Source organism: Littorina saxatilis, linkage group LG3 (assembly GCF_037325665.1).
Source record: "Littorina saxatilis isolate snail1 linkage group LG3, US_GU_Lsax_2.0, whole genome shotgun sequence".
Taxonomy (NCBI): domain Eukaryota; kingdom Metazoa; phylum Mollusca; class Gastropoda; order Littorinimorpha; family Littorinidae; genus Littorina; species Littorina saxatilis.
Window position 1 is genome coordinate 3045562 of NC_090247.1, and position 65567 is coordinate 3111128.

General features: G+C 40.3%; 2 protein-coding genes across 5 annotated transcripts; one reads left to right on the forward strand and one right to left on the reverse strand.

Annotated features, from left to right (window-relative positions):
* Positions 1–10332: 10332 nt before the first annotated feature.
* Positions 10333–22446, reverse strand: LOC138961398 (uncharacterized). 2 transcript variants are annotated; one of them, XM_070333014.1, is made up of 6 exons: positions 21818–22446; positions 20387–20595; positions 19412–19955; positions 18056–18239; positions 12867–12915; positions 10333–11744 (listed from the first exon to the last, which is right to left on the reverse strand). In XM_070333014.1, the coding sequence occupies exons 2-4, from the start codon at positions 20518–20520 to the stop codon at positions 18195–18197; spliced, it is 723 nt and encodes a 240-aa protein (XP_070189115.1). In that variant the 5' UTR covers positions 20521–20595; positions 21818–22446; the 3' UTR covers positions 10333–11744; positions 12867–12915; positions 18056–18194. The 2 variants fall into 2 exon arrangements, with proteins under 2 accessions (XP_070189115.1, XP_070189114.1); XM_070333013.1 differs by lacking the exon at positions 12867–12915.
* Positions 22447–41274: 18828 nt separating this feature from the next.
* LOC138961400 (uncharacterized) lies at positions 41275–59686 on the forward strand. 3 transcript variants are annotated; one of them, XM_070333017.1, is made up of 11 exons: positions 41275–41795; positions 41949–42034; positions 42527–42587; positions 44210–44290; positions 45241–45324; positions 48356–48451; positions 51340–51600; positions 52434–52767; positions 53849–53902; positions 55505–55552; positions 58360–59686. In XM_070333017.1, the coding sequence occupies exons 2-7, from the start codon at positions 42032–42034 to the stop codon at positions 51399–51401; spliced, it is 387 nt and encodes a 128-aa protein (XP_070189118.1). In that variant the 5' UTR covers positions 41275–41795; positions 41949–42031; the 3' UTR covers positions 51402–51600; positions 52434–52767; positions 53849–53902; positions 55505–55552; positions 58360–59686. The 3 variants fall into 3 exon arrangements, with proteins under 3 accessions (XP_070189118.1, XP_070189116.1, XP_070189117.1); XM_070333015.1 differs by having other exon boundaries at positions 41275–42034; XM_070333016.1 differs by lacking the exon at positions 58360–59686 and adding an exon at positions 57337–57641 and having other exon boundaries at positions 41275–42034.
* The last annotated feature ends 5881 nt before the right edge of the window (positions 59687–65567 follow it).

The window sequence follows — 65567 nt, forward strand, 5'->3', positions numbered from 1 at the left end:
CATACACACGCACGCGCACAGACACACACATCCGAACACACATACACACACACGCGAGTGCGCGTTCGTGTGTGTGTGTGTGTGTGTGTTAATGTGCGCGCACACACACACACACAAAATCACACACGCGCGCGCGCGTGGACAGGCGCGCGAACACACTCACACACGCACAACACACTTACGCACACACCAGACGAACACTCACAGACACACCCAGGTACACACACACACACAAACATACAGACACAGACGCAAACAAACACACACAGACCAGCAGCATATCAGCATAATCATACTTGTCTTAGTAGACAGGTTTCAGTAAGTAAAGTTTCGGTGCAGTCTCGGCGAAGACTACAGAGTTCCGTTTGACTTCAGATCTCTGTATAACATGTTTTGGTTACTTATCAATCAATATCAATCAATCAATATGAGGCTTATATCGCGCGTATTCCGTGGGTACAGTTCTAAGCGCAGGGATTTATTTTTATTTTTATTTTTATTTATTTTATTTTTTTAAATTTATTTTTTATTTTTTTTATTTATTATTTTTTTATTTTTTATTGATGCAACTTATATCGCGCACATATTCGAGGCGCAGGGATTTATTTATGCCGTGTGAGATGGAATTTTTTTACACAATACATCACGCATTCACATCGGCCAGCAGATCGCAGCCATTTCGGCGCATATCCTACTTTTCACGGCCTATTATTCCAAGTCACACGGGTATTTTGGTAGACATTTTTATCTATGCCCAGGGATCGCGTTTACGCACGATTTTTGCGTATTTGACGCATTTTAAAAGTCGCTGACGCGTTTTTTTCGCCGCGCCGCGTAAGCCATACGCAAAAATATTGTAACTTTTTCTTGTCTTCACGCAGCGCTTTTGCTCTGACTTAATAATCACCCGATCCTGAAACTGACTATAGGGCTCGAGAAGTGACGACACACATGAAATCTGCGCGTCAAAACTAAAGTTCGTTTCTTTTTGCATCGAAGTATCGCAAACGAACGTAACGAGGGTATTACCAGATAATGTCTTGTCGGATAATGAAGCAGACATTAGCTGCTCTCCCATCTCGCGCTTCCAAAAGGCGGAAAGTGTGTCTAGTCGTTTTAGAGCGGGAAACAAACTCGCAAGGCCCGAAGCCGTTGGAGACAGCAGGGGTGTTATTCGACAGGCGTGCGCGGAGTTCGACAGGAAAACTCGCCGTATTTAGGTAAGGAGTGTCTTTTAAGTCTTTCGTGCGTGTTTTGTTTGTGTCTGTACGTGTTTTCGTAGTACGCAAAAATATTGGTCCGTGACGCGTTTTTTTCGTTTCGTTGCGTATGACTTACGCGTTTTTTAAAAAGCTAGCGCGATCCATGTATGCCTATATAATTTTGCCAGGAAAGACCCTTTTGTCAATCGTGGGATCTTTAACGTGCACACCCCAATGTAGTGTACACGAAGGGACCTCGGTTTTTCGTCTCATCCGAAAGACTAGCACTTGAACCCACCACCTAGGTTAGGAAAGGAGGGAGAAAATTGCTAACGCCCTGACCCAGGGTCGAACTCGCAACCTCTCGCTTCCGAGCGCAAGTGCGTTACCACTCGGCCACCCAGTCCATAAGTTAATGTGTACAGTTGCTGCAGAGTGTGAGTAAATGAGTGAGGTAGAGCGGATGTCATTGTTTGTTTGTTTCTTTACACGGACAATTTCAGGTAAGCTTATCCAACAGGGTTGCGTTGAGGATTTCATCGCAAACATTCGTTCTTCTTTTCGTTTGTCTGTTCATGGATTTTTTCGGTCGTGCGCGTGTGTGTGCGTATGTGTATTGCTTGTGTGTGTAGGTGTGTGTGTGTGCATGCGTGTTTGTGTGTGTGTGTGTGTGTGCGTGTGCGCAAACATATATATGAGTCCCTTTATAACGTACTGTTTGTATCCCTTCTTACATCTGTGGATCCATAATTAAACTAGAGTTTGAACATAACGTTGTAAAGAAGCTACCGTTGTTGGTCCCGGTGCCTGCCATAGACTGAATCACGCTCGAGCGTTCTTGGTTTTCATTTTCTATTCTGTTCATACTCCGCTGATTAAATTTGAGGTTGTGCAAAACATCATTTATTTCATTTACAACACAGGTCGGTGTCCGACATAAGCTCGAACGACAAAAGCTCGAACGACAAAATCTCGAACGACAAATGCTCGAATGGACAAATGCTCGACGCGACAAAAGCTCGACGCGACATATGCTCGAACGACAAATGCTCGAATGGACAAATGCTCGACGCGACAAAAGCTCGACGCGACATATGCTCGAACGACAGAAGCTCGACCGGACAAATGCTCGACGCGACAAAAGCTCGACGCGACATATGCTCGAACGACAGAAGCTCGACCGGACTGTAGAATGATGCTGTCAAAACTACTTTGATAACGTCATATCTGAAACTGTCACGGTGATGTTGTTCTAGTTTCGAGCGACAAATTGACTAAATTTGTTTGATATCACGTTGTTGGTTTAAACAAGTTTAACTTTATTTCTGAATTGATACTCACAGCAAGGGACCGGCACGGTTGGCCTAGTGGTAAGGCGTCCGCCCCGTGATCGGGAGGTCGTGGGTTCGAATCGAACCCCGGCCGGGTCATACCTAAGACTTTAAAATTGGCAATCTAGTCGCTGCTCCGCCTGGCGTCTGGCATTATGGGGTTAGTGCTAGGACTGGTTGGCCCGGTGTCAGAATAATGTGACTGGGTGAGACATGAAGCCTGTGCTGCGACTTCTGTCTTGTGTGTGGCGCACGTTATATGTCAAAGCAGCACCGCCCTGATATGGCCCTTCGTGGTCGGCTGGGCGTTAAGCAAACAAACAAACAAACAAACTCACAGCAAGCAAACAAACAGTCATCCATCTGCCCATGCCGCTTACCTGAACCTTTCCTGATAAACAGTCAATCCCGGGCCAAAACAAAATAATAACATTGACAAATCTAAACCCCGACACGATCTTCCCCCTTCTTTTTTCTCTTCGTTCTTTTTACATTTAGTCAAGTTTTGACTAAATGTTTTAACGTAGAGGGGGGAATCGAGACGAGGGTCGTGGTGTATGTGCGTGTGTGTGTCTGTCTGTCTGTCTGTGTGTGTGTGTAGAGCGATTCAGACTAAACTACCGGACCGATCTTAATGAAATTTGACATGAGAGTTCCTGGGAATGATATCCTCATACGTTTTTTTCATTTTTTTGATAAATGTCTTTGATGACGTCATATCCGGCTTTTCGTGAAAGTTGAGGCGGCACTGTCACGCCCTCATTTTTCAACCAAATTGGTTGAAATTTTGGTCAAGTAATCTTCGACGAAGCCCGGACTTCGGTATTGCATTTCAGCTTGGTGGCTTAAAAATTAATTAATGACTTTGGTCATTAAAAATCGGAAAATTGTAAAAAAAATATTTTTTTTATAAAACGATCCAAATTTACGTTCATCTTATTTTCCATTCTTTGCTGATTCCAAAAACATATAAATATGTTATATTTGGATTAACAACAAGCTCTGAAAATTAAATATATAAAAATTATTATCAAAATTGTTTTAACAAAATTAATTCAAAAACACTTTCATCTTATTCCTTGTCGGTTCCTGATTCCAAAAACATATAGATATGATATGTTTGGATTAAAAACACGCTCAGAAAGTTAAAACGAAGAGAGGTACAGAAAAGCGTGCTATCCTTCTAAGCGCAACTACTACCCCGCTCTTCTTGTCAATTTCACTGGCACTGCCTTTGCCACGGGCGGTGGAGTGACGATGCACGTTTTTAGTGTGGCAGATAAATAACGTTGAAAAGGAACAAGCATGCGCTGCGTGTCAGTTACGCGACACAATGAGAACTTCTTACAACAGGCAAATGTCGAGCTATGTCTTAGTCGTATCTGCCTCGTCTTCTCAACTGCACACAACCTTTCATGGACCCTTCTCAGTTTGCCTACAAGAAAAACAGAGGCACAGATGACGCCACACTCACACTTCTGCAACAAGCATATAGTCACTTAGAAAAACCTGGTTCCTTCGTCCGTATTCTATTTATAGACTTTTCATCTGCTTTCAACACAATACAACCTCACCTGCTTGTTCAAAAACTGCTTTCTGACAACGTCACTCCCAGACTCGTCCTTTGGATCACACAGTTTCTAGTGAACAGAACCCAGTCCGTCCGTTTCCATAGCGCACTTTCATCCATAGTTAGTACTTCTACTGGAGCCCCTCAGGGCACAGTATTGTCTCCAGTTCTGTTCACATTATACACTAACGATTGTCAAGGCACTGTTACGACCCCTCTTGTGAAATATTCTGACGATTCTGCCCTTGAAGACCTGTCTGACTCCGATTCTGTTTATTTTTCTGAAGTTCAAAATTTCAGCTCCTGGTGTAAAGATAACTATTTAGCCCTAAATGTGACAAAAACAAAAGAGCTAGTTATTGACTTTCGCAAAAACCCAGCTACAGTTTCAGATTTATACATAGATGGTGTGAAAGTTGAGCGAGTGACTGAATACAAATATCTCGGTACAGTCATTGACAACAAACTAAATTTCTCCTCAAACACTAAAGCTATCCACAAGAAGTGTCAGTCAAGAATCTACTGCTTACAAAAGCTCAGAAGTCTGAACATCAACAGCCGCATCCTCCAAACATTCTATACTTCATTCATTGAATCCATTCTCACTTTCTCTTTCATCTGCTGGTATGGAGGTCTGTGTGTGAAGAGTAAGAATGTGCTTGGGCGGGTGGTGAACACATGTGGTAAGATTGTGGGGGTGAGACAGGAAGGACTGACTGTGCTGTATGAACGACGTGTGGTGCGAAAGGCCCGCTGCATCATCCAGGATAGTAGTCATGTGCTCGCTCACCACTTTGAGGTCCTGCCCTCAGGACGTCGCCTCCGCACTCCCAGATTCCGCACGCTCAGAACTAAGAACAGTTTTATTCCAAAGTCAATTGGCTTTTTAAATACCTAAGTTAATTAAAACTAGTATGTGTGCCGGTGAACATATGCACTGATTTCTGTGATGAATATTTTTTATATTCTTTGATGTGCACCCTTATGCTGAGTGTGATAACCCTCGAATGACTAGTCCTGTGATAAATATTGTTCAATGACATATCTAGTCCTGTGATAATGATAGTTTTTAGCGGTAAACTTTTAGCTAAAGCTGACGGCAATTTACCTATTTGGAATCATGTTACTATTCCTGTTAGTGTACATATGCGTGCGCGAGTGTAGTATGCTTCGTATGGTATTTTTATCTGTTGTCTTATTATTTGTTTTGTCTTTTAATGTGCACCACACTGAAATTTCTCTGTATGAGATAATAAAGTATTCGTATTCGTATTCGTAAATACGAACTTAACATGAACTTTGTGTAACCAAGACCCGAGTGACTCTGAAGTTAAAAAAGGGATTCATTTCAGCCGTTCTATGTAACACAGGGACACGCTGGTTAATTCTCCTCCACAACAAACAATTGATTTGCATGGTAATATATTTTAAGTTGAGGCATTATACAACCAGTTTTTAGTTTCAAGTTATTCATATGTTATGCTTGTATAAAGGGACAAAACAGAAAACCTAATGCTTATTTCATACGCATTCTGTGCCCTTCTTGTTCTTTAGGTGTATATTACTTGAATGACTACTGTATTATTGTTTAATTTAGTAAAATGATACTATTGAAGTATGTGTATGTTGATTGGATTGAGATTATATTCTAAGATAGGCAGAAAGATAGGCAGAAAAGGGTCTACCTGTATTAAAGTAAATTGAATGAAATTTAGTTTCAAGTAAATGCATTTTCCACAAAACTAGACATACGCCTATCCGCTGCAAAAAGCAAACAAACACAATACAAGTGTTGTTTTGTCATTGTGAAAAGTTTGTGGAATTCACATTTCGCCAATAATTGTTTTTACCATTTAACTATATAGCAAAACACAAAATCGAATGAAAGAGTCTTCTCCGGGTGGATCTTTTATGCATTTTCCACTCATGTGTAGTTTCTCTTTGAAAGTATAAACAGAAAGTCAAATGTTAAAGGAGGGACAGCATTTTTTTTTAGGACAGCAGATCCCTTTTTTTATTGCAGTAATACAACTAAGTATGCAAAAATAAGGTGAATGATAAAGAAACGCTTTGCAACGAAATCGGGTCAATATCATCAAAGCTGCACTTTGTCTTCTTAATATGTCATTCAGATACTGTCAAAAGGACGTGATTGCATTGTAAGTTAAGTTCACCAAAAGTGGGAGAACACCGGGGTTATAAACTCTCCAAGACCGCATTCAGTGTAATAGAAGCTTCGTCTGTGTGCTAAATGGTGGCCTTAAAAGGTGGTCGTCTACATTTTTGCTTTTTTTACATTTAGTCAAGTTTTGATTAAATGTTTTAACATAGAGGGGGAATCGAGACGAGTGTCGTGGTGTATGTGTGTGTGTGTGTGTGTGTGTGTGTGTGTGTGTGTGTCTGTGTCTGTGTATGTGTTTATGGTGGGATACCTCGACTCCCGCGTGAAATTTTGGGCTTTTCTTCGACATTAAATTTTACCTCGACGTCCAAATAAAACATGTCTTCAAAATCACTCAAAAATAACTATGGAGGCTTGAAATAAGGTTAAATACATATAAATAATTTAATTTGACCTTATTTTTACAATTTAGCAAAATGTCAAGATAAAACACACTTTTAGTTACTTTTTGTGTTTTGTGTATGTCCGGATTTAACACCAGTAACAATCCCTGTTCACACACACTTTTTTTCGCAGTTCAACACGATATTAGTTTTTTTTTTTTTTTTTTTTTAATCATTGTACACACTGCAAAAAAAAAAAAAAAAAAAAAAAAAAAAAAAAAAATTATTTGTACACACTATATAAAAAAAAAAAAAAAAAAATTAAATTATTGTACACACTGCCAAAACAAAAAAACAAAAAAAAAATTATTTGTAGAAAAAAAATAAATGAAAAATAAAAAAATAAAAAAAATAAAAATGAAGGATATCAAAAAAGAATAAAAATCGATGGTTAAATTTGTGCACAAGTTTACAACACGTAACCCTAGCCCCATTTTGAATTTCTTTCTTTCTTTATTTGGTGTTTAACGTCGTTTTCAACCACGAAGGTTATATGGCGACGAGGGAAAGGGGGGAGATGGGATAGGGAAAAGGGGGGAGATGGGATAGAGCCACTTGTTAAGTGTTTCTTGTTCACAAAAGCACCAATCAAAAAATTACTCCAGGTGCTTGCAACGTAGTACTATATATGACCTTACTGGGAGAATGCAAGTTTCCAGTACAAAGGACCAAACATTTCTTACATACTGCCTGACCAAAATCCTCACAAACATTGACCACACTCTATACAAGAACCACTTAACAAGGGTAAAAGGAGAAAGAGAATCCGTTAGTCGCCTCATACGACATGCGGGGCGCAGAGAAATAAGGATGTGGAAAAGAAGACTTTTGGTAAGTGAAATAAAGGTGATGGATCCAGTCAGGTAGAAATAAGACAACAAGAAAAAAATTGGAAAACTGCAGGGAAAAGTAGGGAGAGTTTTCTTGGAAGGAAATATAGGTGAAAGGACTGGTAAGGCAGAAATAAGACAAAAGAAGAGAAGAAACAGAACCGTTAGTCGCTGGGTAGCATCGGGTAAATTCTTTCTAGTCCCAACCAATATGGGACTCCCCCTAACCCGCGGGGGGTCCATTTTGAATTATGGTACGAAGAAAGGTAAACATTATGACACTCGTTGCAAATGAAAAATATGGTTAAATCTAATGATTTTTGTCCTGTTATATGTTCAGTGCGTGTTACATCAAATAAATATTCTAAGGCCTCCAAAAAAAATATATAAATAAAAAAAATTTAAAAGCTAGACTTTGAATTCAAACTAATATTTTTTGTCATTTTTTTGTTTCCTGACACATATTTGATTTTTTACTAAAGGCACAGTGCAGCTCACAGCCTTCGTTTTGCATTTTTGTTGCAGCTGAGTGCATTTACAGTTCAAAAATCCTCCTATTGTAGTAAAACAAACCCAAAACTACCCTTCGACGACATCTGTGATGCTCGACAGTTTCTTGTTCACGCGAGTGCATAAATTAACCTAATTATTACATGGTGTTTGGTCGGAGTTCGATTCAACTGAGTGATTCCGGCCTCCATTTTGTTTTACACAAACTCATGATGATGTCTGACATAGTTTGCTAGTGACGTGTCTTTTAGTGCATGATGTGGTGATCTACCTGATCTAAATTTAGATCAAAAAATAGGTCAAGACCAGCCGGGTCCGAGTACGAAATTAATTCGCAAACAAAATCGCAGTTCTTGACTCTTTGGGTGCAAGTCAATGAAACTTGGTAGTTCTTCTAACGGACAGCTGCCTGAGGTATGACTAAGAGCCCCAGGGGCTCCGTGCACCTGAATTTGACAAGTTCAGTACCTTTAAGCTTTGTAACAACAGTTAGGTTTAGTAAACCAAGATAACATTTTATATGATAAAAGCAGCATGCGACATTCTCTTTGTTGTTGCTGTATGTTGTTGTTGATATTTTTTTGTTCATTGTGGTGGATTGGGATGAGTGTTTTAAAAGAGGCCAACCTGAGGTTCTGCATTTATGTGCTTGGGACCTTAATTCACAAAAATACTTTCTTAGAACTGCCAAAGAAAATAAATTTGATGTTGTGGTGAGAGAGGTTGTTGTTTATTTTGTCATCCATTTTCCTTCAAATATCATACATATATATACATGTATCACCACTCTGCCACTATGAGTATGATTTGATGGTTTTGTGTTTACCCGACACCAAAAATGTGAGTAACCTGTACTTTTGTTTTGAAAACCACAATTGCCTTTCATATGACAACACATTGCCTGTGTCTGCTACAGTGGAACACCCTCTTTAGACTTTATTTTGGAAAATAAGATCATAGAATTTCTCAGGGCATATATACATGTTCAGACATTGTCGACAAGGAAATCTGAACAAAGCAAGGGCTGAAATGGGATTAGGAAAGGGGGAGGGGGGTGTCTGTAATAGGAAGGGGGCTGGAGGGGGAGGGGGGTCTAAAAGGGGTTCCACTGTAAATAGACGAGATTTCATACACGAGACAATGATTACAAATGCCAACAACTATTCCAGAATGGGAAGTTAAAAATAGTATCTTGGTAAGTTTGAATCCACTTGCCACAAATTCCTCGACATTATTCATCGTATTGTAACCGAAGCAACCATATCGATATCCGGCGGACATATTGACTTATTGTCGGAATTTGGGGCGAGACTTTTGATTCAAAACGAACACAATGAGATTAGGTTTAAAAACATTCCTATAAAATAAACTCCATTAAATAGAGGAGCAATACTTGTGAGGCATAAACAGTGTTTAATGCCAAAAATGCCCCCCCCCCCCCCCCCCCCAATATTTTGGACGTCAAGCGGGGTTTGCTTTTTACAGCGTTTCGGTTTTTCGTTACATCTGCAAAGTGGCCGACTGCGAACGTTATCAGTTCATTGGAATGACTCTCCAACAAAGTTAGCTACTGCGAGAGAGTAGGGAAGAGCGAACCTTTGCATACTAACCAGTCTAACCAGAGGTAAGTTTTCATGTTTCATTCTTTTATTTAGAGTTTGCTGTGTGTACTCGTTTGCCGCAATGTGTCACTCACTCTCTGTAGTCTGTCAGTGTCATGCGTCATTATCAACATCCTCAAAGAGTCTAACTCTAAGTCAAACCACAGGCAGAAGGTATCGTTCACTGGACCACTACTTTCATAGAAAGACTACAAGGTATGTCACTCAGCTTCGAGTCGTCTGTGTTCTTGGAGTCGCTTCCTGCGGACAATTTTTTTGTTCAAGACGGTTGGCCTCTTCCCACAGTCTGTGTAAGGTCAAATAAATACAGTTGAATGATTGTTTTAACTATATGTACCTTTAATTTTCAGCTGCCGTACGCTGCAGGTTGTTTCTTTTGACGAAGCAAAGATATATCTGAAAGGACACACTAAAAATCTCTCTGAAAAACCTTGATATTTCAGTTCCAATAATGGCGTAGCATAAGCTATACTGGTGCCCAGACCGCGGAAAACAGAATAATCCACATTGCAGAGCAAAAGCGCACAATCCAGAAAACCAGGGCAGCCACAACCCCAACAGCTGAACACTCGCATGCGGAACGGGAATCCTGGCCCGGACAAGCTTATCAGTTATCTACTGGACAGACTAGAGATCCAAGCATACCATGAGCCTGCGGTCATCTTCCAAAACAAAGGACGAACAACATTTACAATGAAGGTAAATCTTCTGGTTGTTTATGTTGGAGCTACACATAGCTCATTGATTAACAACAATATGTGGAGACAAGTCTCACTGTATAACCATTGAGTGGCAAACATATGCTTGTATATTTTATGAGTGGCACAATCCTGGTCAAAATTCAGTATGCTTCAGACAGTGATGCTTATCATATTGAACTAGGAAGATAGTGACTTTGCTGGTCATCATTGACATTGATCTAAATTAACCAATCAGTGCTTTATAAACAATTTTAAACTAGAACATTTGGAATTAATGGCGTTTAATTCAGAGGAATTTCTATCAATTTCCTCTCAACATCGTCAATTACTTAAGTTTGTGTGTAAGATAACCATAATTTTATTGTTTTGCTATACTAACTATCAATCACTGTAGTTTTATTTACTACGTTGTGTTGTGGTTTTTTTCAGGTATTATGTTCTAAACTTTGTTGCTTATTATTGTACTATCGTTTTAGGGTCACAGTTATTTTACAAATATCATCTTCTAGTTTTGGTTTTGTGCTCAGCTGTTAGTGTGCCTCGCATTTCTCGCTTAGGTTGTCTCCCCCTTTTTGTAAACTCATATTTTTTAATTAGCATTTTTGGTTATTTGGTACGTCTGGTCATCTTATAACAAAAATGTCATTGAACTGAAAAAAGAAATAATAACTTAGTTTCATATTTGAACATTTGGCAGTATGTTTCTTGTGAGCCAGAAAGATCTCACCAGGAACCCAACCTTTACCCAGTTAATTCTACACATTAAAATTTAAATGGAAAATTACGAAACACATAAGAACATGCAACTAAATACACACTGGCAGTACTTGTTATCTACAATCAATTGATATACGGTATACGACACATCCTTGAAACACATAGAACAGTTCTCAAGAAAGAACATTGGCAATTTCCAGTCTTTTTTGTGTTGCAGACATGCAGTGATCACCACCACATTGACCTCCGTCCTCGTCTTCATCTTCACTCTCCGACAAGTCAATGTCGTCCTCGTCCACGCCATTTTCTATGATAAAGTTATGTAGGACACATGCTGAAAAAATTAACATTGGAACTTCACGGATGTTCGTCATCTTGAGATCCTTCAGTCTGCGGAATTTTCCTTTCAACAAACCAATAGCCCGCTCCACGTCAACTCTTGTCCTTGCCTGGGCTTAGTTGTAGGCAGTTTCCACAGGGGTCAGATGGCCGTTGTCGCGGAATGGAACCAGCAGGTACTTGCGGAGACTGAGGGTAGGCCGAGTCCCAGATCATATGGTACTCTGGAGGCAGCTTACTTGCGTCAGACTCCAACACTCCATGGAGATCTGAGTTGGGGAAAACTCGGCTGTCATGCACGGACCCAGTGTAACCCGTAAACACATCCAGAAAGAGGAGGTCTTTGTCGCATACAACCTGAAACAAGTCGCGTAAATCAATATAAAAATAATCTATCAGCCTGAAACTAAAAACCAACCACAACAGAGGCTACATGTATATCCTAATGCTTCGCTAGCCTAAACCATAAGACTGAGCTGACCACAGCTCCTCTCTGCAGAACATGCAAATGAGGTGCCTACTGTCCCATATAATTCATTTATCATTGAGTGCATTTTCAGCGTAACCATGACATGCATATGAAATGATAACGAATAATTAAAAAAAATCATGTCTTTGAAGCTGGTAAACATCCCCATTATCACACCGGGGACTGTGTTCCGCCTTATTTCAGCCGGGCTCGTTGTTACTCCGTTTTCAGCCAGGCTCAGTGTCACGCAAACGAAAGTGTCTTCATAAAAACACAAACTATGACTTTCACACTGATTTAAGCTAAGATTGATGAATGTCAGTAGAAAGAAGAATAATTGTTTTCTTTGTAGACAGCTAAAAACGTCTTTTGCTTACCTGGTTAATTGACAATAGCCGAATGGAAGGCATGCATGCGTTTTTTTTAGTGAAAAATGAAGGTTCAACGTACATTTCTCTCAAACATGGATTTGAACAACAAATATTCCTCTATTTTTACTATTTTGGGTAAAGCTATAATCATCTGTATCAATTGCGTGCTTCAATGCATCCTCACTATGTCATAAGAAGGAATCAAAACAAGCAAGTGGTGTACGTTTTGTTCCGCGCTGGGCCTCCTGCATTTTTGCACTGGGCTTGCTTTTGTTCTGGGTGTCCAGCGCGGAGCAAAACTCGCCTGACATGGGTTTTGGTTTTACTTCTCGTGCCTCAACGCAGGTTCGGGAAAATGCATCAGCATAACAGCAAGAAACTATAGAACAAACTTATGATACAGAAAAACCATAACATGATACCATTGCTTATCATTTCTTCAGTTTGATCAGCTTTTTTGCCCAAAAAGCGACAACCCGCATGTATTTCAAGCCGATGGGGGTCACATAATAAACCTTGTCAGATAAAAATAACACCAATAGAGAGACAAATTACTTAGGTTAGTGCTAAAAACATCCGTTCCTGGAAATGAGTTTTTTTTTTAGAAGACATAGTTTGTACTTTAGTGCAGACACTTACGTTTGCGTGACACCAAGCCCAGCTCAAAACGAAGTAACAACGAGCCCGGCTGAAATAAGGCGGAACACAGTCCCCGGTGTGATTATCCATGCTTAGTCAAGAAATGCTTGAACAAATTTTTAATAAATTTGATCAGAAAGTGCTGCCTCAACTTTCACTAAAAGCGGTATATGACTTGTATCTAACAACAGGAAAAGAAAAGTCAGAGAAACGATGTGTAGGTACATTTTCATGATGGTTTTCTTGGAATAAATCCACACACCATCATAATTCATACTTGTCTGAACTCCCAATATCGGTTTAAACATTTAATATTTCTCACGTAAACCATCACAAATACTGTCAGGCTTTTACACACAGTACAAACACCCTTTCATTGAAACACTCACCCCTTGAGAACATAGGTGCTTTCCGTAAAAAGCGAGCAATTTTCACACAAAAATTGTTTTGCATGGTTTATCTTACCCCGGAGCCATCGACATCGTGAACTCTGTTATTCCACTTTCCCTTTTTGACAAAGCAGTCGTCAGGAATTTGAATGCGACTCGCTGTGAGCTTGTCTGCAATAGCACGTTATTATGTACCTCTGACTATGCACGAAACAAACGGCTGTGGTTCACAAGAACCCTCGTGATGACTTTTGACTATTCACAGGAATTGGCACACCTTACGTGAACCTGCTTCCGGGCGTTCCTTATTTTAACTTTAAATACTTCGAGTTTTAATGATCTTGTCTTGATGAAAAAATATTTATTTTATGATTTAAGAATGTTTGTGTAACACGCTGTCAATTTATTATTTAGATTTGAAAAGTTCGGTCTAGCGCCAAAACGCACCTCGGTCCGATTGTCTTGAAGACAATCCGCAACATTAAATCTTTGAAAATTACTCGCACAGCCTCTTTACGTAGGGCACCTAGGATGTTCCCTTTGGTGAGCGTGATGGTTTACGGGAGGCGCACTTTGCCTTTAAATACTTGTCTTTAAATTCAAAGATTCAAATAGTGACTTAAGGGCAGACCGGGTAGGCAAAATGAGTTATTTTTGGTCTCATACACCTTTTTGGGGTTGTTGCATTTTTCACACCTTTGAACATCCTGGAATGCATTCAATAATCTGCTTTTGTCATTTTAGACATGTATTCATGTAAATAAAACCATTTTCAAACCGATGTTTTGTTGTTTTTGTCTGTGTTTTATCAAAAAAATCGAAAAAATGGTCAACTTTGGATACTCCGTGCTGGTAAATGTGCGCACATGACATGACCCTTCGCTGTTCAAACTGTGTGGAAATTTCCGTTCTTCAAGATGACGTCATCACCGTTGGGGAATTTCCGTTGACATAGGCACAAAGAGAGAGAATCCGTTCCAACCGAAACCCCGGAATTAATATATGCAAATATATGTAGGTCAAAGGCATTTGGCGCAAGCGCAGTAGACAACTTATCAGTCCCCCGGTGTCAACAAATCCATGACGTTTTCACCGATTCAGCAGCATTTTTCAAAGTTTTGAGCTGCGGAGAACAACCCTAACATTGGAAATGTTCGGCATAGTGGCAAGAAATATCAGAGAAAGATGAACCAGCAGCAGCGAACAGTAGAAGGAAGTAACAACACTCCGAAATGAACCAACATTATCGTATTGAAGCAGACGACATTCTAAGATTCTTGACTCGACGAGGTGGGTTTTGCTTCTTTCTCTTTTCGATCTTGTTTGTTTGACAACGTGATTTATTGCACATTGTTATGTTGTTGTTGTCGTAAGAATGTGTTAGGGTTTGCAGGTAAATGATAAACAGTTTGTGTCTGAAGTATTTTGCGTGTTTCTTGATCCAATTTACTGACCATGCCGCCGCCGCACCCCCCCCCCCCCCTCCCTCCCTCCCTCAATCATCTCTGTGATATCGTCTTCACAACCCCTATTTATTGTTCTTCGCTGGCCAGTCCTTGAGAGCTTACTATGGTGTAACATGTCATCATTATTCTTTGTCTGGGGTCAAACTGAGAAGCAGCATCTGAGCGATGTACGACTGACACAGTTTCTGTTTCTGGTCATTGACCGTAGGAAAATAAGTACCCTACTAGAGAGCGTTCTCTAATTCTAAAGGATTGGTTTACACCAGCATGGCTGACCAACCTATCATTGACAGCAATATTGTTGTCAAATCTTTTCCATTAACTAAGGAATAAAAAAATAGATCCAATTTACTTCACCAAAGAAAAAAAAAGAGTTAAACTAAAGGACTGGGGATGCAACTCATGAATCAAAAGCATAAAGATCACCTGCAAACAGTGCTAGGTTTAGGAAATCTGAAAATGTATACACACACACAGAACACACACACACACACACAAAACAGACAACAGACAAGAAACAAGCAAATACATAGCAAGTGTGATGAAATAAATTAATTTTAAAAGAAAAATAAGAAAAGAAAGAAAGAAAGAAAGAAAATAATTCAGCTAGTTTCAGTATTAGTTCCTGTGTGTATGTGATTGTGTGGTTACTCAAATCCCATAGTAAACTTGACATGTAAATTTTGTGATAGGGGCCAATTAATGAATGTCTTTTGTGTGTGTGTACATGTGTGTTCGTCAACCGACATATGTGGGTACGAGCCGCTGAGGTGGTTGTAAGAAAACCCGCCTGGTTCAGTGGTTGGGGGCTGATTGGGATTTCTGATTTACCGGCCTAGCCAAAAAGTTGAGGTACACCCCATGTAACATGGTCATTTGCAAAATAAAGTACAAGCACTTGTTGACGTTTATATTGAGTCTTAAATTTTGCAGCTTATTACAAACAAAAACCATGGACAGTTGTATCAAATATTAAATCAGTGTTTGTGTATTTATTAGGTTGGAGCAAGGGGAGAGCCAGTCCTCCTGTGGTGGCAGCGAGGAGAAAGATTGACCTGATGGAAAAGTTTGCTAAACCGGAACTACCCTCTTCCACAGCAGAAACATCAGCTTTGCCATCTTCTGACCAACCATAAGAAGATACAGATACTTTGCCATCTTCTGACCCATCACAAGCAGATATGGATACTGGTACTGTGCAACGTCACTCCGCTGACATGTGTTGGGCTTTTGTCAACATTGATCAGCTCAATCTATTGCTGAAAGGTCTATATCCTGTACTGAATGCTTGTCTGATAGCAGTCTGATTATGAAAGAAGGTGATGCATCAGCCCAAGGATTTGCACAGGCCCTGCATCTGGAGTGCATATGAGTGTCCATTCAAGTCTGCAGTTGTTTACTCTTCTCCCGGTGTTTGCAACGCTTCGGGTGGTAAAGTTGCATTTTAAATAATCCGCGTATGACCATGTTGGTACATGGAAAGGGACATTCAGCTTTACAGAAATTTGCTGCAGTGTTAGGATTGAGCACAGAAATACTGTAATTAAAATGTTGCAACTTTTGAATGGCTTGATAGCTTTGTTCCATTTGTGTATATATAATTATGTAATGTTGTTGATGATTTGTGAAGCATCATTTCTATGCAATGGAATAAGAAATCAGTGCATCCGTTGGGTTTTTATGAGTCTGACAGTTTGGTTCTGATCAATATTTTCATATCAGCACAAACACAGATAATTGACTTTTTTAATGTTTTCATATGATTAATTTGATTATCAAATCATTTCCCCTTCATAGCTAAAGTGTTATTCTGGTTAAAAAAAAAACCACCCCATTAATTCAAGCTCTACTGTGGTACTAGTTTACCGGGGTACTAGTGAGACTCTTTTACATGCTGTTTTCTCTACATGTAATTTGAGACAAAATGTGGTAATTAAAATGTTGTAACTTTTGAATGGCAAGATGGATTTGTTCCAATTTTGTATATGTTGTTTATGATTTGTGAAGCACCATTTCTGTGCATGGAATAAGAATACAGTGGATTCCTTGTGTTTTTATGAGTCCGACAGTTTCGTTTTGATTCATATCTGCACTAACATAGATGAGTTTTCAAATGATTTTTTTTAAAAAGTCTGGATAATTTGATCGTCAAATCATTTCCCCATCATAGTAAAGTGGTTATTCTTATAAAAACATATCAATTCAGGCTGCACTGTGCTACTAGTTTGAGGTACTGGTTGGAATCTTTCAAATGCTGTTTTCTCTGAATGTAATTTTCAGACAAACATCTGTAATTAAAATGTTGCAACTTTTGAATGGCTTGATGGATTTGTTTCATTTTTGTTTATGTTGTTTATGATTTGTAAAGCGTCAGTTTTGTGTATGGAATAAGAGTTAAGTGCATTGGTTGGGTTTTTATGAGTCTGACAGTTTGGTTCTGATTCATGTTTTCATATCGGTACAAACAAAGATGGCTGTTTTCATATGATGTATATAAAAAAAATCCTGATAATTTGATTGTCAAATCCTTTTCCCTACATAGTAAAGTGGTCATTCTGATAAAAACATATGAATTCAGGGTGCACTGTGCTACTGGTTTTTTTATGTACTGGTTCAAATCTTTAAAATGCTGTTTTCTCTGAATGTAATTTTCAGACAAAACGCTACAATTAAAATGTTGCAACTTTTGAAAGGCTTGATGGATTTGTTCAGTTTTTGTATATGTTGTTTATGAGTTGTACAGCATCAGTTCTGTGTATGGAATAAGAGTTCAGTGCATTGGTTGGGTTTTTATGAGTCTGACAGTTAGGATTTCATGTATTTTTCTTATCAGAACTGAACCGGTAACTGAAAATGCTAAATTAAAATAATATATTGCTTAGAAATGCTTTTCGATACACAGAATTATTAAACACACACATATTGCTGCAAAGAAGAAAAATTGGATCAAAACATGCACTGGTTCACAAACTGCAACATTTTAAAATAAGCACATTTTATAACGTTTTTCTCACATTTTGGTGAATAAAACCCCCAAAAATTGCTTTTCACTCAAAATTTAAAATGGTTTCCCTTAATTAGGTTATTCTGCTTGCAAAAATCAAACAAGCAGCAAGCTGTTTCCAAAAAAAAAAAAAAAAGTGCTTGCCTACCCTGTCCCCCCTTAAAATTACAGTAGATTCCAAAATTTATGAAATGACACTGCTAGTGTTACTCCAGTATTTCAATAGGGAATAAATACACAGGCACCATAATGGTCAGGTCCTCCAACCTTTCAGTTCTGCCAACATTAACAATCCACCTATCTGAAACAGAAAGTGATCAAATCTGTTACCTGGAGATGCATCGCTGGGAAACCTTTGCGGCAGATGTACGCGTCGCTGTTCTCAACCCTGGTTCCTGGTATCTTTATGTAGGTCCCACCAATCGCTCCAACTACGCCGGGAAACCAGCTCTGGCTGCCCATTTCCCAGCTAATCGAGCCAGGTCACATCTTGGTGGCCACTGGATGACATCTCCTGTGAAGAACAGAAAATTGCATTAAAATATGCTGATCACAGTGTTAATTTTATTCAAAATTATCTGACAGTTTACCCATGTCTGTACTATTTACAATTAAAGTTACAGGTCTTCCAGTCCCAGCCACACGCCGGGGAAGTGTTACGACAGAAAAAATTGCCGTTTGTTACGATAGCATTCTGCAGTCCCATAGTCAACAAGGTTTCGAGCCCGAAAGGTGTGTAACTTCCAAACTAATAATTATTGTGGCGTAATTATCGAAGCCAGCAAAGTTTATTTGTTCTCAGCGGATTTATGAATGCATGAGGATTAACATGTTATTGATTTAATTTTTGAGGCTTCTGTTTTAGATTTGTGACAGTCGTATTTGTTGAAATTGTTTGATTTGGGGATTTCTTTTTAAATGGTGGAGATTACAAGAGGCTTGAAGCAACAACGGTCATTTGATCAGGTAATGTGATGTATCATAACTGAAATGCATCAATAGCAGTGTCCCAATATTCAAGTGTGTTTGTGTCATCGGCTGAGGAAAAGAGCATGTGTATTTTTTTGGTACGCGTCGCCGTGCTAGCAGTTACGACCGCCAGCGATGCACTGATACGGCCGCCCCACTTTTCTGTTACGACCGCCGACTGTTTCGGCTACGGCAGCCGGCACTCATTTTATTCGTTTAATAATGTTATTGCCAAAGTTTATGACAGTTTGCAAACAAATATGAACGGGTTTCACTGCACATCGGTTGTGCACCGTCGTGTTATCAGGAATTTTGATTCCCTGCCCTCTTTTATTTAATATCGCATTCGTCACAGTTTATATCTAGAGTTGTTCTACTTCCAGTTAAGCGTGCACATAGTTTCAACGGGCATGTACATGACAAGTTCAAATGTCAATTGTCAAAATCAGTCGCTGAAAATCCAACTCGGTCTAAAAGACGGACACAAAGGAATCCCACTCACCAATTACTCGGGTGAGTCAGGGAGGAGATTGGGGTGCGGTGGGGGTTAATAACTAGGAGTCAAATTCAGATTAAAAAAAAGATTTGAACTGGGTATGCATTTCTGTTGTCAATATTTTTGAAGAAAAATGCCTCTCTACAAAACTTTGATTGTAATTAGTTACCTTGATGCGTCTATGAGTATGAGACACTGAACCGCCTAAATATCTTTCTTACCTGCACAATCTGTATATCCAGGACTTTCCCCAGTCCCTGTTCGATGAGAGTGTATGTGCCATATTTGGCACAGTGTCCTGGGCTATCTGACCGCCCATCACCAATCAGCTCTAGACTTCTTCCCTCGTCCTGAAGCTGCGAAATGAGCTCTGACTGCTCCCGTTTCCATTTTCTTTCCACTGTAGAAAAAATGAAGTGCCGCTGATGCCAGAAGAACGTGCTCTCCAAAATGTAACGCACATTGAGCAGGTAAAACAGCCGGAGAATTTTTTTCGGGCTGCAGCCAGAGAGCACAACAGCTGATGACAGGAGCAGGTTCCCGCAGGGCATCTGCTTTATGTACGGTTGGCTGGTCCACTCTCTGAAGAAACAGCACTTGGAGCAGTCTTGTTGGACGTGGATGCAAGATCCAACTGTCTTCGATATGAAGGCCTTCGCAGGGTGAGAGCATCGAGGACAACTCTCAAACAGCTGCATCAAGTTTGCCTGGAAGACAATGTACTTGTCTTCCAGGTCGGGGCTGGGTCTCGGCTCAGGGGCATTCCTAAAACACACAGGTTATACACTTTCTTAGCACATAAAGGGTTACTATGGAAACTATATGTGCCATACACAAGAACAAATTGTTTCACTGCTAGTGCTATGGATATAATTACTTCATGTTATACATGTCGCAATGACAGTGAAATCCAGTATAACAAAAACATTAAGGTGAAATTAGCTTCTTACTTGTGATGAGAAATTAAGCTAAATAATGTCACAACAAAAATGTTTATTGACATGTTTTTGGTGTTTTCCCCCCATTTAATAGACAAAAAGGGGCTATGGCCAGTGAGATAAAGACCAGAGAGAGAAAGACAAAAACAAAGGACACAGTGATAGCAGCTAAAAATAGCTGACTGTCACCCAAAGTAACCCTTGACTTCTGTCTTACTTTTTAAAATGTAGAGAAGTAGATGTCTATTGAAAACTTACAAGAACTGCGGATCTTCTGGTTCACCTCCATCCTCGTCAGCAGGCTCGTCCTCTTCCGCAGCTGCAGCGCGCTGTCGTTCACCTTTTCGTTCTTCTTTCCCCACACTCTCATCTGTAGAAGTTAGAACCGGCATTGCGTTTTAGAGGTGGGGCGTTGATCAGGTTGCATTGGATCCTGACATCCTTGGTTTCGGCAATGGCAGAAACATCTGAAGAACAAATGACATTGCTGATAATTGATAATTACAAAACAATGTACATTTCACTTCAATAACCGGAACAATGACAAGTTAATTTTAGTTTATTTATATTACTGTAACAAGCGGACTACTGATATTCATTTACAATACCATATAATCATACCTGTAAGTGTAAACTTAAATTAGGAACAGATTTTGGAATGTTGCATTTCTGCTGCAAAAGTAAACAGGAGTGAAGCGTGCAGTAACAGGGATGTCGTTAGGCGTCGGACATCGGACATATATAACGATGAAAATCCCCAAATGTCCGATTCACATTGCCGCATGTCGGTCAGATGTCCTATCGTTTTAGCCTAAGCGTGGTCATTGTCCGATATGTACTCCATTCCTTCGGACAGCGCGATAATCGTTAATTTTCATTTCAAGATACAAATCTTCTAAAACACCGAACGCTCTCGTGTTCAGCTGACACTTAAGTTGCCAGTGCCGCGTGCGGATCTTTTCTTTTGTCGGGAATTCCCAAACCGTTTGTGGTATGCGCCGTTTGGGTATTTATACCGTCTCGGTGCAGCGCACTGATCTAAAAATAGTGGATTATTTTTAGATCAGTGCATGCTACAGGAGTACGGGAGACATCTCCAACTGACTAAATTTGTCGTCTGCTTTTGTTTTAGATATGAGACGAAGCACTGAATTATGCCGCTGGAAAAAAAACTAAAGCCTGCAAAAGACCAGCATTAGATCAAACCGATCATTTTGTTTTTCAACTTTTATCCAAATCATGCCGTTTGTAATCAAAGTAAGAGCTCTGAAGTTGTCCATGTTGGTTTCTTTTTTGTGGTTTCTTTGAAACTAAACAAATACAACATTATACGCACACTGTGTTGATGTATTTACTATATTATGTGTGTGTTCTACAGCGCGCGCGCGCGTGTGCGTGTGTGTGTGGGCGCATGACTTTGGAACAATTCCATGGAATGTGTTATAAGCTGTTTGGCGCAAATTCATAATGTCCTATTACACTTTCTGAAAGCGGTCAAATGTCCTATTTATGCTGAAGAACTCAGGACATTTGTCCTATAGGTATGAATTTGTAGCAACATCCCTGCAGTATGTATAATAGTATATCAGACCAATTATATATAGCTCAGAAAAGAGATATAAATGGCAAACTTTAAAACAATTCAAAAGAATATAAACGATAAAAAGACTGTTAATCTGAAAAGCTCACATTTATGTTTCCCTCGCAGTTTGATGTGCACTTGCACGTATGCTTGGATGCTGATGACGTGGCTGGTGGTACTTCTGGTTGTAGTTGATTCCCACGTTCCTGTTCATCCTCCTCTTGTAGCTGTAAAGCCTCCACATTGTCTTCGTCATCCACTTTGACATTCAGCGGGCAGTTGAAGTTTTGCTGCTGTAAAAGTAACAAATTGCATACTTATAAAACATCTAGTGAATACAAACAGCTCTTGATTTCCTTTTAATTTTACCGTACCCAACCAATTTTTACCAAGCCTATTTCAATTCTCACTGCCAATGCTAATTGCTATGGAGTACGTGTGACTGTGAGTGTCAAATACTGTAATTTTATAATCCCTCATTTCCTTTTATCTTCTTTAACCAAAGTTCACCTAGCCTACATCAATTTAACAAACATATTAATATTATATCACATATGTTCTGAAAAAGAGTGGCACTGGCACAAATTGACAAAACATATGGGGATCTAAATCAAACCAAAGCCGAACATCTGATGGGACAATAATGATACTGAACAGCTGACTGGCATGGTGACTTGTTTGAATTTGATGCCTGTGCATGGATAAACTGATTTGCAGAAAATGTTCCTTACATGAATGTATCACATATATATGTGACTAATCTAGTCTTTCTATGTAAGTATAGTGGTCCAGTGAACGATACCTTTGCCTGTGTCACTCCCTGTCAGAGGAAAGTTATTCATCCAAAGTGAAAAAACTTAGACTTACTCGTGTTGCGAAAAAAACAAAGTATTTAGTCTACACCCGAGAGAGCATTTTTGGAACAAACAGTGTAGAGTCAATATAGGGAGGACAGAGGAAATTTTAAGGCGACATCATAAGTTCTACCTTTGTACCTACCTCGCGTGCAATGGCCAATGTCGAGTTTCAACCGCGTAGTTCGTCGACGACACACTTATTCTTAAAAGTCAGCAATTGACGACGTGGCGAAAATATTCTGAAATTCTGAAATTCTTCTCTCCGTTGGGACCGGGTTTATTTGGTAAACGTAAGTGGTCCTGCGTTGATCATGATGTCACTTGTCGATTCCGGATGCGGTCTTCGAGTTTGGTTTCTCCGGTGATCTGTGTAACGTCTTTCGGTTCAGCACATACACGGAGGCAACTCCTGTCAGTGTGTTCCAAGCTTTATTCATTTCTTAGTAGCTCCAGACAAGCACATGTATGGTACATCGACCTAGATATTCTCCCGCATGGTGGGAAGTAACGTGCAGTGCGCATGTCCCGTGACGTATGCCCTTGTTACAATGCGCATGTCTGGCCTAGTGCCTTACTAAGCTCACTAATAGTGTCATCCCCCTTTCTCTGGCAAACAAATCAAATGTCCTACTCTCTCTAAATTATTCCTACCAAGTAATGAACAAATCATATGCAACCAACGTTGTTCCTACTTTTACAATTACCAAACTCTGAAACACATTTTTATCCACAACACCAATACAACATTCTTTAATTATAACAACACCAGAATGTATTTCAATGATGTGACACACTCAGAACAACACAAAGTATGCTTTTGTTCAATAGTACCTCACACATAATTTCCATCTTAATAGTACTACCCCATGTACGCATAATAAACAAAAATATGCACAATAAGTCAGTTCAATAGTACCTCATATACATAATTTCCATCTTAATAGTACCGTACACCATGTACGCATAATAAACACAAATATGCATAATAAGTCATACAACTTCTTCCTTTTAGCACCATATTGTTTGACTAGTCCAGATCAAAAACATAGCAGTCAGTCAATTTAGTTTAGTTTTGTTTTTGTTTTACTGTGTCTCATATTCTTGCAATATTGTGGTTTTTTGACCAGTCTCCCACTGCGTGTTGCCACTTGTGGTGAAATGCTTGTTGTTTGTTCTGCTTGTATTTCATGATCCTGAGTGCCATTTTCTGTGTTGTGTTGCTTTGTTGTCATGCTTTCTGTCACTTGTTTTTGCCCTGTTTGGTTTGTTTGATCTGTTGTATTTTGATGGTATTTTGGTGACTGTGGTTGCTGAATGAGTATCTGTTCATGTGACTTTCGGAGGTGTTTTCGATTTCTTCGGTACCGCCTACCATTTGCACACATGCGCACGAAAAAGATCCCACGTTCACAGCGAAAGTCTCAGGGCTTGGAAAACACGAAGACACGCATGCATCATCTCTCGTCTCCGATTATCATGATCGTATTTCGATAGGCCTACTTTGACGAGACAAACTCAATGCTGGTGTGTCGAGGAAGACAGCCACAGCGGGCTTGTTCGAATCAAAGTATCACACCATATCTTCAACGTATTACAAATACCTGTCCCAATATAGACCAGTTGGTCTAAGAGGACGTTAAACCCTAATAGTCAGTCAGTCAGTCTCTCTCTCTCTCTCAGTCTTTCTCCCTTTCTCTGTCTCTTTGTGTCCCTCTCTTTCTCTCCCTTTCTTTGTGCCTCTTTGTGCGGCCTCTCTTTCTCCCTCTTCCTCTCTCTCTCTCTCTCTCAGTCTCTCTCTCTCTCTCTTTCTCTCTCTCTTTCTCTCTCTATCTCTCTCTCTCGGCTCTCTCTCTCTCTCTCTCTCTCTCTCTCTCTCTCTCTCTCTCTCTCTCTCTCTCTCTGTGCCTCTGTGTGCCTCTTTCTCTCTCCCCCTCTTTCTCTGCCTCTTGCGCCTTTCTCTTTGGTGTAACTGTCGATGATTAAAGGAAATGGCAAACACACATAAACAACCTGTGCAACGTGTTATCAAGTAATTTACATTTGATGTCAAAACTCAAATATTATACGAAATCTGAAGCACTAAAATTGTTCGTTTTGTGCCTCTCTCTCTCTCTCTCTCTCTCTCTCTCTCTCTCTCTCTCTCTCTCTCTCTCTCTCTCTCTCTCTCTCTCTCTCTCTCTCTCTCTCTGTCTCTGTCTCTCCACCCTCTCTCTCTCTCTCTCTCTCTTTCTCTCTCTCTCTCTCCTACTATTTCTATCTCCCTCTGTGTGCCATCCCTCTCTCTCTCTCTTTCTCTGCGGTGTGCCTCTCTCTCTCTCTCTACCTCTTTGTGCTTCTCTCCCTCTCTCCTCCCTCTCTCTCTCTCTCTCTCTCTCTCTCTCTCTCTCTCTCTCTCTCTCTCTCTCTCTCTCCTTTAAACAGTATTTTATTCGTAAACAGACACACTCTCTCTTGTAAATCAGTGGTGCTGTGTTTCTTGACTTTAAAAAAGCGTTTGATCTTATTGATCATTCAATTTTATTGAAGAAATTACAGTTGTATATCAGAAACAGTTCAGTGTGTAAATTTTTTGCTTCCTATTTACAGGACAGATCTCAATATACTGCCCTAAACTGTAAAATATCTACTGAGGAGACTAGTGGGAAATGCGGGTTTTTTGCTGACGATTCTTCTTTTCATTCAGGTGGAAAGTCTGTTCCAGTATTAGAGTCCTCCCTTCAAACAGCTTCAAACGATGTAAATAACTGGTCTAGTGCCAATGCTATGCTTGTCCATCCAACAAAAACTAAAAGTATGGTAATTGCAACCAGACAAAAACATCAGATTTCTCCACTCAAACTAAATCTTACTATTATTGGTACGCAATCAATTGAACAAGTTCAACGGCATCGCGTTTTAGGGGTAATTATTGGTTGTGAATTAAAGTGGCAGGCACAATTACAGCATATTTGAAAGAAAGTAGCCAAGAACGTTTTCCTCCTATCCAAGTTAAAGCAATTTACGGACAGAAGGACTCTGGAAATGTTCCACCATTCTCATGTAATGCCTCACATCAATTATGTTTTGACGCTCTGGGATGGCAGCAGTGATGTCCACTTGAAAAAGTTAGACTCTCTATCGTCGCTCGGCTAAACTCATCGTAAAGGATAATGCCCCAACAGATATGAAATTAAAAATGCTTAACTTTCTTCCACTGGAAAAGCATCTCAAGTTAAACAAAGCCATTTTCATGCATAAATTGTATTACAGTAAAGTGCCGATTTACATTACATCATTATTTAACAAAGCTACCGACAGATATGGGTCGGTCAACTTGATCCCACCGATTCCACGAATTGACCTTTATAAGACCAGTTTTGCTTTTTCGGGTACATCAGTTTGGAATTCACTTCCATCATCCTTTAAGCACTTAAAGTCATTAAAAAGTTTTAATAAATGTGTCAAAAACACTTAATGTCTGAGTAGTTTAACGCGTTTTGATTTACCACACTTAGTATTACGCCAAAGATAGGCCTATGCTGTGCATTGTATAGGCCCCTATTCTGAACATATTTTTGTTGTACTATTGCTACATGTTCGATTGCTACCAGCTTGTACTTATAATTACTTGCATAGTATGCATTTGATTTTATGAATAACCACGTGCACATATGTATGCTCTTCATGCCTCATCTTCATCATCATCATCATCATCATCATCATCATCATCATCAACATCATCGTCATCTTTATCATCACGTGTTGAAGTTTTCTGACCTCCTTTTGTTGGTAAACTTTTTAACATTTTAATTTTTAATTTTTCAATTTTATCATTGTGTGTCTGTGCGTCCCAAGGACAGATTGTAAGAAAAGGCGTAGCCTTAAATCTGAATCCTTGTTAAATAAAGTTCAATTCAATTCAATTCTCTACCTGTTTCTCTCTCTCTTTGCCTCTTTGTGCTTCTCTGTCCCACCCTCTCTCTCTCTCTTTTTTCTCTCTCTCTCTCTCTTTGTGATTCTCTCTTTCTCTCTCTCTCTACCTCTCTCTCTCTCTCTTTGTTTCTTGTTATTCTCTCTCTCTCCCTGTCTCTCTCTCTCTCTCTCTCTCTCTCTCTCTCTCTCTCTCCCTCTCTGTGTGAATGTGTGTGCCCCTCTCTCTCTCTCTCTCTTTCTCTCTCTGTCTCTGTGTGCCTCTCTCTCTCTCTCTCCTTCTCTCTCTCCTGAGCGTATAAGAATGTCCATGTGTGCGATGTGTAATTGAGACATGGATGTGTTCATGTCTGAATGCGTAAGCACAATGCAAGGTATGGCCAGAGAGGTATGTGGGAGGTGTTTTTATAACCTGCCCTGTTATATAGTGCTATATGTCTTATGTAAAATCAATGTCTTGTTTGTATTATTGTTATGTACCACGCCTGAATTTCTCTTTGAGATAATAAAGTATTCTTATTCTTATTCTTATTCCTTCTCTCTCTCTCTGCCTCTTTGTTCCTCTCTCTCTCTCTCTCTCTCTCTCTCTCTCTCTCTCTCTCTCTCTCTCTCTCTCTCTCTCTCTCTCTCTCTCTCTCTCCGTCTCTCTCTCTGTGCCTCTGTGTGCCTCTCTCTCTCTCCCCCCTCTTTCTCTGCCTCTCTGTGCCCCTCTTTTTGGTGTAACTGTCGACGATTAAAGGAAATGGCATACGTAAAATAAGTATCTTTACTATGGCCAAAAGAAAAACTGACCTTAAATCGATCTTTTTTTGATCGTAAGATTTCTATGCGGATCTTTCAAATGTATGTTTGTCTCGATCACGCGGTATCCGTCTGGGGTAATCGATATAAAAACAAAGTAATAAATCTCAATCTTAGCTTTGGCTTATTTATTTGTCATCACTATATCAAAAGCGCTTTGAACTTCGGATAAGGCGCTATATAAATAAAGAGAATAAAAATGCGGTGACGATGCCCCCAACAGACAGAATTTAAATGAATTGAATTGAATTACAATCTTTTAAAAAAAAAATCGATTAATGGGGGGTTTTCCCGCGCAAACTTCATCAGAGAAGAGACAATGAAACAGGATCGCCGCTTTTGAATTTCCTATTTTCTGTGTAATTTTTTCCACACGTACTTAACTTATTCAGATCTGAGATGCCGATGAGTATGTCACATCGGCTGTTTCCTGAGTCGTAAATGATTAAGTGGCCCAATGCTTGGTGGTCTGCTCTTTTGTCGCGGCTTGTGAAAGGACACTGTCGCGACCAGCTTCCACTTAATACTTGTCAAGAGCGAAATGATTTTCAGGAAACCCGTGTGATCTTCAAAGCTGCGCGTTTTCAACACCTACCCGCCACATTGCGCAATACAGCCATAAACAGAATCCGAACCATCCGATGTTGAGAATGAACGAAACCTTGACATTTATGAGAAAATCAATTTGGATGAGAGTGATCAAAATTATGCGAGTCAGCAATCTGTTCTGTTCTGTTCTGTTCGTCTGTCTGTCTGTCTGTCTGTCTGTCTGTCTGTCTGTCTGTCTCTCTCTCTCTCTCTCTCTCTCTCTCTCTTTCTCTCTCTGTCTGTCTCTCTCTCTCTCTCTCTCTCTCTCTCTCTCTCTCTCTCTCTCTCTCTCTCTGTCTGACTGTCTGTCTGTCTGTCTCTCGGCTCTCTCTCTATCTCTCTCTCTCTCTCTCTCTCTCTCTCTCTCTCTCTCTCTCTCTCTCGCTCTTTTTACATTTAGTCAAGTTTTGACTAAATGTTTTAACGTGGAGGGGGGAATCGAGACGAGGGTCGTGGTGTATGTGCGTGTGTGTGTGTCTGTGTGTGTGTGTAGAGCGATTCAGACTAAACTACTGGACCGATCTTTATGAAATTTGACATGAGAGTTCCTGGGTATGATATCCTCCGACGTTTTTTTTTTTTAAATGTCTTTGATGACGTCATATCCGGCTTTTCGTGAAAGTTGAGACGGCACTGTCACGCTCTCATTAATGTGACCCTCCACCACGAAATGAGTCGCATGTCACCTCGCGCGGTTCTGCGCTAGGCTTGATTCAAGTCCGGAGAGTGTATGGTAACAGTGTGAGGGTCACCTTAGTCACAGGCGTATAACTCAAACAGTTTCCGCTCTTTTCTAAAACGGTTTTCACCACTGGATAGAGCATAACAAACTCTTTAGGAAAATGTAAAAATATGAAAATCATGCAAAGGTGACATGCGACTCATTCCGTGGTGGAGGGTCACGGAGGGTCACATTTTTCAACCAAATAGGTTAAAATTTTGGTCAAGTAATCTCCGACGAGGCCCGGACTTCGGTATTGAATTTCAGCGTGGTGGCTTAAAAATTAATTTATGACTTTGGTCATTAAAAATCTGAAAATTGTAAAAAAAATTATTTTTTTATAAAACGATCCAAATTTACGATCATCTTATTCTCCATCATTTGCTGATTCCAAAAACATATAAATATGTTATATTTGGATTAAAAACAAGCTCTGAAAATTAAATATATAAAAATTATTATCAAAAATAAATTTTCCAAATCAATTTAAAAACACTTTCATCTTGTTCCCTGTCGGTTCCTGATTCCAAAAACATATAGATATGATATGTTTGGATTAAAAACACGCTCAGAAAGTTAAAACGAAGAGAGGTACAGAAAAGCGTGCTATCCTACCCCGCTCTTCTTGTCAATTTCATTGCCTATGCCGTGAGCGGTGGACTGACGATGCTACGAGTATACGGTCTTGCTGCGTTGCATTGCGTTCAGTTTCATTCTGTGAGTTCGACAGCTACTTGACTAAATGTTGTATTTTCGCCTTACGCGACTTGTTGTTTGTTTGTACTTGAAGTTCTGATTTTGCGCTCGTATGTGGAAACCTAGGGATTGTTCTCTAAGATAAGAACAAAAATCTTGAACCTGTGACTATTAGTTGATTATTACCCGTTCAGTTTGGTAAAAACGAGTTTCTTTACTATGGCCAAAAGAAAAACTGACCTAAATTCAATCTTTTTACATTTAGTCAAGTTTTGACTAAATGTTTTAACGTAGAGGGGGGAATCGAGACGAGGGTCGTGGTGTATGTGCGTGTGTCTCTGTGTGTGTGTGTGTGGAGAGCGATTCAGACTAAACTACTGGACCGATCTTTATAAAATTTGACATGAGAGTTCATATTTTTCATTTTTTTGATAAATGTCTTTGATGACGTCATATCCGGCTTTTCGTGAAAGTTGAGGCGGCACTGTCACGCCCTCATTTTTCAACCAAATTGGTTGAAATTTTGGTCAAGTAATCTTCGACAAAGCCCGGACTTCGGTATTGCATTTCAGCTTGGTGGCTTAAAAATTAATTGATGACTTTGGTCATTAAAAATCTGAAAATTGTAAAAAAAAAATAAAAATTTATAAAACGATCCAAATTTACGTTCATCTTATTCTCCATCATTTTCTCATTCCAAAAACATATAAATATGTTACATTTGGATTAAAAACAAGCTCTGAAAATTAAATATATAAAAATTATTATCAAAATTAAATTGTCGAAATCAATTTAAAAACACTTTCATCTTATTCCTTGTCGGTTCCTGATTCCAAAAAATATAGATATGATATGTTTGGATTAAAAACACGCTCAGAAAGTTAAAACGAAGAGAGGTACAGAAAAGCGTGCTATCCTTCTTAGCGCAACTACTACCCCGCTCTTCTTGTCAATTTCACTGCCTTTGCCATGAGCGGTGGACTGACGATGCTAAGAGTATACGGTCTTGCTGAAAAATGGCATTGCGTTCAGTTTTATTCTGTGAGTTCGACAGCTACTTGACTAAATGTTGTATTTTCGCCTTACGCGACTTGTTTATCATTAGATTTCTATGCGGATCTGTCAAATGTATGATGGTCTCAATCACGCGGTACATAATATATCTTGATCCAGTGGACAGTTTTAACCACATCGTTTATTTGCCGCTCCAATTGAGTTTCCTTAATGTTCTTTCTTTTCCCATGTCACGCATAAGCATGGCCATTGTTTTTGAAGGTCCTTTATCCGTCCGGGGTAATCAATATAAAAAAGAAAGTAATTAATCTCAATCTTAGCGTTTGCTTATTTATTTGTCATTACTATATCATTTTGTATGCAACGACGATGCCCTCAACAGACCAAGAATCGAGTATCGTTGACATTTGTTTGTTTTATCAATACATACCAGGTGCAGTCATAGTATTGGTTTGTTTTTACATTTAGTCAAGTTTTGACTAAATGTTTTAACATAGAGGGGGAATTGAAACGAGGGTCGTGGTGTATGTGTGTGTGTGCGTGCGTGCGTGTGTGTAGAGCGATTCAGACCAAACTACTGGACCGATCTTTATGAAATTTTCCATGAGAGTTCCTGGGATTGATATCCCCGAACTTTTTTTTCGTTTTTTTGATAAATGTCTTTGATGACGTCATATCCGGTTTTTCGTGAAAGTTGAGGCGGCACTGTCACGCCCTCATTTTTCAACCAAATTGGTTGAAATTTTCGTCAAGTAGTCTTCGACGAAGCCCGGACTTCAGTATTGCATTTCAGCTTGGTGGCTTAAAAATTAATTGATGACTTTGGTCATTAAAAATCGGAAAATTGTAAAAAAAAAAATTTTTTTTATAAAACGATTCAAATTTACGATCATCTTATTCTCCATCATTTTCTCATTCCAAAAACATATAAATATGTTATATTTAGGTTAAAAACAAGCTCTGAAAATTAAAAATATAAAAATTATTATCAAAATTAAATTGTCGAAATCAATTTAAAAACACTTTCATCTTATTCCTTGTCGGTTCCTGATTCCAAAAACATATAGATATGATATGTTTGGATTAAAAACACGCTCAGGAAGTTAAAACGAAGAGAGGTACAGAAAAGCGTGCTAACCTTCTCAGCGCAACTACTAAACCGCTCTTCTTGTCAATTTCACTGCCTTTGCCATGAGCGGTGGATTGACGATGCTACGAGTATACGGTCTTGCTGAAAAATTGCATTGCGTTCCGTTTCATTCTGTGAGTTCGACAGCTACTTGACTAAATGTTGTATTTTCGCCTTACGCGACTTGTTGTTTGTTGTTGTTGTTGTTGTTTTTGTTCTTTCAAAACGTGACATTTATGTACAATGATTGTTTTGTGTTGTGTTGTTATGTTGGTGCAACTGTGATTCTTTATGCTCGTAGAGGAACTAAAAATTTAAATGAATTGAATTAAAATTTTGAAACACAAAATTCGATAAAAAAATTAAAAAAAATCCGTGCAAACTTCGGCAGAGAAGAGACAATGACAGGATCGCCGCCTTTGAATTTCCTATTTTCTGTGTAATTTTTTCCACACGTGCTTAACTTATTCAGATCTGAGATGCCGGTGAGTATGTCACATCGGCTGTTCCCTGAGTCGTAAATGATTAAGTGGCCCAATGCTTGGTGGTCTGCTCTTTTGTCGCGGCTTGTGAAAGCGACACTGTCGCGACCAGCTTCCACTTAATACTTGTCAAGAGCGAAATGTTTTTCAGTAAACGCGTGTGATCTTCGAAGCTGCGCGTTTTCAACACCTACCCGCCACATTGCGCAATACAGCCATAAACAGACTCCGAATATAACGATAACAGGAGATACTCCGCCCACATGGCCAAGTCGTCACGGTTATGCTTATACTTAATTGGCTTATTGGCAGTGGTTGGCTTCTTATTGGTCAATCGCAAAGAACTGGGCGGTGCTCAAATCTGTCATTTCTTTTGTTTTCTTTTTTCTTAAGTAAACTACACACAAGCAGTTTTAGCGTATCATCAACTTACGTCCCTAAAAGGAAAATTTCCTGTGAGGACGTTAAAGACCCCTAGATTCGTGAGATTCGCAGTTGTCATTGTTGTTTCATTGGAACGAGCTTAGCATTAGTTCAGAGCGTGCGTTGTGACGTGCACTAAAGATTCATTCATGGATTTCCGTTTGTGACGAAAGTGTTTTTTCGTGGTTTGATTGTGACAAGTCATCCGATACAAGGTTGTCTGCAGTTCAATAGTACTTCTGGGCAGATCATCAAGATTCAACCGGATAACCAAACCGTAAGTATTTTTGTTTGTTTGCGTGTTTCCTTTTTATTTGGTAGGATCTGTGACATTGATTAAACATGTGTAAACTGTTGAGAATTAAAAAAAAAAGGAAAGGTAAATTGTTCGAACGTTTGACTCAAATACGGTCTTCTAAGTGAAAAAAACAAATAGTTTATGACAAAATCTTAGCTCAATGAAATGTTCGGCCGCTCGCCAGGTAGGCGAATTAAGCAATTAAGTTTTTGTCACTAATATTTTGTCTCTTAACTTAAAAAACCCTTTGGGTCCATATTTTTGTGACTGTAACGTATTGTTTTGTCAATAACGGCAAACGTTCCAGCATCTTACTTTTCTTGTGTGTTTTATTCTGAGTTTTGATTTTGGATTTAGTTTATGGTAGCCTACTGTTGTTTAGTGTGAAACTTGTTAGTTCTATTTCTTTCCTCATAACTTTAGCACCCCCCCCCGCACACACACACACACACATTACATTTTGCCTTACGCGATTAACCTTTGCCGTGCTTCCTGGGTTCACCTGTACCCAGAGACACACTAAAATCATTGTAACTCTGGAACCATTAAAGGTATCGTTTTGAAATTTTAAGTATCTCTCACACACCTAATTTGCTCTCTGTCTGCAAATTTTTAGTGTGTACATGACAAAACATTAAAATTAATTGATTATGATAATTTACATAAACACTACCGATGGCGCGGGTTCACACAAACCCATACTTTTAAAGAGTAGTAGTGATTGTAACTATCCCTCTGCCGACGGCGCGGGTTCTGCTACACCCATAATTACCAAAGCGGCGGAACAGTGTCTGTCTGCCTGTTTGTCTCCAAGAGACTGTCTGTCTCTCTGTCTGTCTGTCCGTATCTCTCTGTCTGTATGTCTGTTGTCAGTTGCTCTGTCTGTCTGTCTGTCTATCTGTCTATCCGTCTATCTGACTGTCTGTCTATCTGACTGTCTGTCTCTGTCTCTCTCTCTCTCTGTCTCTCTCTCTCTCTGTCTCTCTCTCTGTCTCTCTCTCTTAGTCTGTCTCTTTCTCTTAGTCTCTCTCTCTGTCTCTCTTTCTTAGTCTCTCTCTCACTCTTTCGTAGTCTCTCTCTCTCTCTTTCTTAGTCTCTCTCTCTCTCTCTTTCTTAGTCTCTCTCTCTCTCTCTTTCTTAGTCTCTCTCTCTCTTTCTTAGTCTCTCTCTCTTTCTTAGTCTCTCTCTCTTTCTTAGTCTCTCTCTCTCTCTTTCTTAGTCTCTCTCTCTCTTTCTAGTCTCTCTCTCTCTCTCTTTCTTAGTCTCTCTCTCTCTCTCTTTCTTAGTCTCTCTCTCTCTCTTTCTCTCTCTTTCTTAGTCTCTCTCTCTCTCTCTCTTTCTTAGTCTCTCTCTCTCTCTTTCTTAGTCTCTCTCTCTCTCTCTTTCTTAGTCTCTCTCTCTCTTTCTTAGTCTCTCTCTCTCTTTCTTAGTCTCTCTCTCTCTCTTTCTTAGTCTCCCTCTCTCTTTCTTAGTCTCTCTCTCTCTCTTTCTTGGTCTCTCTCTCTCTTTCTTAGTCTCTCTCTCTCTTTCTTAGTCTCTCTCTTTCTTAGTCTCTCTCTCTCTTTCTTAGCCTCTCTCTCTCTTTCTCTCTCTCTTTCTTAGTCTCTCTCTCTCTCTTTCTTAGTCTCTCTCTCTCTCTCTTTCTTAGTCTCTCGCTCTCTCTCTTTCTCAGTCTCTCTCTCTCTTTCTTAGTCTCTCTCTCTCTCTCTTTCTTAGTCTCTCTCTCTCTCTTTCTTAGTCTCTCTCTCTCTCTTTCTTAGTCTCTCTCTCTCTCTTTCTTAGTCTCTCTCTCTCTTAGTCTCTCTCTCTCTTTCTTAGTCTCTCTCTCTCTCTTTCTTAGTCTCTCTCTTTCTCTCTCTCTCTCTCTTTCTTAGTTTCTCTCTCTCTTTCTTAGTCTCTCTCTCTCTCTTTCTTAGTCTCTCTCTCTCTCTCTCTTTCTTAGTCTCTCTCTCTCTCCTTCTTAGTCTCTCTCTCTCTCTTTCTTAGTCTCTCAGTCTCTCTCAGTCTCTCCCTCCCCCAGGCTCTCCCTCCCCTCTCCCTCCCCTGCAAGAAGTCGGTGAAGGGAGAAACTCGATGCACCCACTGAAGTAGCGCTGTGGGTTTCCCTGAACCCACCCCGTCGTTAGAGAAATAAACGGTAAAAACCCTCTTTCAAATGTATGGGTTCAGACAAACCCGCATCGTCGTTAGAGAAATAAACGGTAAAAACCCTCTTTCAAATGTATGGGTTCAGACAAACCCGCATCGTCAGGCGTGTGTTGTCAAAAGCGGCATCCGGCAAAGGTTAAAAGTTTTGTTCGCCGCGCTAGAAACTTGAGACGGGACCGACAATGCTTAAAATGTGTCAATTACAATCTTAGCTGAATTAATGTGACAAATATGTACAAAAGTAAAATAAAATAAAAATCCTGTCCATTTTTTTTTTAATAATGCGTCCGCAATTAGTTTGACATGAAGTTATTGAGAAAAAGCTTCCGCGGCTGCATTGGTTACGGTACTTTAAAATTCGAAATGACGTAATTGGCTTAGCCATCAAGTTATTGCAACAAATTTCGAACCCAAATTAAAGTGTCATTTCATTAAAACTTTATAATCCAGTCACAAGGCCGTTTACTAACGATCAAGATCGCCGTTTGGATTTCACTATTCAATTTTACAGGGATAAGACATAACTAGACATAAGATCATCGTTATTGTGCATACAATTCAGGGTTCGACACTAGCGGGGGCGGGGGACGGAACGCCCCAGAGTTTTGTGTTCCGCCCCAAACATTGCCGAAGCTTGGGGCCCACTCCGCCCCAGGATAAATTCCAACAATGACAAACCGAAAATTCTAATGCCAGAGCCAATCACTAAAAATCGCCAGTCAAAGTCGTCACTGAAATTTACGTTACGATCAATGCCGCAGTCAAGAAAAAAACACATTGAAATCGTCGAAGGACAATGCCGAAAGGGAAATAACTCCCAGATTGCGCTCTTTAGCGTGAGAGATAAGTATCGCCTTCAAATGCCAAACACAAAATGTGGCGACACATCCCTGGTGTAAAAAGACATGGAAATGAAGATGGAGAACAGGGTGGAGAGAAACGAAACAAGTCGCGTAAGGCGAAAATACAATATTTAGTCAAGTAGCTGTCGAACTCACAGAATGAAACTGAACGCAATGCCATTTTTCAGCAAGACCGTATACTCGTAGCATCGTCAGTCCACCGCTCATGGCAAAGCCAAAGGCAGTGAAATTGACAAGAAGAGCGGGGTAGTAGTTGCGCTAAGAAGGATAGCACGCTTTTCTGTACCTCTCTTTGTTTTAACTTTCTGAGCGTGTTTTTAATCCAAACATATCATATCTATATGTTTTTGGAATCAGGAACCGACAAGGAATAAGATGAAAGTATTTTTAAATTGATTTGGACAATTTAATTTTGATAATAATTTTTATCTTCTTCTTCTTCTCTCCGTTGGGACCGGGTTTATTTGATAAACGTAAGTGGTCCCGCGTTGATGTCACTTGTCGATTCCGGATGCGGTGTGTGCCTCTTGGAATCGGGATGACAATTTAAAAAAACCAGCACTGAGAAAGGGCAGGAACTGGATAGGTTGGGAGGCGTTTAAAACTATGTACAGGGGTTGAGGGATTAGGGGTTGCCCACTGGCGGTTGCAGGGGACTGCTACCGCGGAGACGTGAGCGGAACGACTCAAGGCTTGGGGCTGATGTCGTCGTCGTGGGAAGATGGTTCCAGTTGGAGATAGTCCGTGGGAAAAAGGTGTTGCATATGGCTTTATGGAAGTCCTGTTGCTGCCTCAGCCCATCTCCTCTTGTTCTTGCGTCGGAGCTATGGAGATAGTTCTTTTCAGCTATGCCGACCATCTTGTGCTTGATTTTGTACAGCATCATGAGGCGATTGTTTTCTCGTCTATTTTCCAGAGTTTCCCATCCTAGGTTGTTCAGCATGTTGGTAACTACGCCAGGCGTTTTTTCGAAGTAGTTGTTATGGGCGTATCTGGCTGCTCTTCTCTGGACCATTTCTAATGCCTGCTTGTCATTTTCCTGATGTGGGTCCCACACTGTTGACGCGTATTCGAGCGTGGGACGAACCATGGTTGTGTAGGTAGCTGACTTCACCTTCATCGTGCATTCTTTGAAGTTTCTTCTGAGAAATCCCACGGTTCTGTTTCCTTTGGCGGTCACGTTCTTGATGTGATTGGTCCAAGATAGGTTTTCGGTGATGGTGACTCCTAAGTATTTGCTCTCCTTGGTAGTTTCGAGAGTCTGTCCATGTAGGTGGTAGGTGGACAATATCGGCGGCTTATTCTTGCTGGGAAGTATGCGGATGATGTTGCATTTGCTCGGGTTAAACTCCATTTGCCATTTCTGTTCCCAATTTTGGAGTGCGTTCAGATCTTCTTGAAGGAGGAGTGGATCTTGCTGCTTTGTTACTTTTTTATACAGCAGGCTATCGTCCGCAAAGAGCTTTAGTTTTGAATGTTTAACTGCCTCGGGCATGTCGTTTATGTAGATCAGGAATAGGAGGGGGCCTAGGACTGTACCTTGGGGCACCCCTGACGTCACTGGTCCAGCCGATGAATGAACACCTTCAAGTACTACTTGTTGCGTTCTTCCTGTCAGGAACGAGCATATCCATTTAAGTGTGTTGTTCCTCACTCCGTAGTGGTCGAGCTTGTGAAACAGTCGCTGGTGTGGAACCTTATCAAATGCCTTGCTGAAGTCGAGCAGGATTGCGTCGACTTGGTCCTCTGAGGCCAGGTTCTTCGCGATGTCGTGCACAGTCTCGATGAGTTGAGTCTCACATGACCGGAATTTCCTGAACCCATGTTGTGCTTCTGTCAGGATCTTATGGGTGTCAAGGTGATTCATGATGTTACTGTGGATGATGTGTTCGAGAAGTTTGCACGTGATGGACGTAAGTGACACAGGCCTGTAGTTAGCTGCCTGGTGACGGTCTCCCTTTTTAAAGATTGGCACCACCAATGCATCCTTCCAATCCTGCGGCACAGCGCCCTCGTCAAGTGACCTCTGGAACATTTTGGTAAGTAGGGGCGTGAGTTCCTCAGCTCCAGTTTTCAGAATGAAGGCTGGGATTGCGTCGGGTCCTGTGGCTTTGTTAGTACGCAGATTCAAGAGTAGCTTCCGGACGCCTGCTTCGGATACTTTGATGCTATCCAGGGCGGGATGTTTGCTCGTGCCTTTGTTTGGGATGCTCGATAGGTCTTCCGTTGTAAACACAGACTGGAATTGGGATTGAAGTATCTCCGCCTTGCTGATGTTATCGCTCTTCAGGAAACCATCCTGGTTCTTCAGCGGAGCAACCCCAACAGACTCCTGCCCTCTTGCTTTTACGTGAGCCCAGAATTTCTTTGGGTTTGTGGCGTAGTCCGCGCTAATGACTTCTTCAAGGTACGTACTATTGGCTCTCTTTATTTCGAACCTAACCGCGGCTTGGAGTCTCTTGTAGCGATCAACGTCTCTTTTTTTTCCTGTTCTTCTCGCTTTCTTGTGCGCGCGTTGCTTCCTTCTTATCGCTCTCCTGATTGAGGTGTTGATCCAGGGATTACTGCTTCTCCGGGAGTTTGTTTTTGTTGGAATGCGTTTCTCAATAATCGCTTGTACTCTCTCCTTGAAGTAGGACCAAAATCTATCGATCGTAGCGGTTTCTGCCGTATTAGTCTCCATCTCTTTCGAGAGGTGGCGGAGGTCTTCCTTTATTCCATTGGAATCAGCTTTGTGCCATAGGTAGATCTTTCGTTTGGTCGGTCTCGGTCTCGAGGGTATGAGTGTCGTATCGTACAGAACTACGTCATGATCGCTTTTTCCAACAGGGGGGAGGGGCTTGCAGCGCATGGTAAAGCTAGGATGGGTGGTGAGAATGATGTCCAACGTTGCTTTTTGTCTTGTTGGGAAATTGACAACCTGTTCCATGTCCGTGTCTGCCACGATGTCCAGCACGCACTTGCTTACCCGGTGGGGGTATTGGTTGCGTTCAATGGTTAACGTCGACCAATCGATGTCTGGAGCATTGAAGTCTCCAGCAGCGATGAAAATGTTGCGTTTATTCTTTTTCCTAATCTTTGCAAACTCTTCCTTTGACTTTGTTAGATAGTCCTCATCAGTTCTGATGCATGGTCTATAGTAGGCTGCTATTGTGACTCTCTTTTTGCTGGGTCCCAATCTAAAGTTTCCACTTAAAAGTTCGACGTCTTTAGATTTGTAGACGTCGTGCATTTCCAACTCTTTTTTGGCGGCAATAAGTACTCCGCCGTATGTTTGGGTTTTGCGGTCATTGCGTTCAACATCAAATCCAAGATAGTTGGGGAAAAGTTCTACTGATTGTCTATTGTTTTCGTGTTCCAGCCATGTCTCTGTGCCGATGATTATATCTGGATCAGTTGAGTCAATTAGTGCTCCTAAGTCCTTTTCCTTGTTTCTGGCACAGTTAAAGTTGATGTTTAAGATTCTGAGGCTCTTCCTCGGCTTGGGATTCCTGGTGCTGTCTCTCGATGACTTTGGTGACGACGCTTTTCCTGGATTTCCTAAGTCTGATAGGTCTGAAGAGGAGGAAGCAGTAATTTCTTCTGAGTCGCTGTCCGATGTTGAAGCGTGACTTGATTTGGAAACGTCTGACGGTATTGAACTTTCGTTTCCTGTTCTCAGCTCGTTAGCATTAGCTGTTTGCATTGGCGAGTGGATTGGCGACTCGTTATTTAGCTGGGAATTGTTGTTGGCTGTTGCATTTGGTATGTTTTCATCGGGTGGGACCGTGTAAAGTATGGATGAGTTGTGGCTGCTATTGCAGCCTGGGCAATACCATGGCTCAGTGCTATCGCCTAGTCGGATGTATGATGGGGTTGACATATTCAGACATGATTTATGAGTCCAGTGGTCACATGTGTCGCATGCCAGGGCTTTGTCGTGTCTCTTACAGGCTCTCTGGCAGATTGTGCATGGAAAACGAGGTTGTCTAGGTCCAGGGTTTGGCTCAATTCCGCTCGCAAGAAGGAATATAACTTTCCAGTACTTATTTTCGATGGTGAGCAGTTGGTACCTGGCAAATCTGTGGCGATTTCGCATCCAGATTACGATGTAGGCGTTGGGAGAAAAGCTGACCGAAGTGTTGTTTACGTGGGCAGCAGGAGGTCGCAATTCGATCGTGCAGTTATAGAAGGTGTTGGGTGTGTGAATAAGATCATCACCTACCTCTGTGTTTATATTTAATTTTCAGAGCTTGTTTTTAATCCGAATATAACATATTTATATGTTTTTGGAATCAGCAAATGATGGAGAATACGATAAACGTAAATTTGGATCGTTTTATTAATTTTTATTTTTTTTTACAATTTTCAGATTTTTAATGACCAAAGTCATTAATTAATTTTTAAGCCACCAAGCTGAAATGCAATACCGAAGTCCGGGCTTCGTCGAAGATTACTTGACCAAAATTTGAACCAATTTGGTTGAAAAATGAGGGCGTGACAGTGCCGCCTCAACTTTCACGAAAAGCCGAATATGACGTCATCAAAGACATTTATCAAAAAAAATGAAAAAAATGTATGGGGTTTTAATACCCAGGAACTCTCATGTCAAATTTCATAAAGATCGGTCCAGTAGTTTAGTCTGAATCGCTCTACACACACACACAGACACACACACACACACGCACGCACATACACCACGACCCTCGTTTCGATTCCCCCTCGATGTTAAAATATTTAGTCAAAACTTGACTAAATATAACAAGTCGCGTAAAGCGAAAATACAATATTTAGTCAAGTAGCTGTCGAACTCACAGAATGAAACTGAACGCAACGCAACGCAGCAAGACCGTATACTCGTAGCATCGTCACTCCACCGCCCGTGGCAAAGGCAGTGCACGTGGAATTGACAAGAAGAGCGGGGTATTCGTTGCGCTGAGAAGGATAGCACGCTTTTCTGTACCTCTCTTCGTTTTAACTTTCTGAGCGTGTTTTTAATCCAAACATATTATATCTATATGTTTTTGGAATCAGGAACCAACAAGGAATAAGATGAAAGTGTTTTTAAATTGATTTCAAAAAAAAAAATTTGATAATAATTTTTATATATTTAATTTTCAGAGCTTGTTTTTAATCCGAATATAACATATTTATATGTTTTTGGAATCAGCAAATGATGGAGAATAAGATAAACGTAAATTTGGATCGTTTTATAAATTTTTATTTTTTTTTTACAATTTTCAGATTTTTAATGACCAAAGTCATTAATTAATTTTTAAGCCACCAAGCTGAAATACAATACCGAAGTCCGGGCTTCGTCGAAGATTACTTGACCAAAATTTGAACCAATTTGGTTGAAAAATGAGGGCGTGACAGTGCCGCCTCAACTTTCACGAAAAGCCGGATATGACGTCATCAAAGACATTTATCAAAAAAATGAAAAAAACGTTCGGGGATTTCATACCCAGGAACTCTCATGTCAAATTTCATAAAGATCGGTCCAGTAGTTTAGTCTGAATCGCTCTACACACACACACACACACACACACACGCACATACACCACGACCCTCGTTTCGATTCCCCCTCGATGTTAAAATATTTAGTCAAAACTTGACTAAATATAAAAAGGAGACCGACGATGTCAATGATAAATGGTTGAAATAATTTCCCTGGCTTCAGTACGATGAAGAAAAACAGACAATGCATTGCCGCACGTGAATACTGAGAGTGGGCCCCAGATTTTTGTTTTCCGCCCCAGCAATTTCCATCTCTGGGGCCAGTGTGGCCCCAGGCCAAATAAGTTAGTGTCGACCCCTGCAATTAAACAATGGAATCGAAAGTGGTCATAAGTTCATCTGCTCTTAAAACAACCAAACAACATATGACAACAGCCTTAAAAAACTAAAATAAGAACAATAAAACAAACAAAAACACGTGACCGCCGCTCAAATAATTATGGTCGTAAACATGATATTCTGAAAGTTGTGTCTGGAGCAGAAGAGTGACAATGCCGTTAAAACTTATTTAATATGCAGGTATAATAGGAGCGAACGGTACTGGTAACACTTTTGGTTCGCATTCTCAATTGGTGCGTTACTTGAAAAGCATGTTGAGCGCACAACGAAAGTACAGTTTGCTTTAGTCTGGCGTCTGTGTAAACTTGTGTGTTCCAAAATGTTAGAACTGCTTTTTTCGTGAGAGATTTAAATCGTTCTGTTAACCGTTTGAGGCAGACTGTGAAGAAATATACTAACATGGTTTCCACTGGTACACAGCTGTGGAGAATATATATAATCCATATGCTAATTGTTCAATGCATGTTGTTTCAGATCAAGCTGGTCAACCTGTTGTTGCATCACAGCCAGCAAAGCAGAGTCTACAACCATCAGTAAGACATCAAAACTGTGCTTCTATGGTTAGTGCTTTTAATTATGTCATTTGACTTATACATTTTAGTGCATATATATGCCAACTATATCCTAAGTACAAGGTATGACCCTGTTAGTGTTAGCAATACTTTAATAAATATGCCTGAATGTTTGACTATCTTTTTTCTAATAAGAAAAGTCTGCCAAGTCACTGGCAAGTTGTAGCGAGTCGAGCAGTTCTCAACTCAGTTTTCAAGTTACTGCTAAATTTGTCTTTAGAAACTTTTTGAGGCCATTTATATAGCAGACTTTCAGCAGACTTGGCCCCCAGCAACTCAAGAACAAGTTAAAAATGGGCGAAAAGTTGGTTAATAAAAGTCTGCAAACCCACACAAACCCATCAATTATATGGCACGAGAGACTGGTTTAGATCTTTTTTGCCTTTAGATTAGTGCTGTTGGTGTAGAATCACCAAATATGTTTGTTTTTCTCAGGGAAACATAAATGAGACCTGACGCATAATCCTTGTTGGTTTTTAGGTTGGGTTGCCTGCTGAGCAGTCCCCCACTGAGGATTTGACTATTCCGCATGCGGATAAAGGTGATTATTTATTTTCAGTCAGGTAGTCTACCGTTACGATGGTTACCAAGACTTTTTTCTATTCAGCTAGGGAGTGTTGTTGCGTTTGTGCTTTCTGTGTGATTGCTGCTTCCAGGGGTCATGTAATTAAACGGTGCTGAACTGGTTTGAAGATGTGTTATTGACAAAAAGCCTGATTGCTTGACATTAGGAATAAATCTCTACAAATTTAACCCTTCGTGCACTTCAGCCCAGAGCCCTAGCTTTGATTGGTTAAAATGTCAAACAAATCAAACACCGTTTCCCACCCAGTTGGGCACTTTACTTTTGGTGCAATTCTTTTTCAAGTTTTGTGTCTGATTTAATCACATGTTAAAATCACTCTCTTACACAGCATTATGCAATGGGAATGTAAGACAGTTAGATGCATGGAAGTAATAAAATCTGTTGATTTTCTTACTGTGAGAACGATCTTGTGGACACAATAATTATCTCTGACAAGAGATTTTGATGTAATAAGCATCATTCCCCTTGGACACATACAAAATTGCTAAGTCAAAATTGTTTGCATGTTCACTTTTGACTTGCCTGCCTGAATAACCTGTGTCTGTTCGGCCGGCCGTGAACAAAAAACTTAACTATGAGGTTATCTCGGATGTTTTTCAAGCTAGATTTTGCACACTTTTAGGGTTTGATCTTCAGTAATGACCTCACTTTCTACCCCACCTATGTTGACAAAGTTTTTTTTATAGCCGAGACCAGCCTGAGCGGATATATCCGTACCTGGTCATATAGAGCCATATGAGTGGGTACGGATATATCCCTACCTGGGAGACAATGAGTTAAACTTTGTCAAATATTGGGGCCACAGCGGGGTTATAGAAATTACACGTTGAGGTTATCTCAGATGGTTTTAAAGTTATACTTTTAAAACTGTCCACACTTGTAGGGTTTGATTATATCCCACCTTGACCTAAGATTGATTGGCCCTCGTCAAGTTTTGAGGACACTGGGGTATTTGATTCATAAAACATATCAGGCGTCTTTGAAGCTAGAGTTTTCAAATTTCAAGGGTTTAATAATCTGCCATCATGACCCTAATTTGGTTGACCCCATCTCCCCCCCCCTTCCCCCTTTTGCAAAAGTTGGCATCACGGGGGGGGGGGGGGGGGGGGGGGGGGTTATGTTCATGAAAAGTTAAAAATGGGGTTATTTCAGATGTCCTGAGAGCAAAACCCGCATAATGTCACACAATTTCAAAATGAAGAGTATGTTGCGTATTATGCTAGTGATGGTTGTGGAAACAAGTGTTTACCTCACTATCACAGACATTGACAGATGCTTGTTTGAAAGAATGATAACTCAACTTGATCACATTCTAAAAGTAGAGCCTGGATGCTCTCAGCAAAATGGTTTATTTGGGGTAACTGTAGTAAATCTAAAAAGAAGTAACTTCTGAAAACAATGCAACTTACCATATCAGCCTGGGTGTTGATTATGTGCATGTACCGGTATGCATGTCGGGGAATTAGCTTGACCCACATGGAAAAAAAACCAACTGTATCTGAGGTAGTGGGCAACGACTATTTTTTGAGGGGGGATTGTACTTTAAATCAAGATTTCTAACTTGATTCTGTTTCCAGATGCTGATTCTGAACTCGATGCTCAATTTGAATACTCTGACGTTTCTGATGATGACAACAAAGTCCCTCTCAACGTGACAGGTAGGTCCTATGCACAACTAAGCAGGCAGCTACCCTGCGATTTAAGTGGGAATTTCAGTATGGCAATAGCACACAATATTTCTTGTCTATTTTTTTCAAAGAAACTAGTTTCTGTGTGTGTTGTTTTGCTTGAATAATTGGATATCTACCATATATAGTACTTTCAGGACTGTAAGGTGCTACTGTTTTCCCCAATTTGGACCCCTGTGCCTTATCAGGAACGCTAACTGAATGACTCGTGTACTAGTAATGTGACCCGCTCAAAGAACCTTCGCCTGTGTCATCTGAACTCGCAGTCCGCTGTGAAATCAGGCAAACCAGAAGCAATCTGTGACTTTATTCTGGAACAAAACCTAGATGTGATGTTTCTGACAGAAACTTGGCTAAGTGATACTGGCCATGAAGCCACATGCCAACTCTTGACTCCACCTGGCTATTGTTTAAAGTCATGCCCCCGATCCTCTAGAGGTGGTGGGATTGCTGTTGTTTTCAGAATCATTCAAATCTGCACTCAAGACATTCCTTTTTTCCAAATAATCCATGCATTCTACACTGCCCACCCCATCCCACCCTGAATAACTGTACATATTTTAATGTTTGATGGTGTGTGTGTGTGCTAGTGACTTTAAGTCTCCGTGTGTGTGAACGAGTGTATGTGCGCCTTGAGTCGCCTGTTGGTGAGATATGTGCGCGTTATAAATATTCGTATTATTATTATTATTATTCAGTTATTGATCTCTTTACCTAGTGTATGGCCAAAGAAGGGAACACTTGTATGCACATCCCTTTACAAAGATACGCAAGCAACATTCTCTCTCAAGTGATATGCATTGTCTATGAACTAGGGAAGGCAGCTGGTCTCACCTCAAAATGTCAGTTACAGAAAGATTCAGTTAAATGCACAGCATTGTGCTTTAAATTTAGATATCTGACCTGATTTCTGTTTTCAGATGATGATTCTGATGATACAGTTGCAGATGTCCACGACTTCCACTTTTTGGATGATTGCGCCGAAGACTCTACCAACGTGACAGGTAGGTCCTGATCCTATGCCCCACAAAACAAGCAGCTACCTTGCAATCTAGGAGGGAATTCTGCATGGTAATGGGAGGCAGAGCCAAAGTTTGGGTGGTTAATGGATTGGGAAACAAAAACTGAATTGTTAGTGGTTGCCATCATGGCCACATATTTCTCTATCTGTTTCTTGTTTCACTTCATGTGTTGTAGTGGCACAGAGACATGTTTACCATCTTATGTCTCATGAGAGCATCAGTATTCTAAGCAGATGATGAAGGTACAGTGTACTGGTCTGTTTCCTCAATCCAAAATAATTTTTTCTTTGATGAGTGATTCTGAAACATTTGCACTTTTTTTTTCAAGTTTTGCTGCGGAAGAAGGAAAGAAATTTGGCGGAAAGAGAGTATCCTTTTTCAAGAGAATTACTACTGCTCCCCCACATACAGTGGTACTCCCCATGTAAGACCTCCAAAAATCTGACAAATTTAAGTCTTAAAAGGGGGGGGGGGGGGGTCTTACATGGGGGGTGAGGTAAGGTCATAAAAAGACAGTGAGAGAGAAAAAGTCAGTGACAGAGAGAAGCGGTAAAATCGTCATGTCCAATAATCACTGACTCCATCACAGCTTTTTCTTGGATGAGTCTTCCTGTGATGGGTATGTTGCGTCGACGTGCATCACAAAACCAACTCCAAACGCGTTCGTTGAGGTCACCATAAATACATTTCCTTGCCTTGGAGTATTTGCGGTCACAATTTTCGCCGGTCTCCCATCGATTGACCACGTTTTCTTGGTCGCTGACGATTGGTTGAATCTGAGTTTTTCCTCCCTCAAACGACCGCGCGATCGAAATTGCCGTTTCGCCCTTACGGCTCCGTTTCACCACTTCCATCCTCTGTTCCAGAGTCAAAATTTTCCTCTTCTTTCCGCGCGATTGAGCGTTTGAAGTTGAAGGAGAGTTCGAGTCGAAGAAGAAGATCGTTGATGCTCGCACGTGTCAGAGACATAGATAGAAGAGATGCGAAGCGCTGTCTTCCCGCTTGCGTTATCCTCGCCTACGGCAGGGGCAAGTAATCCTCCCACTAGCGCCAAGCTGGCAATTGTTCGCATACTCTTCGCCTACGACAGGGGCAAGTAATCCTCCCATGACTGGCGCCAAGCTGGCAATTGTTTTGTTTTTTTAAAGAGTTATAACTGTTTCATAGAAAATCATAGATAATAAAACATGCAAAATGTTGATAATTTGCACTCAAGAGAAACAGAAAATCACAAGAAGAAGACTATTGCATTATTTGGTGATTAGAAGATGAATCCTAAAGTAAGCAATTTCGCTCATTTCTCCTTAAAAACTTTGTATCCACACGCCAGTGTATGTGCGAGAACCACTTGAGTGAGACTTATAAGCATCAAATTTAATTACAGCGCGTCAAAAATTATACAAACAGATTAATGTATACACCAGTAATGCATTTGCCAGTCAAGGGAAAGCAAAGTTTCGCACAAAAGAAAATATTAGCTCCCAAACATTGCCTCCACGCACAATGGACTTATAAACAATGGCCGCAAGAACCGAAGGAACCGTTTTTGACTCACTTCGGGAAGCCAATCCTCTCAAATGCATTCGTGTGCACACTATTGAAGCTACAGAATATGAATCAAGTTTACTTACCACTGATATCTCGTCTGAAGCTGGATATATCCAAAGAAATATGACAGAAAAGCACTTCAAATCAGTGTCAGAGAGCAAGCGAACAACAACTTAGTACGGGATGGCGCAAGGTCACGCTGACCGAGCGCGGCCCGCGTAGCCTAAGAGTTCACGCGAGCGGCCCTCGCTTCGCATCTCTGTATGTATGTCTCTGCACGTGTGTTTGTTGATTTTTCGAAAGGAAGTGGACAAAGAAAAGGGCATGTTGGGATCGTAAAATTGTGAACGCCGGACATGCGCAATCGAGACCTAAACGCGTCGTCTGTTATATTTCCGGCCGAGTGATTTTTGCGATCTTTTTTCAGAGATTCAAGCAAAACGTTAGGATGTTTTGTTAGGTTTTGATTTGAAAATGTCGTTACAAGGTCGCAAATTGTAACAACTAGTCAGTCGCAAATCGGGTTCTGGGGGGAGTCGGCCATGGGGGGTGATTTATATAGCAAAACTAATCCGTCAGCAAGAATGAGGTCTGAGAAGGGAGAGGGTCTCTGATGGGGGGGTCGTTTGTCGGGAGTACCACTGTACTCGATGCCTTACCAAAACACACACAGACAACCAGGCATGTACTCAACAGTCTCTGGTACAGGGCATTGTCTGCACAGCTGATTATATTGCCTGCAGGGACTTACTTTTTTTTTTTAAATAACTCATGCCAAAAACATAGAGGCAAGTGTTGTGGTGGTTGAGGATGGGGGTAGGGAGAGGATGTTGTGGTGGCAAGTTGAATGTGTAGGGTGTTCTTAATCTTAATATTGGACAATAAATGGTCTCAAATGGGTTAATAGTGGGTCAATATATATTTCTTGAATGTGTTTTATAAAGCTCACGCAGAAAAATAATTAGTTTATCCTGGCTCTGGTGTGCATGATTTTGGAAAAAGGGTGTCATATACTCACACTTCATAACATACAGACCAGAGTTACAGCGCTGAAAGTTGCAAGTATTTACTTGCCATGGCAAGTGCAAACATGTTACTGGCGAGTAGAAATGGTAATCTACTTGTCAAATGTGAGTAAATGCTGAATCAAATTGTTGATTGGGTCAGTAAAGTTTGTTCTCTGGCTTATAAATTTTTAAAAGTGCACTATTTTTTGGACTTTCAGGGCTTTGAGTAACTTCCACCTTGATGTCTGAAACATTATTTAATTCTGGATTGTGCCCCAAATAAAAAATAAAATTCTAAATGTAAAGATAACATGAAGTTTCAGCCAAATCAAAAACAAATCGGCGGTTGGGCGAAGGGCCGATCCAAACGACACCCCTGACTACTATTCATGATTTTATGTATTTTGAAAGGGATCATGTCATTTTGCTGATTGATTGTGTTGTTTTTTTCTTCCCAGAAAATCAAAACGGGAGCATCAGCAGAATTGTGGAGAAGACTTGCGGAGGTTGTTCTGGCATACATCATCATTTTCAACAGAAGATGACCGACAGAGGTTAGTATACAAATCAGTGAAAAACCAAATTTCCACTCTGTAAACTGCCTTTAGAATAATTTTTCATCACAAAAGCGATCTTTGGAATTTCCTGACGTAGTGCCGAAGAATTCATGCATCAACTTACGTCAAGTGTTCGACGTCATCACTTCGCATACCTTATGGCCTTGGTATTTCGTTGTCCTTCATATTTTCTACTTGTAAAATGACCCACAAATACCATCACTAACACCAGCCTAGGCCCCATCTCACCCAGCGATACCATGCTGGCCCTGGGATCTCTGGCAGGATCAAAAGACCTTACTGCTAAAGAAATCCACCAACTAAAATTAACCCTTTAATGGAGAGAAGAGACAGATTAACGTCCACCTGTTTGTCTTTCCTGTTTCTCTTTTCCGTCGCAATGGCGTCAAATAATACAACCTCAGCCCAGTTACGCAGCAAAAATAGACTAAAAATTCTACAGTGGAACTGTAGATCTATTAACACTAATATAGCACAACTGCTGAACTTTTTAAAAGAACAAAAGAGTGACATCCTGCTTTTGCAATCACTTCATGTTCCCTTCTCCAAACTGCCAGAGATCCCAGGGTTCTATTTCCCACCCATAGTCGACTTGACCGATAGAAAAAACACACAGGTACGTAGCAACATACGTTAAAACAGGCCTACAATTCTCAGCGCTAACCTCCCCTGTAACAGCAAGCGAACATAGACAAATATAACCTTATGCCAATTCAACTCTTTAACCCGGACGATAAACACGGCCTCGACCATGTCTCGTTCTTCACAAAAGTAATCTACAACTCTGACATATCCTGTTGTTTTTAAAACTAAAACGCTATTGTTCCTCTTCCTATAAATTGTTGTTGGCGCTCGGGTAACAGGGAGCGAAGGGCAGTGCCCCACCTAGTGATCGAGTGCCACAACCCAGACTTTTCCCTTAATGTACATAGTAAATGAAATGATGTGTCCAAATGTTACTAGAAGATCAGTATTACGTGTTTGCGCATGTTCTTTATATTATTCTCACAATGTAGTCACTTTTAAACCTCTTGACAGGTGGTCCTGATTTTTATCTTTTTTTAACGAAACTAAAATTGAATTAAAATCCATGTTTTTAATGGCCCTTCCCCTAGTGTCAACGTATATAAAAGAAAAATTATTAATATTCCTCTTACAAGGATCTTAACGTATATTTCTTATTGCCCCACCCCCCTCCCTTACTCATGGAGAGCGGGGTCGGGGTCCTATCACGGTCGGGCTTGCTTGGTCTTGCCCTTTTTTTTCTTTCTCTTTTTTTATTTTTTTATTTATTTATTTTTTTTTATTTTTTTTTTTTTATTTAGCGTATCATCAACTCACGTCCCTAAAAGGAAAATTTCCTGTGAGGACGTTAAGGACCCCTAGATTCTGACCCACAAAGCTAACCGAGACTAGTTGAAGCTGTATCAATGTGCCTTGCCAGCAGGTTGTTAATTACCAGTAATTTTTAATGAGTTGGGGCATTCTAACCAATCACAGGGTCTGTTTCATTAAAACGTCAACTTGATTGAATTACAATTATGATTCTTGTTGAAAAAAAAGGAATTTCCTTTTAAAATGTGGTGGATATTGATAAGTATGTCAGTGGGAGGAGGCTGGAGGTTGTGCCAGTTTAAATATGTCAAATAATTTTAGGTTTGAAGTAAATTATGGTCACATAAGTTCTCTTTAACATTATTTTATGAAGCTGAAACAGCTTTTTTTTTCCCCTTCCTCTAAAAGGTAAGATGGTTCAGGAAGGTGACAAAATGGAAGAGCGCTGGTTCTGTGCGATGCTTAGTTCTCGAGATAGGTGTGACCACATCAACACGGTGGCCTAGTGGTAAGGCGTTCGCCCAGTGAGCGGGAGGTCGTAGGTTCGAACCCCAGCTGGGTCATACCTAAGACTTTAAAATTGAAGTGGCTGCTCCGCATGGCATCTGGCATTATGGGTTTAGTGCTAGCCCGGCCTGAAATAACCCTTCGTGGTCGACTGGGCGTTAAGCAAACAAACAAACAAATAAACAACAATTTATATTTGCGTTATCAAAGATCTTTCCTGTTCAAATCAGTGTCATTGCCCAGTTCTGTGTGCTATGGTTGTTTGACTTACTTGACAAATTGAGATAAAGAATTACATTTTATTTTTGAGAAGCAAAGAAAGCGTAGAGAAGTATGTTTCTGTCCTGCAAGACTTTATGACCAATGACTTTTCCCTTGGAAAAATATGAAGATGTCTGCTTTTCGTCTGCTTTAAAGGTTGGGAGATTTTACAGCGCACACGGCAAAATGCAAGTTGTGTTGGACAAGAATGTTGTTATTCTTCTTTCTTCGATGAACCTTAGATTTGTTCTTGGCCATATTTTCGAGCTGTGCATTATTATATGACGAGAAAAACAGGTTTAAACACATTCGTTAAGGAACGATGATCATTTGCTCTGGAACTGCAATGCAGTTTGCTAAAACAAAAAAATCTGGCTCAGTATACGGGAACAGGCTAGTAGTGTCATATTTTTTTTAATGGGTTTGGAAGAACTGCTCCTAATTTACATAGCACTCCGGCCCTGTTCTTTTTTTGTCACCCCCAAAACCGTTATTTGTTTTGGGCAGCATTAACAGGGGCAACGAAGGCGAGTTGTGTGCAAGCATTTGCTTTTCTTGTTTTCTGATCAAACTATAGCTGTTTACCATCTAGGTTTTAGCACTGAGAAACTATTGCTTAACTTTTCACATTAGCATGCTTTGTAGAGACAGGCCTTACTACATATAGACTGCTTTTCAGTGTTGCTGCCTTAGTTTCAGTCTCAAATCTTGACTAGATATTATTTTGATAACGTTTCATATGATATGCTTTTTTTTTATAGACTGCAACTATGACGCTGAAAGACTTAGAACAAATTCACCAAGGCATGGACAGCCACACTAAAAAACTTCGGCTGACACAGGGGGAAGAACGTGTGCTGACAACCCATGCCAGGGTTATGCTGCGCGGGGAAAAGGTCACGCCCTCTGCCAGTGATCCTGACACCTGAAGTCCAGGAAGCCGTGCACAGCCTTGTTGACTTTCGTCAAGCAGGAATGGTTGCATATCGAGTAACCCTTTTGTGTTTGCCTTAAACAGCAAGGTAATAATAGTGCATGGCATTCAATTAGAACCTTTTCTTTCTCATTTTGTTTTGTTGGGAGGGGGAGGGGGGTAAATAACATACAAATAGACAAATGAGTGCAATTTGCACTACATGACACCTGAAGAACATGGGAAAATATATATCAATAAGCAAGGGATAACATAGTAGGCTATAGAGCTTCATAGGTAAGCACGCTTTTCCTATTCTTTTTAACTTTCTGAGCATTTAATCCAAACATGACGTGTGTATGGTTTTTTGAATAACAGAATGATAAAATATAAGATGAAATCATATTTGGATCGATAGCAGATTTGTTTAATTTTAATGACATTTTTCAGATTTTAAGCCTCCAAAATTTCAATCAATTTGATCAAAAGAAAATGAGGGCGTGACAGAACCTGCATTAACTTTCACTAAAATGCGGATATTACATTATCAAAGACACTTATTAAAAAAGATTTTTTTTATCTGGGGATATTATCTGGCAGAACTTATATGGACAGTTTCATGAAGATCAGCCCCACATTTTCCTCGGAATGCATCTACACACACACACCTACACACACATAGCTGCCAACTGCTATGCTTTTTGCGTAGCATGCTATGTTTTAAGAGCAATTTCTACTCGAATCTAACGATTGCTATGCTGAAACAAATAATGACAAGCATGCAACAGTGCCCTCATTTTGCGAGATACTGATTTCTGCCTTCCACTCTGTGTGGCTGTCACAAAATGGGTAATCGTCTATACTGAAAGGTATAACAAAATGGCTTGACCTTATTTTAAACGGGTTCCTTACTCCTCTGTAATTTAGTACCTTCTTTTGAAGGGTTCAAATGGCTACATCAGAGGATCGGATGCCCTTCGTGTAACAGTGGACGAAGTAGCCGAGAAAATACAACACCCGGAAAGGCTACGCAGCACCAACCTCCATAAAGAAATCGCAACAACAGCCCAAGTGTTGGGACTAAATGACCAGGACTTCGAGGTCTTGTGCCGATGGATGGGCCACACAGAGGCGGTCCACCTTCGGCACTACCGACAAAATTTCCAGGGTCATCAGGTGACGCGGATGGCTCCTCTTCTATTTGCAATGGAAGAGGGGTCAGTCCCTCAACAGAAGGGAACAGCCCTGAAGGACATGACCTTCAGCCGAAACATTGGTAGGTACTCCTTATAATAAAAACTTGACCAAAAGAGTTATTGCAACCGATTTCACACCCAAATTAAAGCACTAATTCATGTGTATAGAACAGCACAATGATTGGGATTTTGAATGTTGCTTTCTTTAAAAGTTATGAGGCTTTATCTTCTGAGCTGAAAAAAAATATTGGTCCCTTTCATTTCGTGTTAAGCGATCTCGACTGTAATTAAATACAGTCTTATTCTCTTAGACATCGACATATATACAAATGATCTTCATTGCTTTTAAATGCTTGATTAGACGTAAGACAAACAAGTATGGCCGGGAGGGAGGTTGTTTACATGGGGGGAGCAACAGTTTGTTTACAAAACATCTCAAAAGTTTGATATTCACGGATTTGAAACCTGTCAGTTTGTCTTTTGTGTCAAATTCACAGTCTTCGGTCTTACTGTGTTTGACTTTTATTATTATTTTTTTTCTTAAGAGTCGCAATACCTGAATGAGCGAGCTATTGCGATGGAGGAGGAGGTGGGAGGTTCAGTGTTTACATTTTCAACCGCACTGTGTTTATGAGGCTCAGGATTTTTTTTCGCAGTCCTTTTTCGTTTTGCAAAGTTTGGCTTGAAACCATTGCACACATCAGCCAATCAAAAAAAGGTCACCTATGTTTGGGTCATACCCCAAAACACTCATAGTGAAAAATGTTTTGCCAATTCCCATGGGGATTCCTTACCTTAAAAGAATCTCTTTTTTTTTTTTACAAAATATGGTGGGTGTTGATTTTATCAGGCTAGTCACTGAGTGAGGTTTGTGGAATCCTCCTTTTAAGACCTACAAAACCCTGAGAACATCAGGTCTTAAAATGGGGTAAACTTACAGCTCTAGGTTATTGACAGAATATAATAGAAAACATGGATTTGAAAATGTCTGATCGGGGGTTGGAGGTCTTAGGGAGGGAGTCTTCTATGGGGTAAGGTTGGGTTAGGGATGGGCGGGGGTTACAAAGGCCAGTCGTGTGTGAGCATTTACTTTTTGTTTAACTGTCATTTTCCACCATGTTTGTGTTATTCTGTTATTCATTATAAATATTCATATTTCAGGTGACTCTGAAAGAAACAAAGACAACGAAGAAGGGGAAATCAGACAAGAGGAAGGTGGGTATTTATCTGAATCAGATAAAACAACGTGACTTCAATAATGTTTTAGATGACTAAACCTGCATTGCACAAAAATAGATTGATATCAAAGATGTATTAACATTACATCAGAAGTGTAAATGCTATCTTTTTAGTTTGATATGAATCAGTTTTATGATTGAACCAATTTGCCCTCAAACAAATTTGAACATACACATCGTTGTTTTTCTTTTTGTTCAAAGCTAACCAAACCCCAAAAGGCCAGAATTAATACTTGTTACATCTGCTGAACAGAACAGACTTAAGATTTGCATTTGGCACACACATTGTTTGTCCTGCTGTGATTTTTTTTATCAGTCTATTGATTCTCAGATCAGTCTTCTTTTTTTTAATGTCATGAAAGTAACAGTCATCAAAGTCAACAGTTAAAAGTATGCATGTATTAGCAGTGGTATTTATGTGATAGACATTGGTACCCTTTCTGGACCTTCTACAAAGTAGCTCAGTGAAGTGCAGTTTCTTTCTTTCTTTCTTTATTTGGTGTTAAACGTCGTTTTCAACCATTCAAGGTTATATCGCGACGGGGAAAGGGTGGGGAGATGGGATAGGGGAAAGGGGGGAGATGGGATAGAGCCACTTGTCAATTGTTTCTTGTTCACAAAAGCACTAATCAAAAAATTGCTCCAGGGGTTTGCAACGTAGGACAATATATGACCTTACTGGGAGAATGCAAGTTTCCAGTACAAAGGACTTAACATTTCTTACATACTGCTTGACTAAAATCTTTACAAAAATTGACTATATTCTATACAAGAAACACTTAACAAGGGTAAAAGGAGAAACAGAAGCGTTAGTGGCCTCTTACGACATGCAGGGGCGGACCTAGTTGTGGATAAGGGGGGGATTCCAAATTGGAGCAGGGGTCCAGAGGCCGCTCAGGCCCCGGTGGGGTCCAGGGGCAGAGCCCTGGTGGGGGGTCTGGGGGGCTATGCCCCCCAGATGCTGAAGGAATTTTATTTGTTTAGGTCAATCGGAGGCCTCTCCTGGAAGATAACAAGGTATCTATTCAGTAAATATTAAAAAAAAAAAAAAAAACCCGGATGGGGGGGGGGGGGGGGTTCCGGGCACCCAGGAAACCCCCCCCCCACCTAGGTCTGCCCCTGACATGCTGGGTAGCATCGGGTAAATTCTTTCTCGTCCCAACCAATATGGGACTCCCTCTAACCCGCGGGGGGTAGTGAAGTGCAGTTGATTTGGACATAAGAATATATAATTGCAATGAAGTGATATGAAGAAGATGCATGGCCAAACTTTAAAAAAAACACTGATTTCATAACTCCTAAACATTTGTTTGATTTCTGAGTATGTATGTGTGGTTTCAATCTTCTGTTGTCAAAATGTTGTTCAAAGGCAATGTAAAATTGATATTGTAAAGTGAATAACTTTTGAATGACTTGATTAAGAATATTCCTCTGCCCAATTGTATTCTCAAAATCTAACACACTGGAATCTATCAAAAAATCTGGTCTTAAAAAGGAAGGAGTCTTAAAATAAATGTGTTAATTTATTGAGGTCTGAAAAATGAAAGTCTCACATGTTGAACATTTTTTTCTTCTACAGTTGATGATGCAGACCCAGTACCAGCAGTAGCAGGAAAATCCAACGAACGTATGTACTGCCTTGATAATAATAACAAATGGCCATGCATACTACTCGCACAATATGCACCCCCACCCCCCCAAAAAAAACACCACCAGAATTAATTGGTATGTGTCCTGCAAGGAGCTAAACCAGATCATAAGTGGTCATGGAAAGCACTTGTGCACCATTGTGCCAGTACTGATTTTTAGACTACAATAGCTAGTTTTCTTATATACTAATTGCAAAAGATAGTACAGGGGTACCTGCGATTGACTTGCCAGAAGTGTCCTTAAATTGAAGGTGGCCTGTCATGTTGACGGGTAATTTTGGTAGGGATAATAGACAAATGGACAACAGAAAGCGTCAGCACACTCTGGTTCACGTAAACTATCAGTTTCTGAAAAGACATTGCCAGGTTTTTTACGCACAGTACAAACACCCTTTCATTTAAACACTCACCGCTTGCGAACATCCTAAGCACCCTCCGTAAAGAGCTAGCATTTTTTTAAATTTTATTTTTGCATGGCCTGCAGGATTGTCTAGTACCAAAATCAGACGCTTTTTGGCGCTAGTACTAAAATCTAAATAATAAATTATTGTAACACAAGCATTCATTAATCCTAAAAGATTTTTTTTCACCAAAAAAAGATCAGTACAACTCGAAGTTTTGAAAAATTGACAAAAAGGGAGTCCGGAAGCATGTCACGCAAAGAAGTGTTTCCCGAAGCAGACGAATTTTTTGCATTGAACTTGCTTCTTTGAAGCCAAACTCCACCGATAAGTTTGTGTGACTCGCAGTCGTTGTTGCATTTTAGATTCAGAGTTATACAATAACGGTCTAATGCAGATAAAGCGAGTCGCATTGAAATCACAAACTGACGACTAGATTTGTGAAAAAAAAGGAAAGTTGATCACACCCCGGGGTCCACGATGGCTCAGGCGTTAGATAAACCATGCAAAAATAAATTCATTGAAAATTGCTGGCTCTTTACGTAAGGCACCTCAGATATTCTCAAGCGGTGAGTGTTCAAACAAAAGGGTGTTTGTACTGTGTGTCTTTGATGGTTTGCGGGAGGCTTACTGTGCCTTAAAAGGGATGTGGTCTCTCATCGGAGAGGCCACACATTGCAGGTACAACTCCACACACTTTTTAACTTTGTGACTTTCATTGCCGTGCACTGATACACTGAGCACAAAAAAGTTAAGGATATTTTTTTCAGTGGTATACCCCAGATGTTAAACAGCAGTTATTTGGTCAGAAATATACGTGTATTTGAAAATCAGTCTTTCTTCTGCTCAAAAATGTGTTTCTGGAATCTGAGCAATATCTGGGTATGATGTCACTGGTCCGTGACCACATCTACTCTCAAAAATTGTGCTTTTTGATGGCTTGATTCACTTTCAACCGTTGAAACAGTGACTTAAACTGAATGATATTTTACATTTTTTACATTCGAAAGTTTATTTGGTGTCTTGCCTAATGATTCATACAAATTTCGTTCAAATCTGTCGCGCTGTCAGGCTGATCTAGTGTGTAAAAGAGAGCGACCACAAAACTGAAAAACAGCAAAAAATCAATGGTTTTTATGGTGTTTTTGCTGGGTAGCTGCAGGCTCTCCAAATTTCACAGAACTTAACTGTTTGTGCTCAGTGCACATACAGCAGACTTGCGCTCTTCAATCTCTTTGTTTGTTTGTTTGCTTAATGCCCAGTCCACCACAAAGGGTTATGTATCGATTGGACATTGGATTTCCCTTCTTTGAGCCATGTGACGTCAGAGGCATACAAAACTTCATATTTTGGCGTTTCAGGTTGACCGAAACTTCAAAGGAACTACAAAACACACGTCATGTGCATGTGTGTGTGCTGTTCAATGTCAAAACAACAACAAAGTCAGTACATGACGTGTGTTTTATAGTTCCTTGGAAGTTTCGGTCAACCTGAAACGCCAAAATATGAAGCTTATGTGTTTGCTTGCATGTGTGTGTGTGCTCGTTCAATCGTTAAAACAACAACAAAGTCAGTACCTGAAAGGAATTCGATCGATACATAAATGTTATTTGCGTTTTTGACCAAAATATGATATTTTACACAGATCTCGACAGTCATTGTTCACCTCGACCGCTAGCGCGGTCTCGGAGAACAATGACTACACATCTGTGTAAAATGTCATATTTTGGTCAAAAACGCAAATAACGTATAATATCAGGGCGGTTGCTCTTCAGTGCAATGCACCATAAAAGAGGAGTCACACTACACAAATTCTAACCTGTCTTTGATGCAATTCATGGTCTCATTGATTTTTGGGTTGTTCTTGTTGATTATTTTATTTTATCATATTCGTTCCATTTCCTTGTATTAATACACACCCCACAAACTAATATTTAAAATTTATATTAATGAGCTAATTATAACATTTAATCATCATCAAAAGCCTTGTCAATGCTTTCAATGTGTGTGTGATTCAGAAGTCGTTAGGTAATCTGGCAGTCATTAAAACAAGGTAGGGGTCAAATTAAAAGTTACCACAGCGCTCCAAAAACTCAATAATGTTTGTTGCGTTTTGACAAAATGTGATCCAGATTCACTGAAGGGGGCCGGGGACTGAAAATAACCATTTTTTCATCTGTTGGGAGTCGTTTAGCTCTGTTAGCTGTATCATTCTGTCTTTGAAGGCCTGGGAAATATGTATTTTTGTCAGTATTGTTTTATTTTTTGTATTTTGTACGTTATTTTCTCCATGGAAGGTGTGATTTTTGGGGTGCTCATTTTTTGTAGTCTTTAGCATGTACAACAAAGGCATTTTGAGGAACAGCTGTCAATTTCTGTTTCAGGGAACTACAGCAAGTTCTTGAGAGAAGAAGAAGAGAAGGCCGTGACAAAGCTTTTTCAAGCTTCCATTTTGGGAGGAAAGCTTCCAGGAAAGAAACAAATTTAGTTGGGCATTGCAAGCAGCCAAATACTGGAAGGGAGATCCTGGACCCAAATTAAAGATAAAGTGGCATATGAAAAGAAAAAACACCTGAAGCACATGTACTAAATTTAACTGTTACTTCCTACTATAATATTAATTCCATTTCCCGCAGTTTCCTGTCACTTTGATGGAAGTTAAAAGAAATATTTTTGTCGACAAGCAAAGTGGTTCCCCCCCCCCCAACACCCACCCGGTCATACACCTTTTTTTTTTTTTCGTAAAGCACTTTGTTTTTGCTCCCACCCATGCAGTTGGAAAACCTTTTCAAATCTCTTGTGTTGTTTTTAACTTTTGCTCTAAAAATTTGGTATGACACAAATTTTGATTAATTAGAAAAAAAACAGTAAACACCAAGTTACAAAGACTTTTGGGCCACGCCCTTCTTTAGTGAAATGAATGTAAGCAAACAATGACGTAAATATTTGATGTGAAAATTGATTCGGATTATCACTTGATTATGTTTCATGATTTTTTTTCTGGTTTACCTTGTTTCTTTTTGGTGTAAATATGTGGACGTCTGCACTGACAGATGTCATGACAGCTGTCCTTTGTATGAGATTTTCTGGGTTTTGGATAACTCCCATTGATCATGACTTTTGTATGGACCATTGTAACTGTATTTGCTCTGTCCAGTAGGAAAACGTTTTCAAGTCTTCTTGTGTTGTCTTCTTGTGTTGTTTTAAACTTTTGCTCTAAAAATGTGGTTCCCATTGAACACCTCAGTACAGATTATGGTTTGCAAAATATATGTTGCTTACTTGATTCTTGAGAATTGTGTTTGTTTTCGCTCCCCCCGCGGGTTAGGGGGAGTCCCATATTGGTTGGGACGAGAAAGAATTTACCCGATGCTCCCCAGCATGTCGTAAGAGGCCACTAACGGATTCTGTTTCTCCTTTTACCCTTGTTAAGTGTTTCTTGTATAGAATATAGTCAATTTTTGTAAAGATTTTAGTCAAGCAGTATGTAAGAAATGTTAAGTCCTTTGTACTGGAAACTTGCATTCTCCAGGTCCCAGTAAGGTAATATATTGTACTACGTTGCAAGCCCCGGGAGAAAATTTATTAGTGCTTTTGTGAACAAGAAACAATTGACAAGTGGCTCTATCCCATCTCTCCCCTTCCCCCTCCGCGATATAACCTTCGTGGTTGAAAACGACGTAAAACACCAAATAAAGAAAGAAAGTTTGATTTCGCCAAGTGAGGGTGTGTGACTGTGGCTGTGAGTGTGTTTGTGACAGTAAATTCAACACTATGAGTGACAAAGAACTGACGACTGTGTGTGGCAGGGAATAGGACACTTTGTGTCATTCGCCTGTAAGTGTGATCAATATATTTTGTAACCATCAAAAACAATTTCCCCTGAAATCAACACATCAACCTTTGCCGGATGCCGCTTTTGACTACACACGCCCGACGATGCGGGTTTGTCTGAACCCATACATTTGAAAGAGGGTTTTTACCGTTTATTTCTCTAATGACGATGCGGGTTTGTCTGAACCCATACATTTGAAAGAGGGTTTTTACCGTTTATTTCTCTAACGACGGGGTGGGTTCAGGGAAACCCACAGCGCTACTTCAGTGGGTGCATCGAGTTTCTCCCTTCACCGACTTCTTGCAGGGGAGCGAGAGGGGGAGGGACAGACTGAGAGAGACTGAGAGAGACTGAGAGACTAAGAAAGAGAGAGCGAGAGACTAAGAAAGAGAGAGAGAGAGAGAGACTAAGAAAGAGAGAGAGACTAAGAAAGAGAGAGAGGGAGACTAAGAAAGAGAGAGAGGGAGACTAAGAAAGAGAGAGAGACTAAGAAAGAGAGAGAGAGAGAGAGAGAGACTAAGAAAGAGAGAGAGAGACTAAGAAAGAGAGAGAGAGAGACTAAGAAAGAGAGAGAGACAAAGAAAGAGAGAGAGAGAGAGACTAAGAAAGAGAGAGAGAGAGACTAAGAAAGAGAGAAAGAGAGACTAAGAAAGAGAGAGAGAGAGACTGAGAAAGAGAGAGAGGGAGACTAAGAAAGAGAGAGGGAGACTAAGAAAGAGAGAGAGACTAAGAAAGAGAGAGAGACTAAGAAAGAGAGAGGGAGACTAAGAGAGAGAGAGAGACTAAGAAAGAGAGAGAGAGACTAAGAAAGAGACTAAGAAACAGAGAGACTAAGAAAGAGAGAGACTAAGAAAGAGAGAGAGAGACAGAGAGAGAGAGAGAGACTAGGAAAGAGAGAGAGACTAAGAAAGAGAGAGAGGGAGACTAAGAAAGAGAGAGAGAGAGACTAAGAAAGAGAGAGAGAGAGACTAAGAAAGAGAGAGAGAGAGAGACTAAGAAAGAGAGACTAAGAGAGACAGACAGAGAGACTAAGAAAGAGAGACTAAGAAAGAGAGAGACAAAGAGAGAGAGAGACTAAGAAAGAGAGAGAGAGAGACTAAGAAAGAGAGAGAGAGAGAGACTAAGAAAGAGAGAGAGAGAGACTAAGAAAGAGAGAGAGGGAGACTAAGAAAGAGAGAGAGGGAGACTAAGAAAGAGAGAGAGAGACTAAGAAAGAGAGAGAGAGAGGGAGACTAAGAAAGAGAGAGAGAGAGGGAGACTAAGAAAGAGAGAGAGAGACTAAGAGAGAGACAGAGACAGACAGTCAGATAGACAGACAGTCAGATAGACGGATAGACAGATAGGCGGATAGACAGATAGACAGACAGAGCAACTGACAACAGACATACAGACAGAGAGATACGGACAGACAGACAGAGAGACAGACAGTCTCTTGGAGACAAACAGGCAGACAGACACTGTTCCGCCGCTCTGGTAATTATGGGTGTAGCAGAACCTGCGCCGTCGGCAGAGGGATAGTTACAACTCTTTAAAAGTATGGGTTAGTGTGAACCCGCGCCATCGGTAGTGTTTATGTAAATTATCATAATCAATTAATTTTAATGTTTTGTCATGTACACACTACAAATTTGCAGACAGATAGCAAATTAGGTGTGTGAGAGATACTTAAAATTTCAAAACGATACCTTTAATGGTTCCAGAGTTACAATGATTTTAGTGTGTCTCTGGGTACAGGTGAACCCAGGAAGCACGGCAAAGGTTAACTTAACAAGTAAGAAAAAATGACACCTGAAAATGGCATTCAATGGTTACTCGTGCTCTCTCTCTCTCTCTCTCTCTCTCTCTCTCTCTCTCTCTCTCTCTCTCTCTCTCTCTCTCTCTCTCTCTCTCTCTCTCTCTCTCTCTCCTGAAAACAAACATCAAACAAACATTGAGGAACCAAAGCTAAATAGCGTTTTAAAGTATAAGCTCAAGAGGATACTTCCTACTGTGATATTAATTACTAGTGTGTTTTTGTGAGGGTGCTTTAACGTTTCAGTTATAGGGAGTAGCACACGTTTGTGATATGATCCGTGCATGTCTTAAACATGTAATGGCAGTGCATATTAGCAGATCTGCATTTTCAACCATCAAGTTATTCACGGATGGTAGTCGTCCGATGTTGGAATATAGCGTGTTCGTTTCTTGTGTTTTTAGTCTCTCGTTTGTTTTCTTAGTGTGATCAAGCAAACGCAAACAATCCTTGAATCTTTTAAAGCACGATAAAAAGATCAAGTATCTATCCTCATATCAAACAGACAATGAAGTAAGGCGTCCGCCCCGTGATCGGGAGGTCGTGGGTTCGAACCCCGGCCGGGTCATACCTAAGACTTTAAAATTGGCAATCTAGTGGCTGCTCCGCCTTGCGTCTGGCATTATGGGTTTAGTGCTAGGACTGGTTGGTCCGCTGTCAGAATAATGTGACTGGGTGAGACATGAAGCCTGTGCTGCGACTTCTGTCTTGTGTGTGGCGCACGTTATATGTCAAAGCAGCACCGCCCTGATATGGCCCTTCGTGGTCGGCTGGGCGTTAAGCAAACAAACAAACAAACAAACAAAAATTCAACATCAAAGAATACAATCTCTAGCTGCTCACGCTAGCTTTGCGAAATAAAGTGTTGGTTTGGTTACCAACACCCGATCCCGCCATTTAATTTTAAACAAAACACACAAATTTAAAAGATTGAAAATTATTCAGAATAAAATTTTCTAAATAAAGTGTTGGCCTTGGTTGAAAAATTGCGACACGACCTTAATTCATGCTAACAAACATTTTAGGTTAATTAAAAAAAATTTTTTTTTATATATATATATATACTGTTCAAAAAAAGAAACGCATAGTTGCTACTTGCCAAATTTGTTTTATTTGTCGAAAAAATTAACAGAAAATCCAATATTTAGATTATTTGTTTGAAATTTGGTATGTACACAGTTGAATGCACACACAGTTCATTTGCATCTTCAAATCAATCAGTCAATCAATACGATTGGGTGCCGAGGCTGTCAAGTCAGTAGGGGGTGTGACTGCCTTGAGCAGCAACAACTGCCCGGCACCTTCTGGGCATGGACTGGATCAGATGCCGGATATCTTGCTGTGGGATGGTGTCCCACTCCTCCTGAAGTGCCTGCAATAGATCGCGGTGATTTGCCGGCGCTTCTTCTCGCCTGCGCACACGTCTGTCCAATTCATCCCAGAGGTGTTCTATCGGGTTCATGTCTGGCGACATGGATGGCCAGGGAAGCACCTGGACATGGTGGTCGGTGAGGAACTGGGTGGTGAGTCGTGCTGTGTGCGGGCGAGCGTTGTCCTGCTGGAATATGGCATCCTGGTCAGCCAGAAGAGGAAGGGCGTGTGGGCCTCCACGTATCGCTGGGCAGTTATGCGCCCTTGGACGTGCACCAGGGTGCTCCTTCCAGCGGTATTGATCGCCCCCCACACCATGACGCCTCCACCACCATGAACGGGTGCCTCATCCACACAGTTGGGCGCGTAACGTTCGTTTACTCTCCGGTAGACCCTCCTCCGACCCTCATGTCGCTGGAGCAGGAAGTAGGACTCGTCGCTGAACCACACGTGTCTCCAGTGATTCCGGACGGTCCAGCGAAGGTACTGGTTGCCCCACTGCACTCGGTTCTGGCGATGGCGGCGGGTGAGGACAGCTCCTCTGTGAGGTCTGCGAGCTCTCAAACCAGCTTCATGCAGGCGGTTCCGCACGGTCTGGTCCGATAATCGGTGTGGCCCGGGGAGAGCCTGGACAGAAGATGAGGCCGACAGGAAACGATTCCGGAGGTGGCGGAGCCGTATGAAGCGGTCGTGAGCAGCAGTTGTCGCCCTTGGTCTTCCGGCTCGTGGCAAGTCAGCAACGGAGCCAGTGGCTTGAAACCTGACCCACACTCTACTGATGGTGCTCTGGGACACGTGGAAGTGCCTGGCGATTGCACTTTGACTTTGGCCTGCTTGTAAACGACCCAATGCAATTTGGCGGTCTTCTCTGCTCAATCGGGCCATCTTTCGTCGCTGAATTGTCGTCTGATTTCTTTGTGGCGAACAATCCGCTTTTATGGGTTTTGGAAGACATGGTGAGAGCTCAATATTCCCCGAGTTTCACGAGATTACACTGAAGCATGACGAGTGGTCATGCCAAATGAGCAATTTTGACATTGTAGCCACTGATAACGCATGCGTCACGTGCAGAGCTCACTTGTGGCAATGGACGAAAGGTCGACGACCAGATAAACATTTTCTGCAGTTTGGTGGATATCCTTGTAGCCATATAACTAAATTAACCAAATATTACAAGCTATGCGTTTCTTTTTTTGAACAGTATATTTTCTAAAATTTTTATTTTTTTTAACAAAGCTTTGGTTTTGTAACGAAAATGCGGCCTGAAGTCTTTTCATGCAAAAAAAAAAAAAAAAAAAAAAAAAAAAAAAAAAATACCCCCCCCCCCCCCCCCCCCCCCACCCGGTTTTGTAACGAAAATCTGGCCTTAAGTCTTTTCATGCACAAAAAAAAAAAAAAAAAAAAAAAAATTAACCCACCCCCCTCCTATTTTTGGGGGTAATAATTTGGGATTACTGGTAGCTTTTTTGTACTACCACGTATATGTAACGCTATTTTGATAAAGTTGATAGTATTTACAGCTTTCCGGTCATAATTATGTCCGGCTACCACTCACTTTTAGGTGGCGGATGTCCACATATAACACGTGTTTCAGAATCTCTATTTTTGGGTGTGTAACTTTCAATAATGAGTGTTTTTAATTTTTTTTTTCTCAAAAAGTATTCTTAAAGTCTAACACATGTTTACACTTGCACTCCGTTTCTGTAGCTTTAGAAATAAACAAGTCCACATAAAACACATTTTTCTTTGCGGCAAATGTCCACATATCCCCCCCTCAGACACGTATGTGTGTGTGTGTGTGTGTGTGTAGAGCGATTCAGAATAAACTACTGGACCGATCTTTATGAAATTTTACATGCAAGTTTCTGGGTATGATATCCCCAGACGTTTTTTTCATTTTTTCAATAAATGTCTTTTATGACGTCATATCCGGCTTTTTGTAAAAGTTGAGGCGGCACTGTCACATCTTTATTTTTCAATCAAATTGATTGAAATTTTGGCCAAGCAATCTTCGACGAAGGCTAGACTTCGGTATTGCATTTCAGCATGAAGGCTTAAAAATTAATTGATGACTTTGGTCATTAAAAATCTAAAAATTGTAATTAAAATTATTTTTTTTATAAAACGATCCAAAATTACTTTTATTTTATTCGTTATTATGTTCTGATTCCAAAAACATATAAATATGTTATATTCGGATTAAAAACAAGCTCTGAAAATTAAAAATTAAAAAATTATGATTAAAATTAAATTTCCGAAATCGTTTTAAAAACAATTTCATCTTATTCCTTGTCAGTTCCTGATTCCAAAAACATATATATATATATATATATATATATATATATATATATATATATATATATCCCATGACCTCCCTTCTTTGTCTCTGTTACTTCAGTATGGGTATATATGTTGTATTTTTATAGCTCAATAAATACATCATGGACTCCAAAAAATATATGATAGTGCAGATTCCGATTTGGGCAAAGGACTACTTTCCTCCCGACCTTTGACCTCGCGCCGAACAATGTGACACATTTGTATGAAGTTCTAAAATCGTATTGCACGGCTCAGAAAACCATATCAGTTGCACG

Excerpts from the sequence above, each read along its gene's own strand:
- LOC138961398 (XM_070333013.1), bottom strand. The coding sequence starts at position 20,520 with ATGCCGGTTCTAACTTCTACAGATGAGAGTGTGGGGAAAGAAGAACGA. Across the intron at positions 19,956-20,386 it reads CCAGAAGATCCGCAGTTCTT|GAATGCCCCTGAGCCGAGAC; the intron begins GTAAGTTTTCAA and ends TGTGTGTTTTAG. Across the intron at positions 18,240-19,411 it reads TGGATATACAGATTGTGCAG|GAGATGTCATCCAGTGGCCA; the intron begins GTAAGAAAGATA and ends TGTTCTTCACAG.
- LOC138961400 (XM_070333015.1), top strand. The coding sequence starts at position 41,933 with ATGCATGTTGTTTCAGATCAAGCTGGTCAACCTGTTGTTGCATCACAG. Across the intron at positions 42,588-44,209 it reads TATTCCGCATGCGGATAAAG|ATGCTGATTCTGAACTCGAT; the intron begins GTGATTATTTAT and ends TTCTGTTTCCAG. Across the intron at positions 48,452-51,339 it reads ACAGAAGATGACCGACAGAG|ACTGCAACTATGACGCTGAA; the intron begins GTTAGTATACAA and ends TTTTTTTTATAG.